We start from the raw sequence: 72,089 nt of genomic DNA on the forward strand, positions 1-72,089 counted from the left end.
AAAGGATGAGGAAAAAAGGAGAAGGTAGAAGAAGAGAAGAAAAAGGAGGATGAGTGAGAATGAGAAGGAGGATAAAGATGCTTTAGATGGCATGTTAGAAAATATAGGCAATGTTAGATTGACTTCACTTTCTTTTTGATATAATCAATTATGGTAATCATTTTCCTGATATTGAACTAGCCCTACATTTCTGGCATAAAACCCAATTGGTTATAGTATACCATTCTGTAATAAGTTGCTGTAACATCTTTGCTAATATTTTATTTAGCATTTTTGCATCAATATTTGTTAGGGAAAGGTGAAGCCAAAATTCAGACTAAAGGCAGGAATTCACCCAATCTCTCTCCCAAACTACTTCAAATTACTTTAAAGCATGATTCTAAGTAAATTTTAGAGCATCATAGCACCCCAAAAGATGGAGAAGAACATTTTCTAGCTGAAGACAACTTAGAGGGTCAGCAGAAAAGTTCTATGGATGGAAGTTCAACATGCAGTCCTGGTGCAGGCTATGCCAGTGTAGTTTCAGATCCATCTAAGATAGCATCGGTCCCAGATGGATCTATGCATCAATCATAGTACTTATAACTTCCAGGCCTCAGATTTCTCAGTTCTGAGAACCCAAAAAGGACGTGAAACGTCAGCAGAAAAGGTCTGTGGAACCAGGGTGGAGATAAGCCCATAATCCCAGTAGCAACAGTGCAGACCAAGCCTCGGCCCTATTTCCAGCCCCTGCACAGACCCTAACATCAGGGACTAGGACCTCTGACTGAGCAGTAGGACAAGAGGCTTATGAACTTCTCTACTAGGAACACCAGAAAGGACTTGAAAGGTCAGTGAACTGGGTCTGTGGCAACAGAGAGGTAGTGTGGTGTGCAGTCCCAGTGTATGCTAAAGCAGCCCAGTTCTGGCCCCAACCCTGGAGTCTGAGTATCAGAAAAACAAAACTGTTGATTTAGACTATTAAATCTTACAGCTACAGTGGTACAGAGACACCCCTACAGACTTCAGATCAGAAAAGAGTACTTATAATTATATTCCTAGAAGGATTTTTGAAAATAGCTGCACAAAATCCCTAAAGCTTGGGACATTGCATTCCGCCCCCCCCTGCCAGAAACAGAACCTTACTTTAGAAATAAAAAGTTAATGATAGGCTAAGGAAATGAGTAGCCAACAACAACAGCAAGAACAAAATATTGTTATTGTTTCTAGGTCAGTAAAATAGTTTCTTGGGAGTTTGAGCTGTATAGCACTAAATAATTAGATTAGTTTAGGTAGCATTGTCATCTTTATTACATTTGCTTGATCTATTCAAGGGCACTTGATGTTTTTCGAATTGTTGTGGAAAGTGTTTTGTAGTTTTGCTCATATAGTCCCTGTCTTTCCCTTGGCAGATAAATTCCCAAATATTTTATACTATTAGTTATTTTAAATTAAAAAATAATTAAAAATTAATTTTAAAATTTTTCTTTGTAACTCTTGCTATTGGATTTTATTAGTAATGTATAAAAATGCTGATGATTTATGTGCATTTATTTTATATCCTGCAACTTTGCTAAAGGTGTGGATTATTTCTAATAACTTTTTAGTAGAATCTCTGGTGTTCTCTAAGTATATCATCATATCATCAGCAAAGAATGATAATTTGGTTTACTTGTTGCCTAATCTAATTCCTTTAATCTCTTTCGCAACTCTTATTGACAAAGCTAGCATATCTAATACAATATTGAATAGTAACAGTGATAGTGGGCAGCCTTGTTTCACTCCAGATCTTATTGAGAATGGTTGCAGTTTGTCCCTATTACATATGATGGTTACTGATGGTTTTAAATAGATGCCACTGATTATTTTTTTTTATTTAATAGCCTTTTATTTACAGGATTTATACATGGGTAACTTTACACATTAACAATTGCCAAACCTCTTGTTCCAATTTTTCACCCCTCCCCCCCCCTCCCCTAGATGGCAGGATGACCAGTAGATGTTAAATATATTAAAATATAAATTAGATACACAATAAGTATACATGACCAAAACATTATTTTGCTGTACAAAAAGAATCAGACTCTGAATTATTGTACAATTAGCTTGTGAGGAAATCAAAAATGCATGTGTCATAAATATAGGGACTAGAATTCAATGTAATGGTTTTAGTCATCTCCCAGAGTTATTTTTCTGGGCATAGCTAGTTCAGTTCATTACTGCTCCATTAGAAATGATTTGGTTGATCTCGTTGCTGAGGATGGCCTGATCCATCAGAACTGATCATCATCTAGTATTGTTGTTGATGTATATAATGATCCCCTGGACCTGCTCATTTCACTCAGCATCAGTTCGTGTAAGTCTCTCCAGGCCTTTCTGAAATCATCCTGTTGGTCATTTCTTACAGAACAGTAATATTCCATAATTTTCACATTCCACAATTTATTCAGCCATTCTCAACTGATGGACATCCATTCAGTTTCAGTTTCTAGCCACTACAAAAGGGCTGCCTACAAACATTCGTGCACATACAGGTCCCTTTCCCTTCTTTATAATCTCTTTGGGATATAATCCCAGTAGTAACACTGCTGGATCAAAGGGTATGCACAGTTTGATAACTTTTTGAGCATAGTTCCAAACTACTCTCCAAAATGGTTGGACCCGTTTGCCACTGATTATTTTAAGGAAAAGTCCATTTACCCCTACTTTCCAGTGTTGTTAATAAGAATAGATGTTGGCTTTTATCAAATGCTTTTTCTGCATCTATTATGATGATCATATGATTTTTGTTAATTTGGTTATTGCTATAGTCAATTATACTGATAGTTTTCCTAATATTGAACCAGCCCAGCATTCCTGGTATAAATCCTAATTGATCATAGTGTATTATCCTGGAGATGACTTTCTGTAGTCTTTTTGCTAATATCTCATTTAAGATTTTAGCATCAATATTCATTAGGGAGATTGGTCTATAATTTTCTTTCTCTGTTTTCAACCTACCTGGTTTAGGTATCAGTGCCATGACTGTGTCATGAAAGGAATTTGGTAGGAATCCTTCATTTCCTATATTTTCAAATAGTTTATATAGCATTGGGGCTAATTTTTCTTTGAATATTTGGTAGAATTCACATGTAAATCCATCTGATACTGGGCATTTTTTTTTAGTAAGTTGATTAATAGCTTGCTCTATTTCTTTTTCTGAAGTGGGACTATTTAACTGATTTATTTCCTCCTCTGTTAATCTGGGAAGACTATATTTTTGGAGGTAGTCATCCATTTCAGTTAGCTTACAAATTTATTGGCATAAAGTTCAGCAAAATAACCCCTTATTATTTCTTTAATTTCCTCTTTATTGGTGGAAAGTTCTCCCTTTTCATTTTTAAGACTACTAATTTGATTTTCCTCTCTCCTTTTTCTAATCAAATTTACCAAAGATTCATCAATTTTATTGGGTTTTTTTCATAAAACCAACTCTTATTTTTATTCATTAGTTCAATAGTTTTTTTTTTTTACTTTAAATATAATTAATTTCTCCTTCTAATTTTAGAATTTCAGATTTAATAATTGATTGGGGGGTTTTAATTTGGTCTTTTTTTAACTTTTTAAGTTGTAAGCCCAATCCATTATTCTTCTCTTTCTCTATTTTATTCAGTCACCCTCTAAAAATATAAAATTTCCCCTTATTACCTCTTTGGCTGCATCCCACAAATTTTTGTATGATGTCTCATCATTGTTATTATCTTGAGAGAAATTATCAGTTGTGTCTATAATTTGCTGTTTCACCCAATCATTCTTTAAAATGAGATTGTTGGGCGGAGCCAAGATGGGAGAAGACACACCCCGACCCTAAGCTCTTCCTTCCCTCTTTATTTTATACTGAGCCTCAAAAATAGTCTTGGCTCTACCAAATTCAGCGGGAAAGAAGTAGAACAAACTCACCAGCCTAAGAAAATCTGCAGTCTCGTCAAAAAATTTGGTTCCCAGGGCCAGGGGGGGAGATCGCGCAGACAGGGAGAAGGGGGTTCCAAGGAGAGTCTCAAACCAAGGGGTGGCACAAGATCTCAACACAAAACACACCAACCCGCAATAAGGCTTTTCCTTGGGGCAGTTTGTGATCCTCAACAAGGGAACCAGGGTTAGCCTCAATCTGCACAGTGGGGGAGCTCCGGTTTGCGGCCATGGAGGCTTTTCCAGGGCCATTTGCATTTTGGGGCAGAGACACTGGGGCAGAGTTCCAAGGGTCTGAGGTCTGCGGTCTACACTCAGCTCTAATACTCACAGTCCCACAAGAGGCTCAGGCCTGGGGCAGTGACACTTTTCCCGCCAGTCTCTAAGCCGAAAGGCAATCTCCCAAATCCCTCCAGCCCTACTAAGCCATTTGATAGCTCTGCCAGTCTAAATCCACTTCCTGTTGGGGGAAAACTCCACCAAGCACTCCATACCTCAGGCCAGAAACCCGGTTTACATCTTTCCCTGCTCTTGCAGAAAGGAACAATAACCCCCCTTTGCCTAGGAACCCCTAAAAAGGCCATTAAAACAAAAAAAAATAAAAAACAATCCCAACCTTCTAACAGAAAAAAAAACAGGTCAACAAACCGAAAACCCCTCAAACGCCAAAAATCAAAACTGTCCCTCCCTTTACCAAATACTCTCAAAAACCCCAAAAAAACTCAAAAAGAAATTAAAAAAAAAAGAAGAAAAAACACAAAAGGAACAACCACAAAACAAGAAAAATTAAAAACCCCAAAAGTAATTGGAAAAATAAAAAAAAAAATCCCACAAAAATAAAAATTGATTGGAAAAAAAAAACCACTGGAAAAGAAAATCCTAAATGGAAAAAAACAAAAACACACAAAAAAAGCCAAAATCTAAATTGGAAAAAAAAAAATTCACCCTTAAAAAAAAAAAAATTAAAAAAAAAAAATTCCAAAAAAAACAATACAAAAATTCAAAAAAATTTCAAAATTGAAAACAAAACAAGAAAAAGTAAAAAAAAAACTAAGCAAAAAAAAAAAAACAAATTTAAAAAAAAACAAAAAAATAAAAACAACCAAACTTAGAAAACAAACAAAAATTCAAAATCAAACCAAAAAACAAAAAAAAAAAAAAAACCACCAAAATTACACTAAAAAACTTTGAAAAAACCAAAATCAAGAAAACCCAAAAACCAAGCAAAAACCCCAAAAACCACAAAAAAAAAAACACAAAACAAAACAAAAAATTAAAAACCTCCAAATTAAGAAAAAAAAAAAACAACATGCCCTCCAAAAACCCACAAAAAAAAAAACAAACCCCACCCCAAAAAAACCAAATGCCCCAAAAAAACACCCAAAAATAAAAAAAACACCACTAAATTTACCCATTGCCACCTTCCAGTTTCACTTTGCACTCTCCAAAACCCCAAAACGCCACCCCTTTTATTGAAACCCTTGCCCCAAAAGGCCACCCTTAAAAAAAGGCCTAAGAAAAATGGAAAAAAAAAAAACCACCACTCCCAAAAAAACAAAAACACTCACCCCCAAAAAGGCCCAAAAAAAAAAATCCTACCCTCACAGTAACTCCAAAAAAAAAAAAGCAACATTTATTTAAAAAAAGCTTCTCTCTCCCCCTCGCCCAAAGAAAAAAAAAAAAAAAATATAAAGAAAAAAAAACTCAAAAAAATTAAAAAACCATATCATAAAAACAAAAAAAGGGCCAAAACCACAAAAAATTTAAAAAAAAAAATTTTTTTGAAAACCCCAAAAACAAAAAAAAGCCCCACCACAACCCATTTAACCCAAAAAAATAGCAAAATTTAAAAATTAATACAAAACCCATTTAATAAATAAAAAGAAAACCAAAAAACCTTCCCCAAACCAAAAAAGAAAAAGCAAAATTAAATTTAAAAAAAACAAAACCCAACAAAAATTTCAAAACCTTCTCAATAAACCAAGCCAAACACAAAAACCAAACCCAAAAAAGTAAAAAAAAAAAAGAAAACCGGCAAAAAAAACCAAAAACCTTCCCTACAAAAAGCCAAAAAAACAAAAAACCTTATATTTCAACAACCTAGGAAACCTAACCCAAAAAGGAAAAATTAAAAAACCAAAACCTCCAAAAAATAGCCAAAAACAAAATACCCTTACTTTCTTTCCAAAATAAACCATCAAACCCCAACAAAAAAAGTAAAAAGCAAAACCCAAAAGGCCCAAAACAACCCAAATGCAAAAAAAAACCAAAATAAAAAACAATTTCTTCCAACTTCAAAAAACCACAAAAACCAACCATAAAAACCAAAAACACTCCAAAAGGCCAACAAAATCTCACCAAAACGCCCAAAACAAAAACCCAGGAAAAAATTGTTAAACCTTGGCCCTACTAAAAAAAACAATAAAAACCCCCATTCCATACAAAAAGCCCCCTTTCTTAAAAAAAAAGAAAAAAGTAAAAAAAACAAAAAAAAAAAAACCAATAAAAACTTTAAAAAGTGAAACTAATAAAAAAAAAAACCCAAAACAAAAAAAAAACCACCAAACCAAATTAAAAAAAGGGAAAAAAGAAAAAACAAAAATTTAGCCAAATTAAAAAAGAAAAAAAAATTTCCAAGCAAAAAAAAAAAAGAAAACTTTCCAACCAGCCAAAAAGTGGAAAATAAAAAGAAAACACTCCAACATTACCAAATTAAACACAAAAAAGCAAAGCAAACAACCCTTTAAAAAAAAAATTAAAACAGAAAAAGTAAACAATCCCAAAAAAAAACCCAAAAAACCCAAAAAAACCCCAAAATGCTTTTACAATTTTAATTTAAAAACCCAACCCCAAACTAATTAAGGCCCTTTAAAACAAAACAAAAAACCCATTCCCTTCGCCCCCAACACAAAATAAGCCACACCCCCTAAACAAAGAAAGCAAAAAAACAAAAAAATCCAAACCCACTCCCTCCCCCCAGCCAAACCAAAAAGCCCCAAATTTGCCAAAAAAAAAAAAAAAATATCTCCAAAACCAACCACACACCAATCGCCAAAAAACCAAAAACCACCCAATTCCAACCAAAACATCCCAACCCAACCGCCGCCGCCATTCCCACCCACCATCGCCAGCCAAATGCCCAATCCAACATCCATTCCACCAACCAAACCTAAAAACCAAGCAAACTTTCCCCATCCCATCGCCCCATCCCCAGCCAAACACCAACCGCCGCAAAACAACTTTAAACCCCCAAAGGTTTCAGGTGAAAAATTTCCCCTATCCCACCGTTACAAAAGGGGCCCGCAGGCTATGGCAATAAGGGCTGAAAAGATTAAAAGGAATAAGAATAGGCAATAGGGAAGCCAAATTTCCTCTTTGCCGATGACATGATTTATGTTAAGAACCCCAAATTCTTTTAAAAAAGTTATTAGAAATAATCCACAACTTTGAAAGTTGCCAAATTTTAAAATAAACCCACATAAGGTCATCAACATTCTTATATATTCACTAAAAATCCAACAGTCAGGTTACAAAAGAAATTCCATTTTAAAAGTAACTACTGATAATAAAAAAATATTTGGAATCTATCTGCCAAAGGAAAATCAGAAACTTTATGAGCAAAATTACAGACCACTTTTTCACACAAATTAAGTCTGATCTAACCAATTGGAAAAAATATTAAATACTCTTGGATAGGGGCCAAAACAAATATAATAAAATTATAATATTACCTAAACTAATCTATTTTTTAGCGCTATACCAATTAGACTCCCCAAAAAACTATTTTTAATGACCTAGAAAAAAATAACAACAAAGTTCAATATGGAAAAACAAAAGGTTAAAAATTTCAAAGGGAATTAATGAAAAAAAAAAATCAAATGATGGTGGCTTAAGCTGTACCAGATCTAAAATTATATTATAGAGCAGCAGTTACCAAAACTATTTAAGTATTAGCTAAAAGGAATAAGATTAGTTGATCAGTGGAATAGAAGTAGGTTCAAGGGATAAAACAGTCAACAAAATATGGCCAACCCTAGTCTTTGAAAAGGCAAAAAAGATCAACTTTTGGGATAAGAACTTACTGTTTGATAAAAATTGCTGGGAAAATTGGAAACTAAATATGGCAGAAACTAGGCATTGATCCATACTTAACGGTACACCAAGATAAAGGTCAAAATGGGTTCATGACCTAGGCATAAGAATGAAATCATTAATAAATTAGAGGAACATAGGATGGTTCCTCTCAGACCTGTGGAAGGGGAAAGGTCTTTATTAAAAACAGAACTAGAAGTCATTACTGATCACAAAATAAAATTTTGATTATACCAAACTGAAAAGTTTTGTACAAACAAAACTAATTCAAGGAACAAGATTAGAAGGAAGCAATAAACTGGGAAAATATTTTTTACAGTCAAAGTTCTGATAAAGGCCTCATTTCCAAAAATATGAGAAATTCTAATTTATAAAAAAATCAAGCCATTCTCCAATTGAAAAATGGTCCAAAGGGATAAGAACAGACAATTCTCAGATAAGAAGAAATTGAAACTATTTCTAGTCAAAATGAAAAGATGCTCCAAGTCATTATTAATCGAAATGCAAATTAAGACAACTCTAAGATACCACTACACACCTGTCAGATTGGCTAAGATGACAGGAAAAAAATAATGATGATTGTTGGAGAGGATGTTAAAAAAACTGGACATTGATTCATTGTTGGTGGAGTTGTGAACAAATCCAACCATTTTGGAGAAGTGGTTTGGAACTTATCTCAAAAGTTATCAAACTGTCCATACCCTTTTGATCCAACAGTGTTTACTGGGATTTATCCCAAAGAGATTATAAAAAAGGAAGGAAAGGGGACCTTGTATGTGCACGAATGTTTGTGGCAGCCCTTTTTGTAGTTAGAAACGGAAACTGAATGGATTGTATCAGTTGGAGAATGGCTGAATAAATTGTGGTATAAAAAATTATGGAATATTCTTTCTGTAAGAAATGACCAACAGTATGATTTCCAGAAAGGCCTGGAGAGAGACTTACACGAACTGATGCTGAGTGAAATGGAAGGACCAAGGAGATCATTATATACTTCAACAAAATACTAGATGATGCCAGTTCTGATGGATCAGGAAATCCTCCAGCAACAAGAATCCAACCAAGTCATTTCTAATGGGCATTAATGAACTGAACTAGCTTACCCAAAGAAAAAGAACCTGGGAGATGACTAAAAACCATTACATTTAATTTAATCCCTATTTTATCTCATTTTTGATTTCCTTCCAAACTTATTGTACAATAATTCAGAGTCTGATTCGTTTTGTCAGCAAAATAATTTTTTGGTCATTATACTTATTTTTATCTAAATTTATATTTTAATATATTTAACATCTATAGGTCATCCTGCCATTTAGGGGAAATTGGGGGAGTAAGGGTGAAAAATTGGAACAAAGTTTTGGAATTTTAATCTTAAAATTACCCCATTATATCCTGTAAATAAAATGCTATTAAATTAAAAAAAAAATTAGAAAATTAAAAAAAAAATAAAATGAGATTGTTTAGTTTCCAATTACTTTTTGGTCTCTTTACACCTAACTTTTTGTTGAATGTAGTTTTTATTGCATTGTGATCTGAAAAGGAAACATTTACTATTTCTGCTTTCTTGCATTTAATTTTGAGGTCTTTATGTCCTCAATTAGTCCAATTTTTGTGTAGGTTCCATTGAAACTCTGAGAAGGGAAAAGAAATATTTCATTTCTTGTCACTATTCACTTTTCTTCAAAGAGCTATCATACCTAATTTTTTCTAATATTCCTATTTACCTCTTTAATTTTTTCTTATTTGTTTTGTGGTTTTATTTTCTAATTCTGAAAAATTAATAGTGAGATCTCCCACTTTATAGTTTTGCTGTTCTATTTCTTCTTGCAACTCTCTTCACTTCTCCTTTAGGAAGTTAGATGCTATACCACTTGGTGCATATATGTATAATATTGATATTGCTGCATTGTCTATAGTACCCTTTAGCAAGGGTTTCCATCTTTATTTCTTATAATTAGATCAATTTTTGCTTTTGCTTGATCTGAGGTAAGGATGGCTACCTCTTCTTTTTTGACTTTGCCTGAAGCACAATAGATTCTACTCCAACCTTTTACCTTTACTCTGCATGTATCTCCCTGTTTTAATTTGTTTCTTGTAAGCAACATAATTGTGAGGTTCCCAACTTTTGATCCAGTCTGCTATCCACCTCCACTTTATGGGGGAGTTCATCTCATTCACAGTTATGGTTAAAATTAATAATTCTGTATTTCATGCCATCCTAATATCCCCAAATTATGCTTTTCTTTTTCTTGCCCCCCTTACCCCATTCCCTAGTAAACTTCTGGGTCCCACTTGCGTTGTGCAGCTCTCCCTCTTTAGGATCCCTCCTTCTTCCCTTTGAATCCATTCCCCTTTTTTGTACCCATCCCTTATTACTTTTTTCCTTTTCCCTTTTTCTCTCCCACTTTTTTTTTATTGTAGTAACTTTTTATTGACAGAATCCATGCCAGAGTAATTTTTTTTACAACATTATCCCTTGCACTCACTTCTGTTCCGAATTTTCCCTCCCACCTTCCACCCCCTCCCCTCGATGGCAGGCAGTCCTATATATGTTGAATATGTCCTAATATATCCTAGATACAATGTATGTGTGCAGATCCAAACACTTTTCTTGTTGCACAGGGAGAATTGGATTCAGAAGGTAGAAATAACCCAGAAAGAAAAACAAAAATGTAAACAGTTTACATTCAATTCACAGTGTTTTTTCTTTGGGTGTAGCTGCTTCTGTCCATCATTGATCAATTGAAACTGAATTAGGTCTCTTTGTCAAAGAAATTCACTTCCATCAGATTACATCTTTATACAGTATCGTTGTTGATGTATATAATGATCTCTTGGTTCTGCTCATTTCACTTAGCATAGTTCATGTAATTCTCTCCAAGCTTCTCTGTATTCATCCTGCTGGTCATTTCTTATAGAACAATAATATTACATAAGATTCATATACCACTTATTGTGTATCTAATTTATATTTTAATGTATTTAACATCTACTGGTCATCCTGCCATCTAGGGGAGGGGGTGAGGGGTAAGAGGTGAAATATTGGAACAAGAGGTTTGGCAATTGTTAATGCTGTAAAGTTATCCATGCATATAACCTGTAAATAAAAGGCTATTAAAAAACATTCATATACCACAATTTACCCAACCATTCTCCATTTGATGGGCATCCACTCAGTTTCCAGCTTATAGCCACTACAAACAGGGCTGCCACAAACATTTTGGCACATACTGGCCCCTTTCCCTTCTTTAGTATCTCCTTGGGGTATAAGCCCAGTAGAAACACTGCTGGATCAATGGCTATGCACAGTTTGATAATTTTTTGGGGCATAATTCCAGATTGCTCTCCAGAATGGTTGGATTCGTTCACAGCTCCACCAACAATGTATCAGTGTCCCAGTTTTCCCACATCCCCTCCAACACTCATCATTATTTTTTCCTGTCATCTTAGCCAATCTGACAGTGGTATCTCAGAGTTGTCTTAATTTGCATTTCTCTGATTAATAATGATTTGGAACATTCTTTCATATGAGTGATAATGATTTCAATTTCATCATCTGAAAATTGTCTGTTCATATCCTTTGACCATTTATCAATTGGAGAATGGCTTGGTTTCTTATAAATTAGAGTCAGTTCTCTATATATTTTGGAAATGAGGCCTTTATCAGAACCTTTAACTGTGAAGTAAGTTTTCCCAGTTTGTTGCTTCCTTTCTAATCTTGTTTACATTAGTTTTGTTTGTACAGAAGCTTTTTAATTTGATGTAATCAAAATTTTCTATTTTGTGATCAATAATGGTCACTAGTTCATCTTTAGTCACAAATTTCTTCCTCTTCCACAAGTCTGAGAGATAAACTATCCTTTGTTCCTCCAATTTGTTTATAATCTTGTTCTTTATGTCTAAATCATGGACCCATTTTGATCTTATCTTGGTATATTGTGTTAAGTGTGGGTCCAAGCCTAATTTATGCCATACTAATTTCCAGTTATCCCAGCAGTTTTTGTCAAATAATGAATTCTTATCCCAAAAGTTAGGATCTTTGGGTTTGTTAAACACCAAATTGCTATAGTTGACTATTCTGTCTTGTAAACCTAACCTGTTCCACTGATCAACTAATCTATTTCTTAGCCAATACCAAATGGTTTTGGTGACTGCTGCTTTATAATATAATTTTAGATCTGGTACAGCTAGGCCACCTTCATTTGTTTTTTTTTTTTTCATTAATTCTTTTTAGATTCTTGAACTTTTATTATTCCATATGAATTTTGTTGTTATTTTTTCTAGATTATTAAAATATTTTCTTGGAAGTCTGTTTGGCCTCTCCCACTTTTTAATGAGGTGAGAGAAGATTCTCTGTAAAACAAATATGTCAATTATTTCCTCTTTGTGCCAACTCAGATGAGAGTAAGATTCACACAATGTTCCTCCCCCTCTCTAAGTTCCATCAGATATGATAGGTGCCTCATTGTCACATGTAGTTTCCCTCTTTTTATCTCCCCTTTTCTGCTCAGGACACTAGTCTCTCCCTGCCTGCCCTGGTCTGTTTCTGGCCCCTCAGGACAAACGTTATCTGGTGGAGATCTTCCAGATTATTTTTGGCTGGTGAGTTGTGTGCTTCCAATCTCAATGAATTTTAGCAGTCAAGTGCTATTTTTGAGCCTGAATTTAATAGTTGGTTGTGAGGGGATGAGAGGAGCTTAGAAAGTTGCATGTGCCTTCTTTGCCATCTTGGCTCCACCCCTCAATAACAAAATATCTTCGCCAGTTTTTTCTTAAAAAAATCATTATCAGCTTATTCAATTTCATTTTTCTAAAACAGGATTTTTAAATAACTTATTTTCTCATCTGATAATCTGGACAATCTATACTTTAAAATTATTCATCCATTTCCCATAGTTTATTAGATTTATTGGCACACAATAGGAAACATCACTCCTGACTATTGTTTTACTTTTCTCTTCATTAGTGGTAACTTCACCCTTTTCATATTTGATACTGGCAATTTGATTTTCTTCTTTCCTTTTTCTAATTAAATCAACACAAATTTTATTTATTTTGTTGTTTTTTTCATAAAACCAACTCTTATTTTTGTTTATTAGTTCAATAGCTTTTTACTTTCAATTTTATTAATTTCTGCTTTTATTTTTAGAATTTCAAATTTGATATTTGCTAGGGGCATGTCCAAAAAGCCAAACTGAAATCAACAGGTTCAGATAAGGACATGTTCTCATAGAAACAGGAATGCGTGGAGGACTTCAGAGTGTGTGTTATTATGCAAGGCTGCACCTGAAAAGAACTGGGAAACAAACAGTGGACTTTTGTGCAGGAGCATGCACGTCCTTCTGTTTGTCTCTCCCAGGCTCCTGGTTAGCTGACTCTGGCTGTTTCCAAGGGCCCCACATGTTCGCTTGTTGTTTGGCTTTATAAGATGGTCAGAGGGGACGTGGAGGGGAAAAGTGAAAGATTATGTAGCTGAATACCCTATAACAAAGACTAGTCCTGCTTTTACATCTGGCTGTTGACTTTCTCTGTTTCTATACACTGGTCCTGTCTAGTCCTAGGCCAAAGACCTCAAGGAAGGTAAGAACCACTGGCAGCGCTCTGAAATAAAGTCAGCACAGATACTTAAATGGGAGTTTTTAATTTGTTCTTTTTCTAAATTTTTTAGTTGCATGCCCAATTCATTGATCTTTTCTTTTCAAATTTTCTTCATGTAAGCAAGCAGAATAAAATTTCCTCTAGAATTACTTTGGCTGCATCCTATAAGATTTTTTTTCACATGATATCTCAAAATTATCATTCTCTTGGATGAAATAATTCACTGTTTCTATGATTTGTTGTTTCACCCACATATTCTTTATAATTAGATTACTTAGTTTCCAATTAATGTTTGGTGTGTTTTTTCTATGGCCCTTGTAATTTTGTATTTTTTAACTTGTAATTTTTATTTCATCATGAACTGAAAAGGAATCATTTACTATTTCTACTTTTCTGCATTTGATTGTGAAGTTTTCATGCCCTAGCATATAGTCATTTTTTTTTGTAGTGGGTGCCATTTATTGCTGAGAAATAAGCAGATTCCATTCTATTTCCATTCAATATTTTTAGTTAATATATTTTTAATGCCTATTGTTTTATGAAACTTGTTGGGAGAGATAAATTAGAATAAAAGGGAAAAACCATGGGAGAGAAAAAAACAGAAAAAAGTAAACACAGAATATGTTGATTTACATTCAGTGTTCTTAGTTCTTTTTCTAGATGCAGATGGTATTTTTTATCCAAAGTTTATTGTGATTGCCTTGCACCATTGAGAAGAACTAAGTCTTTCATAATTGATATCACACATTCTTGTTATTACTGTGTACAATGTATTCCTGGTTCTGCTTGTTTAGCTATTCCCCAATTGATGGACATCTACTTATTTTCCAATTTTTTGCTACCACAAAAAAGATCTGCTACAAACATTTTTGCACAGATGGATCCTTTGCTCTCCTTTATGATTTCCTTATATTACAGGCCCAGTAATAGGATTGCTGGCTGAAAGTGTATGCACAGTTTTATAGCTTTTTGGTTATAGTTCCAAAATGTTCTCCAGAATGGTTGGATCATTTTCCAATTCTATCAGCAATGCATTAGTGTCCAGTTTTCTAACACCCAGCATTTTATCATTATCTTTTTTTTGTCATTGTGAGCAACCCAAGAGTTATGAGGTTGTACCTGAGCCGTTAATTTCCATTTTTCTAGTCACTATACAGCATTTTTTAAAAAAAATTAATAACCTTTTATTTACAAGTTATACGTATGGGTAACTTTACAGCATTAACAATTGCCAAACCTCTTGTTCCAATTTTTCACTTCTTACCCCCCACCCCCTGCCCCAGATGGCACGATGACCAGTAAATGTTAAATATATTAAAATATAAATTAGATACACAATAAGTATACATGACCAAGCAAAATAACTATTTTGCTGTACAAAAAGAATCAGACTCTGAAATATTGTACAATTAGCTTGTGAAGGAAATAAAAAATGCAGGTGGGCATAAATATAGGGATTGGGAATTCAATGTAATGGTTTTTAGTCATCACCAGAGTTCCTTCTCTGGGCGTATTTAGTTCAGTTCATTACTGCTCCATTGGAAATGATTTGGTTGTTGTATTGCTGAGGATGGCGGTCCATCAGAACTGGTCATCATATAGTATTGTTGAAGTATATAATGATCTCCTGGTCCTGCTCATTTCACTCAGCATTAGTTCATGTAAGTCTCTCCAGGCCTTGATGAAATCATCCTGTTGGTCATTTCTTACAGAACAATAATATTCCATAATTTTCATATATCACAGTTTATTCAGCCATTCTCCAACTGGTGGGCATCCACTCAGTTTCCAGTTTCTAGCCACTACAAAGAGGGCTGCCACAAGCATTCATTCACATACAGGTCCCTTTCCCTTCTTTATGATCTCTTTGGGATCTAAGCCCAGTAGTAACACTGCTGGATCAAAGGGTATGACAGTTTGATAACTTTTTGAGCATAGTTCAAACTACTCTCCAAAATGGTTGGATTCATTCACAACTCCACCAACAATGCATCAATGTTTCAGTTTTCCCATCCCCTCCAATAATCATCATTATTTTCCTGTCATCTTAGCCAATCTGACAGGTGTTAAGTGGTTCTTAGAGTTGTCTTAATTTGCATTTCTCTGATTAATAATGACTTTGGGCATCTTTCATGATAGAAATAGTTTCAATTTCTTATCTGAAATTGTCTGTTCATATCCTTTGGACATTTTCAATTGGAGAATGGCGATTTTATAAATTAGAGTTAATTCTCTATATATTTTGGAAAAGGCCTTCATCGAACCTTTGACTGTAAAAATATTTTCCCAGTTTATTCTTCCCTCAATCTTGCTGCATTAGTTTTGTTTGTACAAAAACTTTTCAGTTTGGTATAGTCAAAATGTTCTATTTTGTGATCAGTAATGATTTCTAGTTCTGCTTTGGTCATAAATTCCTTCCCCTTCCAAAGGTCTGAGAGGTAAACTATCCTGTGTTCCTCTAATTTATTAATAATTTCATTCTTTATGCCTAGGTCATGAACCCTTTTGACCTTGACCCTTGACCCTATGAACATTTTGACCTTATCTTGGTGTACAGTGTTAAGTGTGGATCAATGCCTAGTTTCTGCCATATTAGTTTCCAATTTTCCCAGCAATTTTTGTCAAACAGTAAGGTCTTATCCCAAAAGCTGAGATCTTTGGGTTTCTCAAAGACTAGGTTGTTAGAGTTGTTGACTGTTTTGTCCCTTGAACCTAACCTATTCCACTGATCAACAAATCTATTCCTTAGCCAATACCAAATGGTTTTGGTAACTGCTGCTCTATAATATAATTTTAGATCTGGTAAAGCTAAGCCACCTTCATTTGATTTTTTTTTTCATTAATTCCCTTGAAATTCTTGACCTTTTGTTTTCCATATGAATTTTGTTGTTATTTTTCTAGGTCATTAAAATAGTTTTTGGGAGTCTGATTGGTATAGCTTAAATAAATAGATTAGGTTAGGTAATTTGTCATTTTATTATATTTGTCGCCCTATCCAAGGCATTTAATATTTTTCAATTGGTTAGATAGACTTAATTTGTGTGAAAGTGGTCTAATTTTTCCATAAAGTTTTGATTTTCCTTGGCAGATAGATTCCTAAATATTTTATATTTCAGTAGTTACGAGGATTTCTCTTGTAACTCTGACTGTTGGATTTTTATAATATATAAGGATGTTGATGACTTATGTGGTTTCTTTTATAACCAGCAACTTTGCTAAAGTTGGATTATTTCCTAATAACTTTTTAGTAAATTTCGGGTTCTTAAGTATACCATCATGTCCATCGGCAAAGAGTGATAATTTGGCTTCCTTATTGCCTATTCTTATTCTTTTAATCTCTTTCTCAGCTCTTATTGCCAAAGCTAGCGTTTCTAATACAATATTAAATAGTAACATAGATAGTGGGCAACCTTTTTTCACTCCAGATCTTATTGGGAATAGTTGCAGTTTGTCCCCATTACATATGATCCTTACTGATGGTTTTAAATAGATGCTGCTGATTATTTTAAGGAAAAGTCTATTTATTCCTATAATCTCAAGTGTTTTTAATAGGAATGGATGTTGGATTTTATCAAATGCTTTTTCTGCATCTATTGAGATTGATCATATGGTTTTTGTTAATTTGATTATTAACATGGCCAATTATATTGATAGTTTTCCTAATATTGAACCAGCCCTGCATTCCTGGTATAAATCCCACTTGATCGTAATGTATTATCCTGGGATGATTTTCTTAAGTCTTTTTGCTAATATCTTATTTAGATTTTAGCATCAATTTCATTGGGAGATTGGTCTATAATTTTCTTTCTCTGTTTTCAACCTACCTGGTTTAGGTATCAGTACCATGTCTGTGTCATAGGAGGAATTTGGTAGGACTCCTTCATTCCCTATTTTATTAAATGATTTATATAGCATTGGGACCAATTGTTCTTTAAATGTTTGGTAAATTCACATGAAATCCATCTGGTCCTGGATTTTTCTTAGGGGTTGTTTAATTGCCTGTTCTATTTCTTTTTCTTAAATGGGACTATTCAAATTTACTTCCTCCTCTTTAGTCTAGAGTCTATATTTTGGGAGTAGTCATTCATTTCACTTAGGTTATCAAATTTATTGGCATAAGTTGGGCAAAATAATCTTATTTCTCTAATTTCCTCTTCATTGGTGGAAAGTTCCCTTTTCATTTTTAAGACTACTAATTTCATTTCCTCTTCCTTTTCTAATCAGATTTACCAAAGGCTTATCTATTTTATTGGCTTTTTCATGGAACCAACTATTACTTTTATTAATTAGTTCAATAATTTTTTTACTTTCAATATTTTTAATTTCTCCTTTTAATTTTAGAATTTAAAATTTAGTATTTGATTGGGGGTTTTTAATTTGGTCTTTTTTTTAGTTTTTTTAGCTGCAAGCACAATTCATTAATCTTTTCTTTCTCTGTTTTATTTAAGTAAGCCTCTAAGGATATAAATTTTCCTGTTATTACCGGTTTGGCTCCATCCCATAAATTTTGGTATGATGTGTCATCATTGTCATTATCTTGGGTGAAATTATTAATTGTATCTATAATTTGCTGCTTCACCCAATCATTCTTTAAGATGAGTTATTTAGTTTCCAATTACTTTTTGGTCTATTTCCCTAATTTTTGTTGAATTAGTTTTTATTGCATCAGTCTGAAAGAAAGCATTTACTATTTCTGCTTTCTTGCATTTAATTTTGAGGTCTTTATGTCCTAATATATTGTCAGTCTTTGAATAGGTTCCATCAACTGCTGAGGAGAAAGTATATTCCTTTCTATCTCCATTCAATTTTCTCCAAAGATCTAACATACCAATTTTTCTAATATTTTATTTACTTCTTTAATTTCTTTCTTTTTGTTTTGTGGTTTGGTTTGTCTAATTCTGATGCAAGGTTGGGATCTCCACTATTACAGTTTTGTTTTCTATTTCTTTTGAACTCTCTTAACTTCTCCTTTAGGAAGTTGGATGCCATACCATTGGTGCATATATGTTTAATATTGATATTGTTTCGTTTTTTACTCCTTTGGGGATGAGTTCCTTCCTTATCTCTTTTAATTAGATCAATTTTGCTTTTGCTTGATCTGAGATAAGGATGGCTACCCTCTTTTGACTTCATGAAGCATAATAGATTTTTGTCAGCCTTTACCTTTTACCTATATGTATCTCCCTGCTTAAAATGTGTTTCTTGTAAACAACATATTGTAGGTTTCTGAGTTTGATCCAATCTCATCTTCCTCTTATGGGGAGTTCATCCCATCACATTTACGGTTAGAATGACTAAATCCATTTCCTGCTGTCCTAATAACCACAGATAATGCTTTACTTTTTCTTGCCTCCCCCAACCCTCTTTCCCCTTTTTGAACTTATGTACCCCACTTGTATCATGATGCTTACTCTCTTTAGAATCCCTCCCTCCCCCCCTTTGAATTATATAACATTTTTTTGTGTGACCACAGGTGGCTTTAACTTCATATCATTTGACCATTTATTAATTAGAGAATCACTTGTATTCTTCTAAATTTGATACAGGTCTTTGCATATTTTAGAAATGAAACTTTTATCAGAAATATTTAAATTAATATTTTATTTTCCAATTATACATAAAAACAATTTTTAACATTCATTATTAAAATTTTGATTTCCAAAAATTTTCTTTCTTCTTCTTTCTTCTCCATAATTAAGAAGGGACAGATTTTGGTATGATGTCACATTATTGTCATTTTCTTCAGTAAAGTTATTAATTATTATATGATTTGCTGTTTCACCCAATCATTCTTGAGTATGAGATTATTTAGTTTGCAATTATTTTGGTCTACTTTCCCCTGGCTTTTTGTTGAGTTTAATTTTTATTGCATCATGGTCTGAAAAGGATGCATTTACTATTTCTACCTTACTGTATTTGAGTTTGAGGTTTTTATGTCGTAATATATGGTATATTTTTGTATAGGTTCCATGAACTGCTGAAAAGAAAGTATACTCCTTTCTGTCTCCATTTCATTTTCTTCAGAAGTCTATCATATCTAACTTTTCTAGTATTCTATTTACCTCTTTGACTTCTTTCCTATTTATTTTGTGGTTAGATTATCTAATTCTGAGAGTGCAAGGTTGGATCTCCACTATTATGGTTTTGCTATCTATTTCTTTTTGCAGCACTTTTAATTTCTCTTTTAAGAATTAAAATGCTACACCACTTGGTGCATATATGTTTAATTTTGATATTGCTTCATTATTTATGCTACCCTTTAGCAAGTGCCCTTCCTTATCTCTTTTAATTAAATCAATTTTCATTTTTGCTTGATCTGAGCAATAACATATTGTAGAATTCTGTCTTTTAATCCATTCTGCTAATGGCTTCCTCTTTATGGGGGAGTTTACCCGTTCACATTTATGGTTAAAATTACCAATTCTGTATTACTTGCCATCTTGTTAAACCCTGTTTATGCTTTTCTCCCTTCTTTCCCAACCCCCTTCCAGTGTTAAACTTATGAGCACCACTTGCTTCTCACAGCCCTCCCTTTCTATTATCCCTCCTGCCCACCTTAGAGTTCCTCCCCCCTCTCTTACTCCTTTCCCTCAGTTTCTGTATTCCCTTCTGCTTAGCTTATTCTTTCCCTTTTCCTTTTCCTTCTCCTTTTCAATGAGATTGGAAGAAGTTTCACATACATTGAATATGTCTAAAATTTTTCTCTTAAAGGTCAATTTATGTCAGTAAAATCCACTATATTCATCCCCTCCATTCTTTCTCTCAGATATAATGGTTTCCTTTGCCTCTTTGTAGGATATAGTCCCCCACTTTACCCTTTTTCTGATACAATGTCCTTTCCACCTCTAATTTCTAGAACAAGGGATACATATATTTTTTATACATCTTTACAGTAGAAATATAGTTCTCAAGATTTCTTTTTATCTTTTTAGGTTTTTCTTGAGTTCTGTATTTGCAGATCAAACCTTGTTAAGTTCTGGTTTTTTAACCTAAAATAGGTGAAATTCACTTATTTTGTTGAATGGCCATCTTCTTTCCTGGAAAAGATGCTCATTCTGGCTGGGTAAGTTATTTTTGGTTGCATACCGGTTCTTAGCCTTTCGGAATATCATATTCCAGGCCCTTCGATCTTTTAATGTGGATGCTTCTAGGTCTTGAGTGATCCTTATTTTGGCTCCTCTATATTTGAATTGGGTTTTTCTAGCCACTTGGAGTATTTTTCTTTCTTTTGAGGGTTCTGGCATTTGGCCACTATATTTCTTGGTGTTTTGATTTTAGGATCTCTTTCAGTGGGTGATCGATAAATCCGTTCAATGTATGTTTTACTCTCTGTTTCTATGACTTCTCGGCAGTTCTCTTTGATAATTTCCTGGAAAATAGGTGTCCTGGCTCTTTTTTCATTTGTATTTTCTGGGTCAATAATTCTCAGATTGTCTCTCCTAGACCTATTTTTCCAGGTCTGTTGTTTTCCCAAGAAGGTATTTCACATTTTTCTCCATTGTTTGTTTTTTGGTTTCCTTGACTGATTCTTCTTATCTCCTCAGGTCATTTCAAATCCATATGTTCTATTCTGATTTTCAATTAGTGCTTTCTTCCTCCACTTTTTTATATCTTTTTCTAATTGTCCAATTTGTTTATGGAATGTTTTCCATTTTGCCAATTTTATTCTTTGAGAGCTATTTTCTGTTTCAGTTCATAATCCTGTTTTTCAAGGTTTTTTTCTTTATCTGCTCTGTCTTTAAATGGTGGAAGAGCTTCTCCAGTCTCTCTTGCCAAGCCTCCCTCTCCTTTTCCCATTTTTCTTCTAGCTCTCTTGTGAGAGTCTTTTCAATTTCTTCTATGAGATTCCTCTGTGCTGAGGAACAGATGATCTCCTCCTGTGGGGATTCACCTGGAGATAATCTGTTTTTAGTCTACTATGGGTTTAGAGTCTGCTGTCTGTCCATATAAAAGCTGTCAATAGGTAAGGTCCTTTTCAATTTTTTGCTCATTTTGTCAGAGAAGAATCAGAGACAAACTAGCAAAGAAAAAAAAAAGGAAAGAAAAAAAAAACCCAAATGGAATCTGCTCTTTTTGGGGGAGGAGGGTCTGGGTGGTCTTACCAAGCTTCCTCTACAGACTGTGGGGGCAGCAGCAAGGCACTAGCAAGGCTGTGCTGCGCCTGTGCTCTGAGACTCTGAGAGTGTGCTGAGTCGCTGTGGGGAAGAGGTGGCCAGGTCCCAAGGAACTCCAGCTGTTTGGGGTTGAATTCTTCACCCCCTGTGTTTTAGCTTCTCTGCTGGGCTACTGACTTGCTGCTAGGGCAACATATCCAATCCTGTGGAGAGCTCTCCCACAGAGGTGGCTGAGATCACCCAACCCCTCTGGTCTGCTCAGCTGTGAGCTGCCTGCCGAGCTCTCACTGCTGTTGCCTGCCCTCAGCCTGTGCCCGATCTAAAACTGTCCCGCCCTCAAGCAAAAACAGACCTTTCCTGGCAAATCTCAATGATGTCTTCTCTTGGTAACTATGTGTGGGTTTTTTTTTTTTCAGTCAGGCCTTAATTCAGAGGCTTATAATGAGATGGATTCTGAGAGAAAATATGGAGCTTACACAGCTGTGTGCCTCCTCGCCGCCATCTTGGCCAGAAGTCCCAACAGTACACTATTTCAAAGTCTGATTCTTTCTGTACAGCAAAATAACTGTTAAGACATGTATACTTATATTGTATTTAATTTATATTTTAACGTATTTAACATGTATTGGTCAACCTACCATCGGGGGGAGGGAATAGGGGGAAGGAGGGAAAAAGTGGAACAAAAGGTTTGGTAATTGTCAATGCTGTAAAATTACCCATGCATATAACTTATAAATAAAAAGCTATTAAAAAAAGACTAGTAATTGAGGCAATTACTAGTACTTTCAGGTAGACCAAAAAATCTAAATAAATGAATGAATGAATCTGGGAGTGGTGTCTAGTCAAAGTAGAAATGATTCTTATTTACATTCAATATAAATCAATAAGGACCCAAGCAATAACCAAATATCAGGGGACTTTAGGTCTAATAAAGTATATTCAATTGTGGAAGGTGGCAGGAAGTGATAAAGAGAAGGGAAATTTAATATGGCCAATTTATTGGATTTATAAATTTATACTTGTTTCCCTTTCTTCTCTCCAATATCTTTGCATTTATATTTTCTTTATTTTAGTATTTATAGCAAATTTCTCTGCCTAGCTATCTTGCCTTCCACCAAGCACAATAGATAAGTCTCCTACCTTTGAAATATCTATGGAGATTTTTCTAAGGAATATGTTTTATTCATCATCATAATGGGAAAGATTTGCAAAAGTCTGGGAAAAAATCTAAACTTTAGATCTGAAACTTTGAATGAGTATTCTTGTAGAAATCTTTTTCTATAGAGCCATAAGATTTCAAGCTAAGATGAAATGCAGATGAATGCCATAATTTTACTGAGTCAAAAAGTTTGAGAGTATCACCCACATTGATACAAATAGTAAACAGAAGAACTGGGATTTGAATCTAATTTCTCTGATTTCAGATTCAGTTCTCTTTCCACTACTCCAAGCAACATTCATTCATTAGTGCAGTAAATATTGATGATACTGTTTGAAATGATGATGAAGATTCCAAGACTTGCTAGAAAAACCTTGATTCATAATATATCTTCTATATCTTATAGATATCTTACTGATTATCACTAGAACCAAACCACCATTAATATAATGAATTCTATGGTAAAATGAACTATTAATTATAAGCATCTGTTCATAACTAAGGAATTATGTGTATATTTACTTTGGCTAGCATCAATATTAACCAACATAGATTAGTCAGACAGGTCTGACTATTACTGAAATCTTAAGAACAAACACAGAGGGTTTGCTCATTAACTAGGCTTAAAGAGAAATCATTCACATTTCTGAAGTGTTAATAATTTCCGGTCTTTAATGATCCTAATTACTGATAATCATCTTGTAAATGTGTTTGTTCATTGAAATATTTAACATTAGGTAGACTTTCTTACTTATAATGATACTTTCAGAATCTTATGATGTGCTTTTTAATTGCTTTAAACCAAATGCCAATCCTACAAACCTACAAAGAATAGTTTGTTATTTCCTTTTCCCATGGATTAAAGCAAATAGAAAGTAAGTGACTTGCTCAGAATCACATAACTATAGTCTCATTAAGCCAGACTTAGATTCAAGTCTTCTTGCCTGCAGGCTAAGAACTTTATTCACTGAGTTTTATAGATACCTCTACTTCTGGCTTTGCTCATACTAAATTCATGGTCATATCTAAATCTTCATACAAACAGAGCTTTTAAAAAATTTCTATATGCTAGTTTTTACATTTTTGGACACTATGGTGTTTTAGCAGCCTTTAGGTGAAGCATGTTATTTTGATCTAGACTTTTGTGCATTGTTAAAGCGTTTTAGTATGTCCTCCCACTTGTTATTTCTATTTTTCTCCTTATACAAAATATTCTTGGCATTATTGCTATTATTTTTAGAATGTGTTAATCTAATAAAGCTGATGATGTTTTTCAAGGTGGTAATATAATTTAATCTGAAAAGTTGAACATTTATCTTCTGTCTCACTGCCCAGTGAATTTCACTTATTAGATAATCCCCTAAATGTTGGGAGCAATAATACTCACCTAAGATTGAGGAAATAGGGGCTGAGTGGGAAGGAGAATAAGCATCAAATGAATCCTGATATAGTCGTGGAGTAATTATATTAAGCATATAAAGGAAAAGCATTACCAATGAAACAACTATTTAAGAAAAAAGAACTTGACCAGATTTCCTTTTTTGAGATAATTGTAGTGCCAATAACTAAAATATGAAAAGCTAAAGCAGAGGAGAGCTAAACAAATTTAATCATTTAGTATCAACAGGAAAAAAATTCTAAATAAAGTATCATTAAAAAGATAACAGCAATTTATGTAAACATTTGTTCTTAATGATCAAATCCAATTTTCACCAAAGTTGTGAGGATGATTCAGCATTAGGGGAAGAATCAATATAGTTATATTTAAAAGAAAATCATGCAAAACCATATGATTTATCAGTAAATGCAGAAAAAAGAAACCTTTGACACAATGCAATATTCAATTATGTTAAAATCTTTACAAATTATAGGCATAGAGGAATCTTTTTTTTTAAAAAAATATTATATAAAGTAGCTAAAAGCAATACAGATACAATTAAGATACAGCAGTTTTCCCAATAAATGCAAGAGTAAAACAAGAATGTCCAATATCCCTGATATTATTTGACATATTTCTAGAAAATGGTTGTGAGAAATTTAAACCAAGAGAAACAAATAAAATAAAAAACAGATAAAGGAGAGATAGTAGATCATTATTTATTGATAAAATGATGGCTTAGACAAAAATCCTAGGGAATTAACTAAATGCTAAATGATATTATTAATGGCTTTGACAAAATTCCATCTGAAGACCCAGAAAAGAAAATTCTTTCTGCTTTTTTCTTAAAAGAAAATTTAATATTTGGGGTGGCCCTCTTGTGCTGGGGGTGATTGTGCATGTGTGTATATGTGTGTGTGTGTGTGTGTGTGTGTGTATTCTCTGCCCTTGGAAATTCCAACATGCTATTATATTAATGTTAAGCCTCCTTCTAGCTTATCTATCCCAAGCAAGGTGCAGTTAATGCATATATTTTTTAACTATTCATTAAAATTCATAATAGCATAGAATCATAGAATTCAAGTTAGAAGAGACCTTGGATATCATCTAATCCAACCCTCTTTCATCAGAAATGATTGAGATTAGTGACTTGCTTAGAGTTACATGGCTTCTATGTATCCAAAGTAATATTTGAATCTGTTTTCCTGACTCCTGGTCCAGGGTCTTATTCAGTATATTACATTGACTCATAGATGAGCATGATAAAGCAGTAAAAGGAGCTATGTATATTTTTGTTCGATATCCATGTACCAAAGGAAAACAATGAACTGCTTGATTTAGGTCTCTACTCCTTCTTTAATCATCTTATCATAAAATAGTTTACTGACCAAATTTCTGAATTTGTTGATAGGGATCTGGTCAGTCTAGATCCTGTGTTCCCAGTGTGATATTTTGATAGGATAAAATCATATTTGCTTAAAAACTTCCTCAAAGCATTAATGATCTTAGATTGCTGTGTAACCCTTAAAGAATAATTTTCAAACAATTACTTGGATTTTACTTTTTGTATTTCTTTGGGAGCTATTGGCAATACATCAGTCCTTGCATTAATAGTTCTTGTTATTATTCTACTCTGAAATCATGGCACATAATAGTTTCCTCAGTTGTAAAATAGGTATAATAATACTTGCATTATGTATCTTACAAGGTTATTGGGAGATTAAAAATGAAGTAATGAATACAAGATATTGGTAACCATAAAGTATTATGCATATTATACTTATTCTTATTACTTCCATTGTGTTCACATCCTCATAAAAAAGTTATCAGTATCGTTAGTGAATAAAATGGCAATGGTTTGTATGTGTGTGCACCTCAACAGGAATTGAAACATTCTGAAAAACCATCTTGGCTGTCACTTACTCATTGAAAAATACTAGATAGAAATATGTAAAACTCATTTTCAACTCATCACCAGTGAGATAATTTTAAATAAAATTACACTTAAAAGTCATCTTTTGAGAGCACTGGGTATTCTGTCTCTAGAAACCTGGAGAGTAACAAGCATTTCATCGCCCTTCACTGGGAGGTGAACTGGCAAATGAACATGGAAGATCAAGGGCCATGCCTTCCAGTCTCGTTAGAATTGTTCCATCAACAAGACCCTGTCACTGAAGCATGCACAAGATGTTGGAAATGTAACTCCAGTGATGTTTCCTTGACAGCAGATAGAACAAGTACTTTTCACTGAATTTCAAGGGGTAGAAAATAGATTTTGAAGTCAAAGGAAAGGTATGGGTGAATTTTCCTTTGCCGAGTTCAAGTGCTAAATAAGTCAACGCACATTGCAACCAACCAACCATATTGGGACATCATCTCCTTCAGCTGGAGGACAAATCAGGTTATTTTTAAAAAAGTAATATAACTGTCACCAGGAGCATTTGGTGAAGAAGGCAACAGGGGAAGTAAGCACTCAGCTAGTAGCTTATATGAAAGGAAGGCCTGCCTCAAAAAACTCCATGTATGCCCTCAGGCTTTTATACTATCTTGCCTCAACTTTTAATTGATATTTTAAAAGAAAATAAAATTTTCCACTATGTAACCTGAAATCTTCTCTCCTTTTTTTTCCTATTGGGCAAGTAAACTAAGATATAGATGATATGATTTTTGTTTCAGAAGTAAATTATTGTGACTAAATTCTTTAGCACATATATCTTTTTTGGTAAGCAATATAGAAGAAGAGCCTATTACTTGATCCACAGAGCTTGCTCTCTCATACTAGGTGATATTTTTGTAGATGAAGGAAGGCTTTCTAAAGGGATTCTATGAAAAGACTAGGCTCTTTTTTTCTTGATAGTTCTAACATATCATGTGTTTCCTTGAGGAACACAGTATCGTTAATAGATAGATGATTTAGTGAAGACAGATGAGAACAATACTAGAGTCTGATTCATGAGATAGTTTCTAATTAAATTCAGGTTGAAATGTTATTTTAAGGTACAATTGCATATGTAGATGCATGATATGTTTCCATTTATATATGTACATGTACTAGGTACAGGCATTAATATATGCATATCTAAAATAGTTATAGCAATATAAAAGACTTAGGCTACATAAAAATTGCTCATTTAAAAATGTGCATCATATACATAAATTGATTACTTCCAAAGATATTTAATTTAGTAATAAAAATGACTTATTCCCCTATCTAAATGAGAAAGTAATGACATGGACTTGTCATTTTATTTTCTAAATTGACCATTTAATTTAGCAATTCAGCTTTGGACTCTTGTGTTTACTTTAATATCCAAAACATCTTTTGCATAACTTCTTAGATATGTTTTAGATAAGTGCTCATTTGTTTCTATAATAACGCATGCGCTTCTGTAACAACAAAAACCCAAGCAATATAGCTGTCTAACCTTAGCCTCCTTACCCAAGAAAACATGCCAAAGACACCAATTTTAATGTAATTAAATAGAATTCTCTGTCATTTTAGGCACTCCTCTTCTTTGAGAAGCATATAGAATTTATGCTGAAATCCTTTATTTGAATTATTTACATGAGTTATATCTTAATGTAGCTTTATCGTAGTTATTATCATGAGGTTCTATACTGTTACAGAAAGCCAAGTCATGATGGCTCTTACATTATACTCTTCTGACAAAGGTATTGTAGCCCATGTTTCCTGTTTTTGACCAGAATGGCTATCCATTCTCAGGATTAATTAGAAACTAAAGGAAATATACTGATTTATTTTTTCTTATCAATCTTTTAAGCTAGTTGTTATCCATAGTGCAAGAAGATTGTAGGAGAGAGCAAGGGAGGGGAAGAGAAAGGGAGAAGGAAAGATAATTAAAGTACTATCTTTCCTATAAATTGATATCAGGTAGCAGTATCTATGTTTCAGCCATATCTATGGATTTGATAAAAGCAGGGAGTATGTTTCTTGATTATCCATAGCAATTAGAAAAATGAAAAATTTTAGTTAGCCCCAGAATTATCTTCACCATGAATGTCTACATTTTTTCCTCACACCTAATCTTTTGCCTAATGAATTTTCAGAGAAAAGATATGAATAACTTTCCCATATTGTTAATAAGTAAGCCCCCTTTTCTTAATTATTAGATGACCTAAAATAGTCTCATTTTTTTGTTCCTATACCAAGCTTTGTCAAATAATTAGTTCTTAAGCCAGAAGGTTATAAAGATTACTATAGTCATACATTACTAATGTATCTTGTGTACCTAACATACTCCACTGATTTAACACTCTATTTCATAGCTAGCATCAAATTGTTTTGATAACCAAAACTTTATAATACAATTTTCAGTGTGCTTATGTATCATATTTTTCAAAAGGAGAATGATAGGAAGAAAGCTCTGAATGTAATTAGAGCAATATTGAACTGATCTGTCTCAAGATTAACAACTCAAAATCGTTAGTCACATGATAAAGATTTGTCAAATATCTATCAAATATTAGGAACTGCAGTACATTCTGGTGATACAACAATAAATAGTCTCTACCTTCAAAGAGTTCAAAATCTAATGAGGGAAACAATAAGCAAAGAATAATGTTTATATATATAGTTATATATATAATATAGTATATATAATATATATATATATATATATAAAATATAGTTATATATATATAATATAGTTATAGAGGGAAGGCAATATAATTGAGATACAGGGAAAGGCCTACCATAGAAAACTAAACTGTTCTGAGATATAAAAGAAGTCAGGTAAGTGTATAGGGCAGAAATAATGAGGAAGAAAATTTTTAGGAATTAGAGAAATACAAAGAAAATGCTTATTTCCAGGAGGTGATGTGTCTTCTTGAGACAGCAAGGAGGCCAATGGCATTAGTTCAAAAAGTATCTGGAGTGAGATGTGAGAAAGACTGCAATGGTAGGAAGGACTTGGAATTCTAAACAGAGGATTTTATATCTGATTCTGGAGGTACTCTAGGGCCACTGGAGTTTACTGAGTAGGGAAAGAGGAAGAGGAAATAACATAAGTAGAACCATGCTTTAGGGAAATCGCTTTGATGCCCAAAAGGAGGAAAAAAATTGAATTTTAGGGAATTAAACCACACAACCTCATCAGCAGGCTACTGCAATAATTCATTCATAAGATATTTAAGGTATAAGTAAAATGGCAACAGTGTCAGAAGATAAAAAAATTCTTTATAATAATTTTTATAAAGAATAATGCATGGATAATTTTTCAGCATTGAAAGTTGCAAAACCTTTTCTTCCAATTTTTCCCCTCCTTCCCCCAGCCCCTCCCCCAGATGGCAGGTTGACCAATACACATAAAATATATTAAAGTATAAGTTAAATACAATATATGTATACATGTCCATAGTTATTTTGCGGTACAAAAAGAATCGGACAATTAACCTGTGAAGGAAATCAAAAATGCAGGTGGACAAAAATAGAGGGATTGGGGATTCTTTGTAGTGGTTCATAGTCATCTCCCAGAGTTCTTTCACTGGGTGTAGCTGGTTCAATTAATTACTGATTTATTGGAATTGATTTGGTTCATCTCATTGTTGAAGAGTGCCAAGTCTATCAGAATTGATCATCATAGAGTATTGTTGTTGAAGTATCTAATAATCTCCTGGTCCTGCTCATTTCACTCAGCATTAGTTCATATAAGTCTCTCCAGGCCTTTCTGAAATCATCTTGCTGGTCATTTCTTACAGAGCAGTAATATTCCATAATATTCATATACCACAATTTATTCAGCCATCCTCCAATTGATGGACATCCACTCAGTTTCCAGTTTCTGGCCACAACAAAAAGGGCTGCCGCAAACATTCTTGCATATACAGGTCCCTTTCCCTTATTTAAAATCTCTTTGGGATATAAGTCCAGTAGTAACACTGCTGGATCAAAGGGTATGCACAGTTTGATAACTTTTGGATCCTAGTTCCAAATCACTCTCCAGAATGGCTGGCTGTATTTACAATTCCACCAACAATGTATCAGTGTCCCAGTTTTCTCACATCCCCTCCAATATTCCAATATTGACCATATCCAAAAATTCATGTTTCATTCTGCATCTTGAATTAATACTGTCTCTGACTTAATAAAGTCTAGCAGATTGACTCTATCGCAAGATGGATAGGATCAATTATCATCAGTCCCCTGTGAATGTAGTTGGTTCATAGAGCATTCAGATTCAGAGTTCTTGAGTCTTTCAAAGTTGTGTTCTCCAAACTCATTTCAGTCTGTATTAGATAATACAATTTAATAAATAAATACACAAACAAATAAAAGTGAAGTGACAAATAAATAGAAAAAATAATGGAAGAAAACTATTTCATCAGAACAGGTTACTGAAGAATTATGTAACTACTGCCCAATATCATATATTTTCACAAAAATGAAATCATTGTAAGAAATAAAGCTGACATTTGAGAAATCTAGATCTAGAGTTGAAAGGAAATTTGTAAATCATCTAATGTTACTCCCTTTATTTAGCAAATCAGGAAAGTGTGGTTAAATCTATGAACAAAATTTTATTAATTAGTTTGAATTGTATACCAAGCATTGAAGTAAATAATGTGAATTCGATTGCAAAACTCCCAACTAAAAATTATATCCTATTAAGATAAACATCATGCTCACATATAAGTATATCCATAATAAATAGAAGATATTTGAAGGAAAAACTGGTAACACTTGGGGAATTGGGATTTTTTTTCATGAGAGGATATTTGAGCTAAATGTTGCATGAACAAAAGAATTCTGAGAGGCAGATTGAAGGCATGGGAACAATTTGTGATTAGAGATGAGAGATGGAATATCCTCTGTGAGGAGCAACAAGAAGGTTTATTTAACTGGGCTGTAGAGTGCATTGAAGAGGAAGGGATATTGAATAAAAAAGATGAGCTATGTTGTGAAGACTTCTGAATGATTATAGATAACCAGATAGATAGAGAGATAGAAAGATATAATAAACTCAATTGTAAAACTAATTGGAAGCCACTAAAGATAATCAAGTAAGAGAAGAACAAGGTCAGACAATGCTTTAGGAAAAAAAATCATTACTTTGGCAGTTAGATATAAGGGGAATATGTCAGTCAAAGTAAAACTTTTTCAGTCAGAGAGACACATTAGAAAGTTATTTTAATTGGCCAGGTGAGGAAGTCCTAAAATAGGGTTTTTATAGGATAAGTAGAGAAAAGGGGATTTTGTAAAGGAAGAAATGACAAATATTACATAAAGAAGAGATGAGTAAGAATGAAGAATTGAGCATGACTCCTACATTATAAACACAGATCTCTGAAATAATGGTTACACCCTTAACACAAAAGTACAGAAATTAAAGGAATCATAAGGAGGTAAGTTAGAAGTAAAGATAAAGAGTTCTGCTTTCTCCCCCTACATATTGTCTTTGCCATTATTTACTAATATTGGCAGGAATTTGTATTAATACTCTAGATACAAATGTTACAATATTGATTAGAGCAGCACATCTAAACTGACTTTTCTCTTCCAACCTTGTCTTACTTGGTGGAACTTAAAAGTCTGACTAATGCTTTCTTTGTCAAAACTTTGCACAGTACCTGAAACATAATAGGTATTTAGTAACTATTGATTGTTTTCCAAACAGAGAGATGATCACCAACAACTTAGCACTTGAAAACATTTTTTCATGAATAACTTTGGGGCCTTAGATATTCCTTGGTAGTGCTAGAGTTAGAAATTCAAAAGAAAAATCCCAGTGAAATTTATCTTTCCAATCATAACCTAGCCAAAGGTCTCATTGTTTATTAAAGACAAAAATAAGATGAAATCACTGTGTTCATAGATTACATGTCATTTAAATGGTTTACTATGAAAAATAGGAACCAGATGTCCATTCCATTATCCCAAATCTCTTTCTTTGTGTCTTTATGAATGTCTGTCAATATCAACTGATCTGAACCTCTGAGATTATTCTAACTTGGACTGTATATGTGAACATAAATACAGATAGAAATTGGATGAAAGAAAACTTTCCATCTATGCAGATGCGCAACTTCATTGGAACTTTGCTCACACAGCTAACATGTAGAAGCTGGACTTGAACACACAAGTCTCCCTTGTTCTGAGGCCATTTTTCTATCCAGTGTACCATGATATCTAGTATGAACATGATGAACAAAAAATGGCATTATAGAAAGGATATGAACACTTCTGAAACTGTTATGCTGTGGAAATAATTCAGCGCCCTGGAAGCCTTCCAAAACTTGGTTAATGATATCCTTAGAGACTTCCTTGACAATTTCATAGACATAGGAATAGATGACATTTTGATTATTTACTCTACATTAGTGGAGCATACCCAGCATGTCTGTGAGTGTCATCTTTGAGGGCCTCTGAGGTCAGACACTTTATATTAAGCTTAAAAAATTGTTGGTGGAATTGTGAATGCATCCAACCATTCTGGAGAGTAATTTGGAACTATGCTCAAAAAATTATCAAACTGTGCACACCCTTTGATCCAGTAGTTTTACTATTGGGTTTATATCCCAAAGATATCATAAAGATGGGAAAGGGACCTGTATGTGCAAGAATGTTTGCAGCAGCCCTTTTTGTAGTGGCCAGAAACTGGAAACTGAGTAGGGGATGCCCATCAATTGGAGAATGGCTGAAAAAATTCTGGTATATGATTATTATGGAATATTATTGTTCAGTAAGAAATGACCAACAGGATGATTTGAGAAAGGCCTGGAGAGACTTAAACAAACTGATGCGGAGTGAAACAAGCAGGGTCAGGACATCATTATATACAGATCATTATATACTTTAACAATAATACTATATGATGATCAATTCTGATGGACCTGGCCATCTTCAGCAATGACATGAACCAAATCAGTTCCAATGGAGCAGTAATGAACTGAACCAGCTACACCCAGCAAAAGAACTCTGGGAGATGACTAAGAACCATTATATTGAATTCCCAATTCCTATATTTTTGCCTGCCGACATTTTGGATTTCCTACACAGGCTAATTGTACAATATTTCAGAATCTGATTCTTTTTGTATAGCAAAATAACGGTTTGGTCATGTATATTATTTTGAATTTAACTTATACTTTAATATATTTAACATCTACTAGTCATCCTGCCATCTAGGGGAGGGGGTGGGGGGAAGGAGGGGAAAAATTGGAACAAAAGGTTTGGCAATTGTCAATGTTGTAAAATTACCCATGCATATAACTTGTAAATAAAAAGCTATTAAAACAAAAAGCTTAAAAAATTATTACTTAGGGGATCATGGAACTTGGTGATTTTATCATCCCATTTGAAGGATTTCCAATGGGTCCTAGGGAGGAAAAAATCCTGAACAAACTAGGAGTCACCAATAAAATGCAGCACAGTATTAGCTCATTTTCATTAAATTTTTAACAAAGTTTTAAACACCTTTTTTTTTACCTTGTAAACTTTATCATAATTTTGAGGGGAAAATAAAAGACATACTATCAATTTACTATGGAAGCCAGCTGCTCAAAGGTTTTGAATGAGCTCAAAACAAAAACAACTTCACCCAAAATCCCACAAAAGTATGCAGTTTAGAAGCAATTAGCTGCCTTCATGTGACTGGGCAATTCACCCAGTCTTTAAGATGTCATAATTTAAAAACATAAAATTTTAGAAATGAAAGAAATCTGAAAGATCTTCAGAGGTCATTTAATTGAAAAGCTTTTTTTTTTTAAATTTCTGGCTATGTACCAGATATTGTGATAGATGGTAGAGATATCAAAGCAAAGAAAAATAAAATAAATGACTCAGGCTCTCAAAGAGCTTACCTTTGAATCGAATTCTCTTAGGATTGACTCCAGACATGTGGAGGAAGAGATTTGTAGAGAATATTGGCTCCTCAACATATGCTTAATTTCTAGCCTGTCTTTTTAGAGACTTTAGGGAATTTTCCCTTATAAGAGATCAGAGCATTTTCAGACATATTTAAACATTTATACCTTGCTTAATTAATATTTACTAATTTCTTGAATGAATGAGTTTTCCAACTATTAATTATTTATGATTACATGTGAACATATATTCATGATTTGTGTTTTGGTGGAAGGGTGGCTGTAACAAGCTTGGCATAAGCCTCTCCAAAGAACAATAGAAGCAAACACATTTGTTTTGAACCCAGCACACTTCTAGATCATCAGTACTTAGAGGGGTAAATAGATATAATTTAATCTTACTTATGTTTGAAGACTAAAGAGAAAAAAAAATTGTTGTAAAGTAAAAGCCTACTGATACTCAGAGCTTGTTTGACCCTCCCTATCTTCACAATTTTCCCAAATACTCACCCTTGACTATTCTATCTTTATTCTTATTTAAAGCAATGTCCAGAATATATATGTGTGTGTGTGTGTGCGTGTGTGTGTGTGTATTTTTTTAATTTTCAACTGCAGTTCCCAGGCAGTATACTAGATCATATTTATTAAATGTTTTCTTGGAGCTTGCATGATTCTTGAAATGCTTAACACTTCATACACTAACAATCTCTTGATATGTCTAACAGACACTGAAGTGTGCTCAGTTAAAAGTTTACATGCTTTTGAAATTGCTTTAATATATTTTAAAATACAATGAAAGCAAAATATAATATATGTATTGCATAAAATCTGGCACTCTAGTGAACTGTCTTAGGTAGAGACAGCTTGCTTAATCTATTTTCATCTAATGAAAGTCACAAATTTAGAAGGAATCTAAGAAATACAAAAGTGCAGAAATGATCATTACTGTAGAAAAATAAAACCATAGCAAAATCATTATTTTTCCCAAGTAATATACACAACACCATAAGACACGTTGATTTGAATGATTTGATATCTCAATAAAGGCAGATTGTGTAAAAGTTGGGTAGAACTTGGGTCTTTTTTGGAGTAAAAAAAAATGACTTCCCTAAGGCAGGGCTTGTCTGCTCCAGCATGAACTGCCAGTAAAGATTTCAACCTATAAATCCCCATTTGTAATAAAAATTATCTAGAATAATGAATTATAGTAAGGGATTTAAGTAGTCATTTAGTTTTCCTGTATCAGTTATAATAGTCAAGTCACTTTGATTAGGTAACTATATATGTTCTAAGATTATCCAAAAGGAGTTGCAAAAGTCAGCTAGATTTTTGTGTAATGGGCTGAGGTTTGAGTTGATGCACTGAGGTCCCAAGTATGTGAGGCTAAATAGTAATTGGGCTATACTCTATTAATATACATGACTGGATAAAGAATGTCCCCCTCCCACTCTCCATACAAGTCCTGATATGTTGTATAGGAAATGATGATTTTGGTGGGTGGAGGCAGAGAGAGACAGGAACAGAAGCTGGGAGAGATTGGCCTGGGTTCTATACTCCTAGCTGCTGGTTGTGTGGCTGCTGGTCTAGCTAGCTTCTTGACTCAGCTGTACACATTGCTATTGCCCATTATCTTCCACCTCCAATCTTTCTTCACTGAGAATAAAGACTGACAATTTTCCTCTAACCTGAATTCCTGACTCCTGCTGATTTTAAAATATGTGGTCTTCACATTTGGCGCCCAACGGTGGGAACCAAGGACTGAAGAAGTCTCCAGTGACCAGGAACTTGGGTGAGTATTGTTAATAGACAAATAGGGAACTTATTTTCTTAAAAACTAAACCAGTAATCTTTTTTTGGCTAAAATGGGACAAATACTAGCTAAAGACTCTCCATCCCCACCCCCAACCCCTTCAACACCTTCAACCCCACCCAAGAGTGGTGCTATAGAAAGCATGCTTAAGCTGATAGAAGGACAAGGGCTACTTATAACTTGGGAATAGGTAGCTAGACTTCTGGGTACATTAAACCGCATCTCTCATTGGTTTGTAGAGCAGGAGAAGATCTCTCGAGATAACTGGTACCTGGTTGGACAATAATGGTCCGCATATTACAATGAAAACTGTCCTCATTCAATTTGCATCGAGGCATTCTATTTACACAATATAATTCAGTTAGCACTAAGAAACCCTATCCCTAGAAGAAAGAAAAAAGTTGCTTCTGGGAGTAGCCAAAGAGGGAGGCCTGATATTAAGGAGGAAGACAATGAAGAGATTAATGACCAAATCCCCACAGGGCATGGAGACTTAAGTGAGCAAGGGTGTGGTGACTTGGCAGCTTCAGCCCCACCTCAGGAGCAAGTGATTGACTCTCCTCCATCAACTCCACCCTCCAGGATGGAGGGAGGAGGGGCAGGGGGTGGGGGGGGGGGGAAGGACAGCACCAGCAGCTCCTCCTCAGCATCCAACCAATCCTATGTCTAGATTACAACAGGTAATGAAGGCCAAAGAAAAGGGTGTAGATGTCACAGAGCACCAAATGCATATTTTCCCTGTAATTTCCCAGTTTAATTCCTCAGGTCAAGAAAATCAAAGATACACTCCTTTTAACACAGAAATTCTCAAAGACCTGAAAAAGGCTTGCACTCTTTATGGAGCTACATCACCTTATGTTAAGATGCTATTACAGAATTGGGCTTTTAAAATCTTGACTCCTAATGATTGGAAATCTATAGCAAGGGTATTGGACAAAATTACATGTGGCTTCCTGAATATAGCGAGCTCTGTAGGATACAAGCCCAACAAAATAGTTAAAATGCAGTTCATGCTGCAATCACCTATGACCTACTAACAGGTATAGGTCCCTATGCAGATGTCACAGTACAAATTAATTATTCAGTAGCAGCATATGAGCAAATTTCTGCTAATGCTGTCAAAACATTAAATAGCAATCAATAGCAGCAGAAGTTAGTGCTGCTCCTATGAGATGGACTTTTGAAGGCAAAACAGGAGTTTTACTCCTTTTATAGTTGAAAAAATCCCCATCAATCTGTGGGGAAGAGACATTTTAGAGCAATTAGGGTTAAAAATGAGTACTACGGTTTTTTAAGCAGGGCTTCTGTTGAAGGCCTGCCAACACTTTCACCTATTCCTACCCAAAAACTGATACACCAGTGTGGATAGAACAGTGGCCCTTAAGTAACAATAAAATTCTCAGGCCTTATTAGATATAGTACAGGAGCAGCTTGACAAAGGACACTTACAACCTTCTCTAAGTCCTTGGAATTCCCCAGTGTTTGTTGTAAAAAAAAGAAATCTGGAAAATGGAGGATGTTAATGGATTTAAGAAAGGTGAATGAACAGATGGAAACTATGGGAACTCTTCAGCCTGGACTTCCATCTCCTACTCAGTTGCCTAGAGAATGGCCTCTTTGGGTTATATATATTAAGGATTATTTCTATTCTATCCCTCTGGATAAGGAGGATATGAAAAGATTTGCCTTTTCAGTGCCCAGTGTTAACTTAGCCGAGCCTTATAAAAGATATGAATGGACAGTTTTGCCACAGGGAATGAAAAACAGCCCTACTATGTGTCAAATGTATGTTGCTGCTGCTCTTGTTCCAATAAGAAAAGCATTCCCAAAAGTTATGCTATTACATTATATGGATGATGTATTGGGATGTGCACCTGAGGAACAAATGTTAGAAGCATGTCTGCAAAAGACCATAGAAACACTAAGGAATTACAACTTATACATAGCACCAGAAAAAATTCAAAGACATGCTCCTTTTCAGTATTTAGTATATGAAGTATACCCTAAGGTGCTTACAATTCAAAAACTGTCCTTAAGAACAGAGCACCTAAACACATTGAATGATTTTTAGAAATTGATAGAAGATATCCAATGGATGCAACCAGTGTTAGGCTTGACTACCTATTAGTTACAACTGTTATATGACATTTTAAGGGGAGATAGTGCTTTAAATTCACCGTGCCAGCTTACAAAAGAAGCTCAAAAGGCTTTGAGAGAAGTTGAACTGGCTTTATACAATGTGGCTGAAAGAGTCACTCAAAACCCTTGGAAATATCAATTTTTGCCACAAAAGAGGGACCCACAGTAGTCCTTCATCAAGGAGACAGTGTGATAGAGTGGGTGAACCTCCCAGCACAACCAGAACAAAGCCTTACTCCCTACCCAGTGCTTGTGGCTAGAATTTTATTAAAGGCCACTAAGCAAGCAATGCAATTATCTGGGACAAGACCTGACAAGATATATATCTTTTATACCAATACACAAATTAATGTGTGTTGTGAGACCAGCCCAGATTGGCAAATTTTATTACCCATGGCTCCAAATTTTATACATTGTTGTCCATTAAAGATAACCAGACTATTACATAATTGGCGATGGATTCTTGAAGAAAAAGTTTCTAAAGTTCCTCTTAAAGGACCAACTATCTTCAAGGATGCATCCAAGCATAATATTTGTGCTGTGTACTCTTATGATCTAACAATAAAGAGAGTAGTAAGAACTCCTTTTCACTCCACTCTGCAGAATGAATTGTACGCGATCATTCTAGCTCTTACTTATTATCCAAGAGACATAAATATAATATCTAATTCGGCCTATTCAGTAGGTGTGGTACAAAGAGTTGCCACAGCCCAAATAAAATTTTCAGCCTCTAATATATATCAGCCCTTTAAGAAATTTCAAGAGCAAGTGAGAAAGCATCCAGGTAAGATTTATATATTACATGTCCACTCTCATAGTGGACTTCCAGGTCCCATTTTTGATGGCAATTCAAAGGCAGATAGCCTTCTAACTATGTTGGTTAATACTCCTTTATTCCAAGAAGCCCAGCCATCTCATTCTAAATATCATCAGGCTGCTCGAGCTTTACGTTTACAATTTGGAATAACAAGAGAGGAAGCCAGGAGCATAGTAAAAGCCTGTATGGCTTGCCTTCCTTTCCACGCTCCTACACTGCCTGGAGGGAAGAACCCTTGTGGTTTGAGACCCAATGAAATCTGGCAAATGGATGTGACCCATTATAAATCTTTTGGTCATCTGTCTTTCATCCACATTGTGGTAGACACCTTTTCCGGATTCACTTTTGCAATACCAGCAGCAAAAGAAACAGCCCGAGTGGTCACTGAATTCCTCACACAAGCATTTGCCATTATGGGTGTGCCACAAGCAATAAAAACAGACAATGATCCTGCTTATACTTTGAAACATTTTGTACACTTTTGTGCACAGTATAAGATTTTACACACTATGGGCATACCTTTTAATCCTCAAGGACAGGCAATAGTAGAGAGGAGAAACAGAGATATTAAGATGCTGCTCCAAAAACAAAAGAAAGGGGGAGCCACAGGTAACCCTAGAGAACTTCTAAATCTAGTTCTTTATATTATTACCTTCTTGATTTTTGACAAAGATGCACTGCCTCCGGCAGACAGGTTTTATAACCCACCGGAAGGGCAGTGTCCAGTGAGAGCAGCTCCGCTATCTTTAGATAATTGCCAGGTGATGTGGAGAGACCCAGAAAGTGGTGAATGGAAAGGACCAGATAGGCTAACTGTTTGAGGGAGAGGGTTTGCTTGTATCTCTACAGGTGGAGAAGGAATAAGATGGGTTCCAATGAGCTGTATTCGCCCTGTCCATTGCAGAGAGACAGAGCAGACCCATGAAACAAAGGAGACAACCCAAAAAATATCTGGTGGTTCTGTTGCTGATTGTGCTCACCATTGAAAGAGTGTGGCAGTTATGGCGTTTGACTCATGGACATCAAAGATTGTTGGACTTCAAAACCCTCAGGAATCATTGGATTCTCTGAGACATGATAAGATTGTTGTAGGACTTGAAAACTCTCAGGAATCATTGGATTCTCTGAGAAATGATAAGACTGTTTCAGGACTTCAAAATCTACTGGAATCATTGGATTCCCTAACATATAAAAATACTTTTGCAGGACTTCAAAAACTCAGGGGGATCATTGCATCACCTCACATGTGAAGCAATGGACAATAGATTGGTTTTGGACTATCTCTTGGCTGCTGAAGAAGGTGCATGTGTGACTGTTATTTACATACCCTCCTTCTACAACTTCTGGTGATCTTTTCCAACACCATGTTGATTTATATTGTTTTCTGCTACTTGTGTGTACAATTCATGTTTGTTACACCAAATTGAGCCTGCACTGACTGTGGGGAGAGTCATCCCTAATAGCCTCTGCGTTATTGCTATGTGCTTGTGTAATACCTCCCATGCTGATGGGTTTGTGCATAATAAGAGCCTGCAGCCCAGAAACTCGCTAGCAACCCCCACTTCCCTTTGGTGCTTTTCATCTCCCTTCCTGAGAAGTCAGGGGGGCTGTGATCACCTCCTTTTCGGTGCTTTCTCCTCCTTCCCTGAGTAGGGAGGGTGTGATCACCTCCCCTTGGGGGCTCTGACCTCCCTGAGGAGTCAGGGATGGCATGACCACCTGTGTTCTAAAACAAAAGAAAGCGGGAGATGTAATGGGCTGAGGTTTGAGTTGATGCACTGAGATCCCAAGTATGTGATGCTAAATAGTAATTGGGCTATACTCTATTAATATACATGATTGGATAAAAAGTAGGGGCCCCCGCCCACTCTCCATATAAGTCCTGATGTGTTCTATAGGAAATGACGATTTTGGTGGGTGGAGGCAGAGAGAGACAGGAACAGAAGCTGGGAGAGATTGGCATGGGTTCCATACTCCTAGCTGCTGGTCGTGTGGCTGCTGGTCTAGCTAGCTTCTTGACTCAGCTGCCCACATTGCTCTTACCCATTCTCTTCCACCTCCGATCTTTCTTCACTGAGAATAAAGACTGACGATTTTCCCCTAATCTGAATTTCTGACTCCTACTGTTTTTAAAATACGTGGTCTTCACAGTTTTTCTTTTTCTTCTTTTTTTTTTTTTAGATTTTTCTTAATGTGCTTTACAAAATGCTAGTGTATTCATAGCTAGAAATTAACTTTGTTCTGGTATCATTTTTTTTGACTTTTGCAATGAAAAAGCAAGTTTCTATGGCCTATATAATGGAATGTTTTCATCTTTATTCAAGTCAAGTAGAATGACTAATGAATAATCCTACTTAAACAGTATAATTCATATTATGTGCTAATTATGGTGGTTGCTATTTGTATTTTTCCTTCATTCACATAGAGGCCCAGGACATCAGGAAGGAGATGTCATAACTTGAAAGTGGAAGATTCAACAACTTGATAAGTATAACGATCCACCCAATAATCCAGATCAACTCCAAAGGACTCATGATGCAAAATGTTATTCATGAATAGATAGAGGAATGATAGACTCAGAATGCAGACTGAAACATGATTTTCTTGTCTCTCTGCATCCCTCAAACATGGCTAACACAGAAATAGGTTTTGCATGACTTTACATATAAAGACACACACACATATATATATATATATATATATATATATATATATTCATATTTATTGCTTTGTCAATAGGATGGGGACTGAAAATAATTTCATTTTAAAGCCTTTTATATTTGGTAATAAGGAGATCCTTCATAGCTTTGAAGGAATAGATTTGACAAAGCAAATTCTGATGCCAGATTGGAAAGAATTAAGAAGAGAATGACAAGAACAGAAATGGAAGCATGATTGTTCACACAGTTCACAAAGAGTTGAGCCAAAAAAGGTAGTAGGGGAATATAAATAACAATAGCGATGGAAATAGAACTAAGTGAGGAAACTTTACCAATTCAGGTCAGTACATATTTTACAATATGTGATAGAGATTAGGTTATTTATGCCCAATTACTCATCCAAAAAGCATAGGATATAAATTTTGAATCCAGGTCCTGGATTCCAAAGACAGTTCCTTATCCATTATCCTCTCCTGCTTTTCACTTGACTGTTAGACAGTTTTAAAAATAGGAATGAGTGAATTTTATTCTGAAAGGAATGGTAAAAAGACACCATATAAAATACAATATTTTTCAAATTGTTTGTAAAAATGAGAACTTGGGATACTTTTTGCTCTTTATACATTAATTTTCTTCATTTTATCTCACTGGAACAGAAAGTTAAATTCAAAATTTATGTAGGGTTTATAATTAGGAAAATTTTAAGATTTTGCTTCTTTTGTCATTTTTGTAATTATGTTCTGAGAGTACTTCATCACAAAGATTTATCAATAGATAATTCATATAGTGAGGTCAAAGTTAGCAGGGTAATTTATACTTGACTGCATTCCAAGTTCCTTAGCCTTTTGGAATATCAGATTCCAAGCCCTTTGATCCTTTAAAATTGAAGCTGCTAGGTCCTGGGTAATCCTTATTGTGGCTTCTACATATTGGAATTGTTTCTTTCTAGCTGCTTGTAATAGTGTTTGTTTGTTTTTGTTTTTGTTTTTTTTGTCTACTAGTTTTGAAATTTAGCCACAATATTCCTTGAGGTTTTAATTTTGGGGTCTCTTTCAGGAGGTATTCTCTGAATTCATTCAATGGGCATTTTACCTTCTGATTCTATGACATCTGGACAGTTCTCTTCAATGATTTATTGAAAAATAGCGTCTAGGCTCTTTTTTCATCATGGATGTCATGTATGTGTATATATGTGAGTGTACTGTATCTCTGTATGTATGGGTGTTCATATGCATTTTAATAGGTGTATATGCATGTGTCTTTGTAAATATGTGTACATCTATACATTTATACATATATATTCACATATGTGTATATATACATGTATTTGTACTTCTACTAAGTTTGGAAGTCTTGTCCATAGCAATGGAATGATGACCATTGATATTAGCATTGAACAGTAAGAAGGAAAGTTATTCCAGAGTAATAAAATTTCCCAAAAGGAGATGGAATGTTATAATTTAGCTTTCAGCATGTCATATATCTTTAAATAATAAGCTACATATGTGAAAATGGAATTAAACATACTCCATTGTCCTCCAAATTCCTTTCAACACGTACAGACTATAAACAAGATAGATTAATGAAGAAAAGAAAGTTAAGTGAATGATCAGTCTTCTGGTTTATCATGAGTCTTACAGTATATTTCTCAATGTGTAATTATGCAGTTTTAGAATCTTCCGGCTAAGATGTCGGAGAGGAGGAACATAGCTGTGTAAGCTCCACATTTTCTCTCAGAATTCATTTCATGACAAACTTATGAATTAATGCTTGACTGAAAATAACCCACAAATAGTTACCAAGAGAAAACATCCTTGAGATTCCACAGGAAAGGTCTGTTTTTGCTCCAGGGCAGGGACGGTTTTAGATCAGACACAGGCTGAGGGTAGCAGTAGCTAGAGCACAAGAGGCAGCTCACAGCCAAGCAGACTGGAGCGGGATGGGGTGTGATCTCAGCTGTCTCTGCAGGGAGAGCTTTGCTACAGGATTGGATACTTTGCCCTGGCAGCAAGTCAGTAGCCCAGCAGAGAAGCTAAAAACACTGGGGGTGAAGAATACAACCCCAAACAGCTGGAGTTTCTCGGGACCTGGCCACCCCTCTCCCACAGCATTTCAGCATGCTCTCAGAGTCTCAGAGCACAGTTGTAACACAGTCCTGCTAATGCTTCGCTGCTGCCCCCCACAGTCTGTAGAGGAAACTCAGTAACACCACCCAGACCCTTCCCCCCCAAAAAAAAACAGATTCTATTTGGGGTTTTATTCTTTTTTTCTTTGCTAGTTTGTCTGTGATTCTTCTCTGACAAAATGAGCAAAAAAATGAAAAGGACCTTAATGATTGACAGCTTTTATATGGATAGAGAGCAGACTCTAAACCCTGAGGAGACTGAAAACAGACTGTCTCCAGGTGCATCCCCAAAGGAGGAGATCATCTTTCCTCAGCACAGATGAATCTCATAGAAGAAATTAAAAAGGCTCTCACAAGAGAGCTAGAAGAAAAATGGGAAAAGGACAGGGAGGCTTGGCAAGAGACTCTAGAGAAGTCATACCACTCATTTACAGATAGAGTGGATAAAGAAATCAAATCCTTGAAAAACAGGATTAGTGAATTGGAAACAGAAAATAGCTCTCTAAAAAATAAAATTAGCAAAATGGAAAAAAATTCCCTAAAACAAAACAACTCAATTGGACAATTAGAAAAGATATAAAAAAAGTGAGCAAAGAAAATACTTCATTGAAAATCAAAATCGAACAAATGGAATTGAATGAATCAAGGAGACAACAAGAATCAGTCAAGCAGAACCAAAAAAAAAAAATAAAACAATTGAAAAAAAATGTGAAATACCTTCTTGGGAAAACAACAGACCTGGAAAATAAGTCTAGGCAACACAATCTGAGAATTATCGGACTCACAGAAAAATATGATTAAGAAAAGAACCTGGACAATATTTTCCAGGAAATTATCAAAAAGAACTGCCCAGAAGTCATAGAAACAGAGGATGAAATAGACATTGAAAGAATTCAACAATCACCTACTGACAGGGATTCTAAAATCAAAACACCAAGAAATATAGTGGCCAAATGCCAGAACCCTCAAATGAAGGAAAAAATACTCTAAGCGACTAGAAAAACCCAATTCAAATACAGAGGAGCCACAACAAGAATCACCCAGTATCTACCAACATGCACATTAAAAGATCAAAAGGCCTGGAATATCATATTCCAAAAGGCTAAGGAACTTGGTATGCAACCAAAAATAACTTACACAGCGATAATGACCATCTTTTTCCAGGGAATAAGATATCATTCAACAAAATAGGCAAATTTCACCTATTTTTGATGAAAAAAAACCAGAACTTAACAAAAGTTTGATCTACAAATATAGAACTCAAGAGAAACCTAAAAAGGTAAAAAGAAATCTTGGGAACTATATTTTTGCTGTAAAGATGTATAAAGAATACATGTATACCCTCTTCTAGAAAATAGAGGTGGAAAAGACATTGTACCAGAAAAAGGGTAAAGTGAGGGTACTACATCTCACGAAGAGGCAAAGGAAACCTATTATATCTGAGAGAAAGAATGGAGGGGGATGAATAAAGTGGGTATTTTACTGCCATTAGAATTGGCTTTAAGAGAAAACATTCTAGACACATTCAATTTATGGTGAAACTTCTCCCACCTCATTGAAAAGTGAGAAGGGAAAAGTGAAAAGAGAAGGAATAAGCTAAGCAGAAGGGAATACAGAAACTGTGAGGGAAAGGAGTAAGATAGGGGGAGGAACTCTAAGGTGGGGAGGAGGGATACTAAAAAGGGAGGGATGTGAGAAGCATAAACAGGGGTTAACAAGATGGCAAGTAATACAGAATTGGTAATTTTAACCATAAATGTGAATGGGGTAAACTCCCCCATAAAGGGGAAGTGGTTAGCAGAATGGATTAAAAGCCAGAATCCTCCCTTTTCATTTTTAAGACTACTAATTTGATTTTCCTCTCTCCTTTTTCTAATTAGATTTACAAAGGTTTATCAATTTTATTAGTTTTTTCATAAAACCAACTCTTGGTTTTATTTATTAATTCAATAGTTTTTTTTTTTTTTTACTTTCAATATCATTAATTTCTCCTTTTGATTTTAGAATTTCACGTTTAGTAATTGATTGGGGGTTTTTAATTTGGTCTTTTTCTAGCTTTTTAAGTTTCAAGCCTAATTCATTGAGGAAGTGGTTAGCAGAATGGATTAAAAGCCAGAATCCTCCCTTTTCATTTTTAAGACTACTAATTTGATTTTCCTCTCTCCTTTTTCTAATTAGATTTACAAAGGTTTATCAATTTTATTAGTTTTTTCATAAAACCATCTGTTGGTTTTATTTATTAATTCAATAGTTTTTCTTTTACTTTCAATATCATTAATTTCTCCTTTTAATTTTAGAATTTCACGTTTAGTAATTGATTGGGGGTTTTTAATTTGGTCTTTTTCTAGCTTTTTAAGTTTCAAGCCCAATTCATTGATCTTCTCTTTCTCTATTTTATTCAAGTAAGCCTCTAAGAATATAAAATTTCCCTTTATTACCACTTTGGCTGCATCCCACAAATTTTGGTATGATGTCTCACCATTATCATTGAGTGAAATTATTAATTTTGTCTATATTTGGCTGTTTCACTCAATCATTCTTTATGATGATATTATTTAGTTTCCAATTACTTTTTGGTCTATTTACATCTAACTTTTTGTTGAATGTAATGTTGAATGTTGAATGTTGCGATCTGAAAAGAAAGCATTTACTATTTCTGCCTTCCTGCATTTAATTTTGAGGTCCTTATGTCATTAATATATGGTCAATTCTTGTATAGGTTCCATGAGCTGCTGAGAAGAAAGTATACGCCTTTCTATCACCATTTAGTTTTCTTTAAAGATCTATCATACCTAATGTTTCTATTATTCTATTTATCTTTTTAATTTCTTTCTTATTTGTTTTGTGGTTTGATTTATCTAATTCTGAGAGTGCAAATTTGAGATCACCCACTGTTATAATTTTGCTGTCTCTTTCTTCTTGTAACTCTCTTAACTTCTCCATTAGGAAGTTAGATGCTATACCACTTGGTGCATACATGTTTAATATTGATATTGCTTCATTGTCTTTGCTAACCTTTAGCAAGATATAGTTTCTTTCCTTATCTCTTTTAATTAGATTTTTTTTTTGCTTTTGCTTGATCTGAGATAAGGATGACTGTGTTTTTTTTGTTTTGTTTTGTTTTTTTACTTCATCTGAAGCGTAATAGATTCTGCTACAGCCTTTTACCTTTACTATGTATATATCTCCCTGCTTTAAATGTGTTTCTTGTAAACAACATATTGTTGGGTTTTGACTTTTGATTGAGTCTGCTATCCACCTCTGCTTTATGGGGGTGTTCATGCCATTCTCATTTACCATTAGAATTAATAATTCTGTATTTCCTGCCATCATCATATCCCTGGATCTTTTTCTTTCCCCACTTTATCCCCTTCCCTTGTATTAAACATATGGGTCCCACTTTTGTCCTGCAGTTCTCCCTTTTTAGGATCCCTCCCTCCTCACTTTGATTCTCTTCCTCTTTGTTGTACTCTTCCCTAATCTCTTTTCCTTTTCCATTTTCCTCTTCCACTTTTTAATGAGTTGAGAGAAAATGTTCTATAAAACAAATACGTCAATTCTTTTTTCTTTGAGCTAACTCTGATGAGAGTAAGATTCACACAATGTTCCTCCCCCTCTCTAAATTACCTCAGATATAATAGGTTTCCTTTGCCTCTTCATGGGATGTAGTTTCCCTCTTTTTATCCCCCCTTTCCCTTTTTTCTGACACTATCCCCTTTTCATTTCTACTTCCCTTTTTATGTAATATCATTAAAATCAAATTTCACACATAGTCTTTACGTATATCCACAACAGAAACACAGTTCTCAAGAATTCCTTTTACCTTTTTCTGCTTCTCTTGAGCCCTATGGTTGGCAAACAAAGTTTTGTTTCGGTCTGTTTTTTTTTTTTTTTTTTTTTTTCCCTTAGAAACAATCAGAATTCTTCTGTTTCATTAAATGTCCATTTTCTTACAGGGAAGAAAGTGCTGAGGAGTTTATTCTTGACTGCATTCCAAGTTCTTTTGCCTTTTGGAATATCAGATTCCAGGCTCTTTGATACTTTAATGTGGAGGCAACCAGGTCTTGGGTGATCCTTATTGTGGCACCTCAGTATTTGAATTGTTTTTTTTCTGCCTATTTATAATATTTTTTTGCTTAGTCTGATAGTTTTGAAATTTTGTCACAATATTCCTTAGGAGTTTTTATTTTAGGGTATTTTTTTCAGAAGGTTTTTGATGAATTCTTTCAATGTCTATTTTATCTTCTGATTCTATTACATCTGTAATAGATGATTTCCTGTAAAATAGTGTCTAGACTTTTTTTCATCATAATTTTCAGGAAGTCCAATATTCCTCAGATTATCTCTCCTAGATCTATTTTCCCAGGTCTGTTATTTTCCAAGTAGATAGTTAATGTTTTGTTTTTCTAATTTTTAATTTTTTTTTCATTTTGCTTGAATGATTCTTGCTGTCTCAATGAATGATTAATTTCTGTTTATTCAGTTCTGATTTTTAATGAGTTATTTTCTTCATTAGCTTTTTTAACTTTTTAGCATATCTCCAATCGAATTTTTAAATGAGTTGTTTTGCTCTATGGATTTTTTTTCCATTTCACTAATTTTTTTTGAGTGAATTATTTTCGTTTTCCAATTCACAAACCCTACTTTCTTGGGAATTCTTTACCTTTTCCAATTCACATTTCAGGAAGTTGTTATTCTCTTGAATAGCTTCTCTTTCCTTTCCCCATTTTTCTACTAACTTTTTAAAAAACTATTTTAATACTGTCGTCTAGGAGAGAGTTAGGTGATCCCAATGTCAGGTAACATTCCCCTTTGGGGTATTATCTGGAGATCAGATTGGCTAGAATGACAGCAAAAGGGGAAATATTGAACGGGATGTGGGAAAACAGGGACATTGATACAGTGTTGGTGTAATTGTGAATGTATCCAGCCATTCTGTTGAGTAATTTGGAACTATGCTCAAAAAGTTATTAAACTGTGAATACCCTGTGATCCAGCAGTGTTACTACTGGGCTTATATCCCACAGATATTTTAAAGAAGTATGTTAAAGAATGTTTTTAGCAGCTCTCTTTGTAGTGGCCAGAGACTGGAAACTGAGTGGATGCCCATCAGTTATAGAATGGCTGAATAAATTGTGGTATATAAATATTATGCAATATTATTGTTCTGTAAGAAATGACCAGCAGGATGACCTCAGAGAGGCCTGGAGAGATTTACATCAACTGAGGAGATCATTATATACTTCAACAACAATAACATATGATGATCAGTTCTGATCGACTTGGCCCTCTTCAACAATGAGATGAACCAAATCAGTTCCAATAGAGCAGTAATGCATTGAACCAGCTACACCCAGTAAAAGAACTCTGAGAGATGACTACTAACCACTACGTAGAATTCCCAATCCCTATATTTTTGTCTACCTGCATTTTTGATTTCCTTCACAGGCTAATTGTATACTATTTCAAAGTCTGATTCTTTTTATACAGCAAAATAATTGTATGGAAATGTGTGTGTGTGTGTGTGTATAAAATTTAACTTATCTTTTAACATATTTAACATGTATTGGTCAACCTGCCATCTGGGGAAGTGGGGAGGGGAAGGAGGGAAAAAATTGGAACAAAAGGTTTTGCTACTCTCAATGCTGAAAATTACCCATACATACATATTTTAAATAAAAAAGCTATATAATAAAAAAGAAGAAGAAATAGATGAAATTGACCTATTTCTTTGAATGTCCATCTTCTTCCCTGGAAAAATATGCTTGTTTTGGCTGGGTAAGTTATTCTTGGCTGTATACTAAGTTCCTTAGCCTTTTGGAATATCAGATTCCAAGCACTTCAATCCTTTAATGTGGACACTGCTAGATCTTGAGAAATCCTTATTGTGGATCTTCTATATTTGAATTGTTTTTTTTCCCTAGCTGCTTGTAATATTTTTTTTTCCTTGATCTGATATTTCTGGAACTTAGCCACAATATTTCTTGGGGTTTTCATTTTAGGGTCTCTTTCAGCATATATGGAATAGAGAAATATGGTGAACAACTTACAGGAATGTATGAATTGTTTTTATGTATTTTATTTTTATTATTTCTGTGTTTCCCCTATGACCTATATAATATGTGCAGGCCCATATTTACTTGAGCCTTGGCCAGCTATAAACATATGTACTTAACCTGAGCTGATGATATTTATCAGTATTTGACATTTATTGATATTTAGTCTATTAGCTTGACCACTGTCTGCTTGATTAAACCCAAAGGCCTGATTTTCTGTTTCCTAGAAATCAGGTGATTTTAGGGAAATGGAAACTGTCCATTCCAATCTCTCCAAATAGCAATAAGCCATTAGATGCTTCCCCCTCCCCTTCTCAATGCTCTCTTACTTGTAATGTAATCTCTTGTATAATAGCTGTGTATCTTTCCTACTTCTTTAGCCCTCCTACCATGAACTTTCTCTTTCTTATCTTGTGATGGGACAGCTCATCCTCTGGAGGTTTCAATAAATAACTTTTCTGTTTTCTACTGAATGATCTTTGAATAGACATTTTGAGTAAGGCTCTTCTACATCCCTTACAGTTGGGGGCTTGTCCGGAATGGGGTCTTTGGGGGAGACTTCTGTGTGTACCCTGGAGAGGGACAGGCACCCATGGAGTAGTTTTCTCCATGGTCTCTGGCTCTGGGTGAGCAGCCTCCCTCCCTTCTTAAACAATGACCCAAGGCAGGGATACTCAATGGAACGCTGAATGGAAGACTGAGGGAAATAGAGTCCTGATGGTCAGCATGTTAGTTTGAAAGATATGTACATGTGTAAACTCGAGGTAACTTTCTCGGGAGTCTGGGGGTCCATTGGCCAGAAAGAGGGAGACCCTGAGGAATTAGCCCTCCTAAATTTGTTTTTGGTGTAGATTGTTGTCAACCCCAATGATAAAGAACTTTTTCTGAGGAGGCTCTCAGCTGGCTGTGGGGTGTGAGGGTAATGAAGGGCCTCTGCCAAAGACCTGGACTGATTTTAGTCGAGGTATACCTGAAAGTCCTAGGAAATGCTGTGGGATAAAGGTTATATTGACGCCTATGAATATAATGGAAAAATGAATTTTTGCTCATATGCCGTTTAGTATGTAGCCTGTGAATAGTGGGAATCAGTGGACAAAGCCTCCTATAATTGCAAAAACGGCACCTATGGAAAGGACGTGATGAAAGTGGGCTACTACATAGTATGTGTCATGAAGAACAACATCTAGGGATGACTTGACTAACACGATTCCTGTTAAAACCTCCGATTGTAAAGAAGAAAATGAAACCTAAGGCTCACAATATTGTTGGAGATCATTTAATGTTGCCTCCGTGTAGCGTTGCCAGTCACCTAAATACTTTAACACCTGTAGGGATTGTGATAATTATTGTAGCTGATGTGAAATATGCTCGTGTATCAACATCTAGTCCAACAGTAAATATGTGGTGTGCTCATACAATGAAGCCTAAGAAGCCAATGGATATTATTGCTCAGACTATTCCTATGTAGCTGAAAAGTTCTTTTTTACCTGCGTAGTATGTGACACTATGAGAAATAATCCTAAATCCTGGTAGAATTAGGATATATACTTCAGGGTGACTGAAGAATCAGAATAAATGTTGATATAGAATTGGGTCTCCTCCGCCAGCAGGGTCGAAAAATGTTGTATTGAGATTACGGTCTGTTAGTAGTATTGTGATGCCAGCCGCTAGTACTGGTAGAGATAGAAGGAGTAGAACTGCTGTGATTATTACAGATCAAACGAATAGTGGTGTTTGATACTGAGACATTGCAGGGGGTTTTATGTTGATGATTGTTGTGATAAAATTAATAGCACCTAAGATGGATGAAATCCCTGCTAGGTGGAGTGAGAAAATAGCTAGATCTACAGATGCTCCTGCGTGGTCTAGGTTGCCTGCTAGAGGGGGGTAGACTGTTCATCCGATTCCAGCACCTGCTTCAACTGTTGAAGATGCTAGAAGGAGAAGGAATGATGGTGGTAGCAGTCTGAAACTCATATTGTTTATTCGAGGGAATGCTATATCAGGAGCCCCAATTATTAGGGGTACCAGTCAGTTACTGAAGCCTCCAATTATAATGGGTATAACTATAAAGAAAATTATTACAAAGGCATGGGCTGTTACTAAAACATTGTAGATCTGGTCGTCACCGATGAGAGTGCCAAGTTTTGCTCGGATTAGGAGGCTTACAGCAGTGCCAATTATGCCTACTCAGGCGCCAAATAGTAAATAAAGAGTTCCAATGTCTTTATGGTTTGTAAAGAAAAGTCATTGAGTAATGAACATAGGTAAAATGGCTGAGGGTAAGCATTGAACTGTAAATTCAAAGACAGAGTTTTACCTCTATTTTACCAGAGTAATAAATTGAAGCCAAATGTTGAGGCGCTTAGCTGTTAACTAAGAAGTAGGGGGATAGATACCCTCCAGTTTAGAGGTAAAGGCAGTTTAGTGAGACTGCCTCGGGACTCCCTGCCTTTTTTTTCTTACAAGGCGGGGAGTCTCTGGATGTCTCCAAAGACTAGGTGATTTAACACCTGCTTAAGGCTTTGCAGGCCTTTGGTCTAGTTTGAACCTAAGCCTTTAAATGGGCTCTGAAGTATATATTATGTTGAATTGCAAATTCAAAGAAGTAGCTTAAGTGCTGCCAGGGCTTGTTTGGAGAACTTAGCTTAATTAAAGTGTTCGATTTGCGTTTGATTGATGCGAGATAAAGTCTTGTAGTTCTTAGTTATGAGAGTGTGATGAATAGTGGGGTTAGGGGAAGTAGGAGGGTAGAGATGACTGTGGTTGTTGGAATTAGTATAGTAGTTTGTATTGAGTTATTGTATCATTGTATTTTGGAATTATTGGTGGATGGAAATATGGTAAGGCTGGATGCAAAGATGAGTCGTATATAGAAGAAAAGGTTTAGTAGGGCTGAAAGGGCTATTGTTGTGGCTATTATGATGTTGCCACTGTTAATTAGTTCTTGTAAGACAAGTCATTTGGGTATGAAGCCGGTGAGAGGTGGTAGGCCTCCTAGGGATAGGAGGGTAAGAAGGATGATGATGGTTGCTGTGGCTGATATATTTCATAGACCGCCTAGGGATTTGATTTTGGTGGTGTTTGATAGGTTGAGGGTTAGGAATGTAGTTAGAGTAGCTATAACATAGATAGTAAGGGTTAGGACAGTTAGGGTCAGGTTAATTTTGTACAATGATCACTATTCAGCCTAAGTGGGCAAATGGAGGAGTAGGCTAGAATTTTTCGTAGATGGGTTTGGTTAAGGCCACCTCAACCTCCTACAATGGCGGATAGAATTGCTAGGGTAATGAGGATTTTTATATTGAGGTGGGGGGCAATTTGAAAAAGAATAGCTGTAGGGAAGAATTTTTGTCATGTTAAAAGGATTATTCTGGTTAGGAGTGGGATTCCTTGTGTTACTTCTGGTACTCAGAAGTGGAAGGGGGCAAGGCCTAGCTTGATAGTTAGGGCTAAAGTTAATGAAAGAGAGGCTCAATTGTCTGAGAGTTGAAGTAGGGCTCATTGGTTCGTTGATCATGCATTATAAATAATAGCAAATATTATTATCATAGAGGCAGTGGCTTGTGTAAGGAAGTATTTTGTGGCTGCTTCTGTGGCTCGTGGGTTGTTTGGGGCTGTTATTATGGGGATGATAGCTAGTGTGTTGATTTCTAATCCTATTCAGGCTGTGAATCAGTGGTTGCTGAAGAGGGTTAGGCAAGTTCGGATAAAGAGGTTTAGGGTTAAAATGATGAGTACATAGGGGGACATTAGTATGTATTAGTATGGTGTGAACCAACATCTTTTGGATATGGGCCCGATAGCTTATTTAGCTGACCTTACTAGGATGTGGTGTAATGGTAGCACAAAGGGTTTTGAGTTCTTCGGTATAGGTTCGAGTCCTGTTGTCCTAGAAATAAGGGGGCTTGCACCCCTATTTTTTACCCTATCAAGATAATTATTTTGTCAGACATATTTCTATATTTGTGGAAGAATGCAGGATAGAGCAATTGGTAGGGAGATAAATCATAAGCATATTGCCAGAGTTATAGGTAAGAAATTTTTTCATAGAAGGTGTATTAGTTGATCGTAGCGGAATCGTGGGTATGATGCTCATACTCATAGGAAAGCTATGGTGAGGAGGAGTGGTTTTAGTATAAATGATAGTGTGTTTATATGGGATAAGCTTGGTGTAAGAGAGGGCCCTAGGAACAGAATAGTTGTGATGGCATTTATGGCAATGATGTTTGCATATGGTAAAATGGGATAGAAGCAGTACAATAATTTGTATCAGGATGTTAGCTAAGGAATTCAAGACTGGCATGAACTTCCTAGGTATAAAAGGGAAGAAAACTGGGAAGATGTATATCCCAGGACTATTTGCATGTATTAGACTTAAATTTGTGTGTAAAAGGTAAAAATAGAGTTTTTTTTGTTTGTGTTTTTATGTCTGCTTTGCATTTTGTTCTGTGTTACAAGTTAGCAAGGTTTTGGAGATAAGAATTCAGCCTCTGTGTTGCAGGCTTAGAAAAATATCAGGCTGAATTGTAAGAATTGGAATTCATTCAGAATAGTAATTCACAGTGGCGCAGAATTTATTGGTTTTAGATCATGGTAACATATTTTGGGAAGTGGTTTTGGACTTCTCAAGAAATTTGAAAAATCTTTTTTTTTTCTTTCTCTCCCTCTGCCTTTGGCAGCAGGTTTGCAGTAAGGGGAGAGTGTAATGGGCTGAGGTTTGAGTTGATGCACTGAGGTCCCAAGTATGTGAGGCTAAATAGTAATTGGGCTATACTCTATTAATATACATGATTGGATAAAGAATGGTCCCTGCCCACTCTCCGTGCAAGTCCTGATGTGTTGTATAGGAAAAGACGATTTTGGTGGGTGGAGGCAGAGAGAGAGACAGGAAGAGAAGCTGGGAGAGATTGGGGCTGGGTTCGAGATTCCGAGCTGCTGGTTGTGTGGCTGCTGGTCCAGCTAGCTTCTTGACTCAGCTACACACATTGCTATCGCCGATTCTCTTCCACCTCCGATCCTTCTTCACTGAGAATAAAGACTGACGATTTTCCCCTAACCTGAATTCCTGACTCCTGCTGATTTAAAAATACACGATCTTCACATTTGCCATTATGAGTGTGCCACAAGTAATAAAAACAGACAATGGTCCTGCTTATACTTCAAAACATTTTGCACACTTTTGTGCACAGTATAAGATTTTACACACCACGGGCATACTTTTTAATCCTCAAGGACAGGCAATAGTGGAGAGGAGAAACAGAGATATTAAGATGCTCCTCCAAAAACAAAAGAAAGGGGGAGCCACAGGTAACCCTAGAGAACTTCTAAATCTAGCTCTATATACTATTAACTTCTTGATTTTTGACAAAGATGCACTGGCTCCGGCAGACAGGTTTTATAACCCACCAGAAGGTCAGTGTCCAGGGCGAGCAGCTCCACTATCTTTAGATAATCGCCAGGTGATGTGGAGAGACCCAGAAAGTGGTGAATGGAAAGGACCAGATAGGCTAACTGCTTTGGGGAGAGGGTTTGCTTGTATCTCTACAGGTGGAGAAGGAATAAGATGGGTGCCAATGAGCCATATTCACCTTGTCCATCGCAGAGAGACAGAGCAGACCCAAAAACCGGAGAAGACCCAAAAATATCATGGTTCTGTTGCTGATTTGCCACCATTGAAAGAGCGTGGCTTTGGGACTCATGGACATCAAAGATTGTTGGACTTCAAAACCCTCAGGAATCATTGGTTCTCTGAGCTAGGACTTAAAACCCCAGGAATCATTGGATTCTCTGAGACATGGACTTGAAAACTTCCAGGAATCATTGAATTCTCTGAGGAAATGATAAGACTGTTACAAGACTTCAAAAATCTACTGGAATCATTGGTTTCCTTAACACATAAAAAGATTAGGACTTTAAAAATTGGGGACATTGGATTCCCTGACATGTGGTGGACACTTTAGACTGGTTTTGGACTATTCTTGGCTGTTGAAGAAGGTGTGTTGTGACTGTTGTTTAAAACCCTCTAGGACTGTGATGATCTTTTCCAACACCATGTTGATTTATATGTTTGCTATTCCTTTTCTGTACACATGTTTGTTACACCACATCGAGACTGGACTGCGGAGGGAGGTCATCCCTAAAGCCTTGCGTTATTGCTGTTCTTGTGACCTCCCATGCTGATGGGTTTGTGCATAATAAGACCCTTTAAAAACCACTAGCAACCCCATTTCCCTTTGGTGCTTTTCATCTCCCTTCCTGAGAAGTAGGAGGCTGTGATCACCTCCTTTTAGTGCTTTCACCTCCTTCCCAAGGAAGTTGGGAGGCTGTGATCACTCCTTGGGGCTCTGACCTCCTGAGGATCAGGATGGCATGACCACCCTGTGTTCTAAAATAAAAAGAGGAGATTAATGGGCTGGGGTTTGAGTTGATGCATGAGGTCCCAATCGTGAGGCTAAATAGTAATTGGCCATACTCTATTAATATACATGTTGGATAAAGATGGTCCCTCCCACTCTCATCAGTCCTGGACATGTTTAAAATGACAATTTGGTGGGTGGGGCAGAAGAGACAGAAGAGAAGATTATTCTTTATATCTTGCCTCCCCAACCTCTTTCCCTTAAAACTTATGTACTTTGTATCATGATGCTTACCCTCTTTAGAATCCTCCCTCCCCCTTGAGTCTTTTCCCTTCCTTCCTTATTACTTTTTTTTTCCCTTTCCTCTCCCCTGTTTTAATGAGGCGAGAGAATTTTCTAAAACAAATATAATTTTTTTCTTTGAGCCAATTGATAATAGTAAGATTCACACATGTTCCTCCCCCTCTCAAATTCTCAGATATGATAAGTTCTTTGCCTCTTGTGGGATGTGGTTTCCTTTTTATCCTTCCACCTTTATTCTGCCATCATCCTTTTCATATCTACTTCCTATTTATGTTTATATCAGTACAATCAAATTATACATGTATTCTTTGATATCCACAACAGAAATACAATTCTCAAGAGTTATTTTTTTATTTTGGCATCTATTGAGTTCTTGGTTTGGATATCCAAATTTTGTTTAGTTCTGTTTTTTCTTCAGAAAAAATTGAATTCATTTTTTCATTAATGTCATCTTCTTCCTGGAAAAAATTCAATTTGGTTAGTTTATTCTTGCTGATCCAAGTTCTTCTTGCCTTTTGGAATATCTATTTCCAGCCCTTCATTCCTTTAATGTAGAGGCAGCCAGATCTTGGGTGATTCTTATTGTGGCACCTCGGTATTTAAATGGTTTTTTTTTTTGGCTGCTTGTAAAATTTTTTCCTTAATATGATAGCTGTGAAATTTGGCCAGAATATTCCTTGGGGTTTTTATTTTAGGGTTTCTTTCAGAAGGTGTTTGATGAATTCTTTCAATGCCTATTTCACCTTCTGATTCTATTACATCTGGGCAGTTCTCTTTGATGATTTCTTGTAAAATAGTATCTGGTTTTTTTCATCATAGTTTTCAGAAAGTCCAATAATCCTCGATTATCTCTCCTAGATCTATTTTCCAAGTCTGTCATTTTTAAGTAGATAATTCATGGTTTTTTCCAGTTTGTCATTTTTTGTTTTTGCTTGACTGATTCTTGCTGTCTCAATGAATCATTAGTTCTATTTTGTTCAGTTCTAATTTTAAAGAATTATTTTCTTATTAGCTTTTTACTTTTTCTGTATATGTCCAATTGAGTTTTTAAATGTATTGTTTTGGTCTGTGAATTTTTTCCATTTCACTAATTTTTTTTTAGTGAATTATTTTCTTTTTTCCAATTCACAAATCCTACTTTCTTGTGAGTTCTTTGTCTTTTCCAAATCGCAAATCCTACTTTCTAGTGAATTCTTTATTTTTTCCAATTCACCAATTTTGTTTCCTGCACTTCCTGGGAATTTTTAACTTTTCAATTCATATTTGGAAGTTGTTGTCTCTTTAGGCTTTTTCTTCCTTTCCCCATTTATCTTCTAACTCTCTTTTGAGGACTTTTAATGGCCTTCTATGAGGCATCATGTAAAGGAGGGACAGTCTGATGCATTTTTGCTGTTTGAGGTCTCTTCAGGTTTGTGACCTGCTTTTTTTCTGCATAGAAGCTGTAGATTGTTCTTTTCATCGTTTTATTCATGTTTTAAAGCCTTTAGGGTATGTCTCCTAGGCAAGGGGGTTACCAGCTTCCTCTGAAGAGCAGGGAGAGATGTAAACTGATTTCCGGCTCTGAGGTATGGGAGTGCTCTGAGTGAGAGTTTTCCCTTCCCCCAATAGGAAGTGGATTCAGCACTGGCCGAACTATTGAAGTGCCCAGTTTGGCTGTGTGGGTTAGCGATTGCCCGCGGGTAGAGACTAAGGGGTGAAAGTGTCACTGCCCCAGGCCTGGAGCCTCTTGTGGGACTGTTCGTATTAGCAGCTGACCGCAGACTGCAGACCTCAGCGAACTCTGCCCCAGCGTCTCTGCCTGATGCAAATTGGCCCTGGAAAAGCTCTATGGCCCCAAGCCAAGCTCCTCACTGTGCAGATTGGAGGCTAACCCGGGCTGAGTCCTCCTGCCGTGCAGGATCACAACTGCCCCAAGGAAAAGCCCCATACTGGGGGTTGGGGCTGTGAGCTTGTGCTGAGATCTGTGCTTTCACTTTCGGTTTGAGGCTCTCCTGGGAACCTAATTTCTCTCCCAGTCTGCGCTGATCTCCCCCCTGGTCCAGGAACCAACCTTTTTTTGGAGAGACTGCAGATTTTCTTTGGCTGGTGAGTTGTTCTACTTCTTATCTTTACGAATTGTAGCAGTCAAGACTATTTTTGAGGCTCAATATAATATTGATAAAGAGGGTAAGAGAAGAGCTTAGAAAGTCGTGTGTGTCTTCTTCGCCACCTTGGCTCTGCCCTGAAAGGACAATTATCATAGTTGTCTGTGAAACCTAACTGTTTTTTATTGGGAATGCAAGGGATAATGTTGTAAAAAATTATTCAGAAAAACCCAGAGATTCTACTAAAAAGTTATTAAAAATAATCCTGGATAGGTCAATTTGTCAATAAAAAGTTGTTTTTGTCAATAAAAAGTTGTAATTATTAAAAAAAAAAAAAAAAGAAAAAGAAACTGCTACAAGCCATCCACCAATCTTCCTTCTTCTCATCCTTCTGCAAAGTGAGTCTGGCTTGTCTCACTCCACCTCCTAATCCCTCCTATTATTATCTGTATACACCAAAAGATCAAGCCAGCACAGAAAATAGTGAGAAGGCCCATTTTCCCAAACATATGCTAATGGAGTTTATTTTCCAATATGATTAACCTTAAGTGCTGTGTTGTCTGCTTCCAGTGCACCTATTCAGAGTTTCAGCACTTTACAACTTTTGTCCTTCCAGATGAATTTTGTTGTTATTTTTTCTGGGTCATTAAAATAGTTTCTTGGGTATGTGATTGATATAGCACTAAATAAATAGATTAGTTTAGGTAGTATTGTCATCTTTATTATATTCACTGGACCTATCCAGGAGCACTTAATATTTTACCAATTGTTTAGATCTGACTTTATTTGTGTGGAAAATGTTTTGTAGTTTTGCTCATATACTTCCTGATTTTCACTTGGCAGATAGATTCCCAAATGTTTTATACTATTGATAGTCATTTTAAATGGAATTGCTCTTTGTATCTCTTGATGTTGGTATTTGTTAGTGATGTATAAAAATGCTGATGATTTATGTGGATTTATTTTATATCTTGCAACTTTGTTAAAGTTGTGGATCCTTTTTAATAACTTTTTAGTAGAATCTCTGGGTTTATCTAAGCATACCATCATATCAACTGCAAAGAATGATAATTTGGTTTCTTCATTACCTACTCTAATTACTTTAATTACTTTTTCATCTCTTATAGCTGAAGCTAGTGTTTGTAATTCAATACTGAATAATAATGGTGATAGTGGGCAACCTTGGTTCACTCCAGATTTTATTGGAAATGATTCCAGTTTATCACCATTACATATGATTCTTACTGATTGTTTAAATAGATGCTACTTACTATTTTAAGAAAAAATCCATTTATTCCCATACTCTCTAATGTTTTTAATAGAAATGTGTTGGGTTTTATGAAATGCTTTATTTTCTGCATCTGATTAGATGATCATATGTTTTTTGTTAATTTGGTTATTGCTGTCAATTATGCTAATAGTTTTCCTAATATTGGACCAACCCTGCATTCCTCATATAAACCCTACTTGATCATACTATATTATCCTGGAGATGATTAGATGATTTTCTATAGTTGTTTTTTTTTACTAATATGTTATTTAAGATTTTATCATCAATATTCATTAGGGAGATTGGTCTATAATTTTCTTTCTCTGTTTTCATCCTACCTGGGTTGGGTATGAGTACCATGTTTGTTTCATAAAAGAAATTTGATTGGATCCCTTCATTCTCTATTTTTCAAATAGTTTATTTAGCATTGGAGTTAATTGTTCTTTAAATATTTGGTAGAATTCATATATAAATCAATCTGTTCCTGGGGATTTTTTTTAGGGAGTTGATTAATAGATTGTTCTATTTCTTTTTCTAAAATGGGACTATTTAATTTAATTCTTCCTCTTAATCTGGGAACCTATATTTTGAAGGTATTCATCCATTTCATTTAATTTATCAAATTTATTGGGATAAAGTTGAACAAAATAATCCCTAATTATTGAACTAATTTCCTGTTCATTAGTGAAAATTTCTCCTTGTTCATTTGGAAGACTAACAATTTGATTTTCCTCTTTCCTTTTTCTAATCAAATTTACCAAAGTTTTATCTATGTTGATTTTTTTTCATAAAACCAATTCTTAGTTTTATTTATTTAATCAATAGTTTTTTTTTACTTTTAATTTTATTAACCTTTCTTTTTATTTTTAGAATTTCCAGTTTGATATTTGATTGGAATTTTTTAATTTTTTCTTTTTCTGGTGTTTTTAGTTACAAGCCCAATTCACTGAACTTCTCTTTCTCTATTTTATGCAAATAAGTCTTTAGAGATATCAAATTTCTTCTTATTACTGATTTGATTGTATCCCACAAAATATGCTATATTATCTCATTATTGTCATTCTCTTGGATGAAATGATTAATTGCATCTATGATTTGCTGTTTCACCCTTTCATTCTTTAGAATGAGATTATTTAGTTTTCAATTACTTTTTGGTCTATTTTCCACTGAATTTTTATTGAATGTAGTTTTTATTGCATCATTATCTGAAAAGAATGTATTTATTATTTCTGCTTTCTGCATTTCATTTTGAGGTCTTTAAGTCTTAATATATGGTGAAGTTTTAATTTTGGAGTCTCTTTCTGGAGGTGTTCAGTGAATTCTTCTGCTGGTAATTGTAGAACAAACAATATTTCTGGATTCTACCTGTTCAGAACTATTTTAGAGACTGAATTTCGTAATTGGTGAGAGGGCTATAGGAGAGCTCATAAAGAAATATGTGTCCTCTCTAACAATTTGCTTCTGTCCCTTCATAGTAATTTTAGTGATTCAGTTTTTTTTTTATTTTCTTGTTTATTCATTTTGCTAGACTATTTCTTAACTTTATTTTAACATTGGCCTTTACTCAAAGGATCTATAAAATTTTAGGGGTTTGATGCTACTATTTTCTGAGTGAGTTCTGGGTGTCTATAATTTTTCAGAACTTACAAGGTGATATGATTCAAGAGTAGGCATGCTTACTGCTTTCCTAACCAGGTCTTTACCCAGGAAGGGTGTTTCTTAAAATTGTTGATTTCCTTTAATACTCAAGATACTTTTTTCAAGAAGTCTACTATTGTAGTCTTCCTCTCCAAAGTTGTATGTGTGCATGTTGTATGCATTTTGTATATATGTGTTCCAGTAAAATTTAAATTCATTGAGTATAGGGACTGTTTAACTTTTATATTCCTAGAACCTAGCATAACACTTGGGAAGTAGTAGGTGCCAATAAATGTTTGTTCATTAATTTTTTTTTGGAACTTGAATGGATTTACTTTAGTAAAAATAGTTTCAGCATATAAATGTGATAAAATGACGAATAGGAACTAAAAAAGAAAACATGAACCCCAGAATGAATATATTCTTTAAAGCATTTTTAAGAGCACATACCAAAACACTCTTTAAGCCCATGTATGGTATCTGAAACCAGAAAAAAAAAAAGAGTTTTAATTTGTGCATCTGCAAATAAAAAAGTCTTCAATTTAAAGAATTAAAATCTCAAGTCTTTATACAAGTTCTGTAACATATGTCATAATGCAATGTAGGCTCTTGTAACATTGTGATGATCCATGCAACAGATTTGCATATAAAATTTGTATTTACAAGATTTACACAACACAGCATTATAGCTCCAAAGAAGACTTTACTATTTATTAATCCAATAATATCCACTTTAAAAGACTGGTAAATATATTTGTGTACACAAGCAAGTTAACAATCTGTATTTTAAAGAGCTGTTTAGTATGAATAATCTTAATAAACCTTGGGAGCAGAAACAAATTATTTTGCTCAATAATGATATTAGGTAAAAAACAAACAAAAAGAGACAAAATAATTTATAATATAGACAAAAATAATTTTTTAAGTTGTATGCAATGAATTGTTAAAAACATTTCTTTTGAAGAAGTCATTAAGTTAATATATTATAAATATTTTTAATATTAGCATAGCCACTCAATTCAGAGAATATTTAAAATCACTACATGAGCTACTTTATAATAATGAAAACCAGTATTGAGAGGCTTAATGATCTGTCCAGTGTCACAAATATTACCACATTTACTGATATAAATTACAATGTCTTCCTTAACAAAATTGTTGAAGCTACCAAATGCAAGTTTCTATTCTCCTGAAGGATATGGAGTAGCCATCCTCAGTATTTATTTCATGAAATGCATTCTATGAATTTTGGCAATATAAAAAAGAATACATTATAAAGTATTTATTTATCATTGTAAAATAAATTAAATCTGATTTGTAGAAAGGACAAAATCTATGTTTTAGATTTTATACACTAATTCATAGCATTTACCCTCAGAATATATACATAAGTAGGTAGAATAAGGTAAACAATATTTAAATAAATTGTCAAATGAGATCTATGACTTTATTTTTCTTCATTCTTAGTCTTTAGCTTTGTAGTTAACCAGTTCAACTGCATGCATTTATTTTCAAAGTCTGTCACAACAAAATCATAAATTATCTAACCATATTTTGTTCCTATACACCATGCTAAATAGTGCTATAGAACTTCAGAAAACTATGCCATTTAGGGCCACTGCAAATTTATCATCACTAATACTAACTGATATCCCATTGTTGTAAACATTACTTTCCCTCTTGTGAAATTGATTTCCACAATGTTTGAATTCTAGTTGCTATATCACTGGGGATACTATTGACCAGTTCCAGTTAGTCAATGCTGCTACTTCCTTCCTTCTTTCCTTCCTTTTTTCCTCGCTTTCTTCTTTCTTACCTTTTCCCTTCCTTGCTCCTTTTCTCTTCCTTTTTCCTCCCTCCCTTCCTCCCTTCCTTCTTCCTTCATCCCCTACCTCATTCCTTTTCTCACTTCTCTTACTCTCTCCCTTTTTTTCTTTCCTCTCTTCCTCTTTTCCTTTCCTTCCTCCTTCCTAAGTTATGCATAACTGTTCAGTTATGCAAATTGAGTAAAATAAATAATCAAAATTAACATTGAAGTTATGAACTGAAGTAACTGAAAGGGTGATGATAATCTCTTTTTTTTTATTTAATAGCCTTTTATTTACAGGATATATACATGGGTAACTTTACAGCATTAACAATTGCCAAACCTCTTGTTCCAATTTTTCACCTCTTACCCCCCACCCTCCCTAAATGGCAGGATGACCAGTAGATGTTAAATATATTAAAATATAACTTAGATACATAATAAGTATACATGACCAAAACATTATTTTGCTGTACAAAAGAATCAGACTCTGAATTATTGTACAATTAGCTTGTGAAGGAAATCAAAAATGCAGGTGTGCATAAATATAGGGATTGAATTCAATATAATGGTTTTAGTCATCTCCCAAGTTCTTTTTCTGGGTATAGCTAGTTCAGTTCATTACTGCTCCATTAGAAATGATTTGGTTGATCTCGTTGCTGAGGATGGCCTGATCCATCAGAACTGGTCATCATCTAGTATTGTTGTTGAAGTATATAATGATCTCCTGGTCCTGCTCATTGGGTGATGATAATCTCAACAGAATTTGATATTCCAAAAGGCAAAAGAATTTGGATTGCAGCCAAAGATCAACTATCCAGTAAAATTAAGCATTATCTTGAAGGGAATAAGATGAACATTCAATGATGCAGGTGAATTTCATTTATTTCTGATGAAAAAACCAGAGCTGAACAAAAAAATTTGATTTCTAAATATGGAATTCAAGAGAAGAATAAAAAGATAAAAAGGATAGAACTCTTGAGAATTATATCCCTGTTATGGGTATACTTAGAAGGTGCGGATATAATTTGATTTTACTATGACAATATAAAAAAGAACCTAGAGATGAATAAGGGATAGTAATGGAAAAGGGGGGAAATAGAAGTAAAATGTGGGAATTACATTTCATGAAGAGCCAGTTCAGATAATTCTGAAATGTAGCCACACTATTTCTTGGGGTTTTGATTTTGGGATCTCTTTCAGTAAGTGATCAATGAATTCTTTCAATGTCTGTTTTACTTTCTGTTTCTATTACATCTGGGCAGTTCTCTTTGATGATTTCCTGAAAAAAAGTATCTAGGCTCTTTTTTTTTTTCATGAATTTCAGGGAGTCCAATAATCCTTAGATTATCTCTCCTAGATCTTGTTCCAGGTCTGTTGTTTTCCAAAGTAGTTATTTAACATTTTTTCTTCTTTTTTTTATCATTTTTTTTCTTTATTTTGCTTGACTTATTCTTGGTGTCTCATGTCATTCATTTCCATTTCTTCAATTCTGATTTTTAATGAATTATTTTCTTCATTTACTTTTTCATTTCCTTTTGTAATTATCAAATTATGTTTTTAAATGAGTTGTTTTTGTTCTATGGAATTTTTTTTTCCATTTTGCCAATTTTATTTTTAAGGAGTTATTTTCTTTTTTCCAATTCACTAATTCTGTTTTTCAGGGAGTTGATTTCTTTTTCCACTCTATCTTTTAATGAGTTATATGTATTATCTAGACCCTCTTGTAAAGCTTCACTTTTCTTTCCCCATTTTTCTTCTACCTCTCTTTTAAGAGCCTTTTTATTTTCTTCTTTGAGAGGCTTATGCGGGAGTGACCAGATCATATCTATCTTTGGGTTTTCATGTAGAGAAAAACTGTTTTTAGTCTCCTCTGGGTTTGAAATCTGCTCTTTTTCAGTATAGAAGCTACCTGTACTTTGGCTTTTTACTCATTTTATTAAAAACAAAACAAAACAAAACAAAAAGCTGCAGTCTGTTTTTGGGGCTATGTGGAGTTACCAAGCTTCCTCAACAGACAACAGGAAGTAGCAGTAAAGCAGCAGTGGGATAGTAATGGCTGCCCTGAGATCATCCTCTGCACTGGGGTCACCACTTGCAAGCTGAGATCATGCTGAGTTCCTCCTGGTGCTGGGTGGGTTTGGCCAGGCCCCGAGAGACTTTAGCGTTTTGAGGTTATAGTCTTTACCTTTTGTCTTTTTAGCTTCTCTGCTGATCTAATGGCTTGCTGCCAGGGTAGAGTAGCCAACACTGTGGTAAAATTCTCCCTGCAAATTTTCAGCCAGCAAAGAACACTTTCCACCTCCCTCCAATCTGCTCAATGTGAGCTGTTTCCCATGCTCTCACTGCCTACTTCCCTGAGTCTATACCTGTCCTAGACTGGCCATTCCATCCCAGGTGTGCATGAGCAAAAAGAGACTTTTTCTGGCAAATTTCGAGATTATCTTCTGTTGGTAATGTGTTATACTCCCAGTATTTGTTGGTTTTGACAGTCAAGCACTAATTCTGAGGCTGAGTTTCATTAAAAAAAAAAAAAAAAAAAAAAAAGGAGAACGCAGAAAGATGCTTGTATCCTCTCTGCCATCTTGGCCCCACCCTCTCCATTTTTCTTTTTCTTCCTCCTTGATCTGAATTTTCTCGTGCAGCAAGATACCTGTATAAATATGTATATGTATATTAGATTGAACATGTATTTAACACATTTAACATGTACAGGATTATCTTTCAGCTGGGAGGAGATTGGGAGAAGGAGGGCAAATTTTGGAACAAAAGGTTTTACAAGGGTTAATGTTGGAAAAATTACCCATGCACATGTTTTGTAAATAAAAAGCTTTCATTAAAAAAATGGAAATTATGAAACCCAAAGAAGATTAATAAAATTGAAGCTAAGAAAACTATTGAAATAATTAATACAACTAATAAGTTTGTATTAAAAGACAACAAATTAAATAAACATTTATTAATTTGATTAGACAAATTAAGAAGAAAACCAAATTACCAGTATCAAAAATTAAAAGGATGAACTTACCATCATTGAAAAATTAATTAAAGAAATAATTAGGAGCTATTTAGGCAATTATGTGCCAACAAATCTGACAATCTAATTGAAATAAATGAATATTTACAATACTATAAATTACCCAGATTAACAGTAGAGGAAATAAATTACTATAGGCCCATTCTATAAAAAGAAATTGAACAAGCCATCAATAATCTGTCTTAAAAAAAATCTTCAGGACCAGATGGATTTACAAGTTAAGTCTACCAAAATTTAAAGAATAATTAATTCCAATAGTATGTAAACTATTTGAAAAAATAAATAAAGGAGGAATTCTGGCAAATTCCTTGTACAACATAAATATGATGCTGATACCTAAACTAGGCAATGTCAAAATAGAGAAAGAAAATTATAGACTTATCTCCCTAATGAGTATTAATGAAAAACATTTTCAGTAAAATATCAGCAAAGAGATTGCAACCACTTATCAGGAAGATAACACAATGTGACCAAATGGGATTTATATCACAAATGAAGAACTGGATCAGTATCAGGAAAACTAATACCATAATTGATCATATCAATAAGAAAACTAATAGAAATCATATGACCATCTCAAAAGATGCTGAAAAAAGCTTTTGACAAAACACAGCACCTGATCATATTAAAATAGTCAAGAGCTTATGAATAAAGATTGTTCCTTAAAATGATAAGCAGTGTGTGTCTAAAACTTTCAGCAAACATTATTTTCAATGGAAGGAAGCTGAACACACTCAGAATAAGATCGGGAATGAAACAAGGATGCCCATTATTACCATTCTTATTTAATATTGTGCTAGAAACATTGGCTCTAGAAAAAATAAAATAAAATACAAAAATAAATCAAAATACTTAATAATTTTCTATGAGGAAATAAAACTTTCTTTTTAGATGATATGATGATATACTTAGAGAATCCTAGAGAATCATTGAAACACCTACTTACAAATAGCAAAATTCCAGGTTATAAAATATACCTACAAAAATCATCAGCATTTCTATATATTACTGATGAAGCCCAGCATCAAGTAGTAGAAAGGTAAATTGCATTTAAAATAACTGTAAATATAAAGAAATATGTTTGTCTACCTGCCAAGACAAAGACAGGAATTACAAAATACTTCTCACACAATTAAAGTCAGATGTAAACAGTTGAAAAAATATCAATTGCCCATGAGGAGGCCAAAATAATATAATAAAATACAATGTTATTTAGTAATATAAAATATAATACTATAAAAATGTATAACATAATATTATAATATAAAATGATACTGATGCTGATTACTTTATTTTGATAATTTTTTTAATGAAGGAATTTATTCTTTTCATTAAATAACCAGGACTTTCTTAATAAATCATCAAATCATCTTAGAAATAGAGATTTTGAAGTTTTGTTGTATGTTACGTTATTTTTTTATGTCCAGTGATATATTTTTCTATCTTTTTGTTATTTGTATTATTAATATTGTAAATATCTTCATAATAACAAATTGTTCTTTAATTTCTGATACAATACTATAATATTTATTGGGTTTCATAAAATATCTAATAAATGCCTTTTATCTCATAAACTCTTTGAAGATATTTTATTTAACATTTTTAATTGATAGTCATGATTTATACTGTTCTACATATTTTGTCTGTGTTATCTCATCCAGATTTTGGAAGCAGTATTATATTTGTTTCATAAAAAAATTTTACAGAATACTTTCTTTTTTATGTTTTTGAGAAAATATACATAGTACACTAATTACTCATCACACATATGATGGAATTTGCTTGCAACTCTACATAGTCATAATAATTGTTTTTTTCTTTGGGAATATCATGTATAGTGCTAGATTTATCTTTTTGAGTATGTTGTTTAATATTTCTATATTAGATTTTTATTGTCTATATCATATATAATTATGCTATATAAATGTTACATATATGTGTAATATAATTTAATATAAAGTATTCCTATAGGTATTGATCCATTTTCCTTAGTTTTTAGTTTTATTGGAATGAAATTTTTCACAGTAATTTATGATCATTCTCTCCTCCCACTCCTAATAAATTGTTATTTCACTGTGCTAATTGCTATTATAGGAAATTTTGCTTCTTTCTTTTTCAGATGAAATTATCTGCCAGATTTTTCTTTTCCATTTTACTATTTCTGTTTTGATTTGTCTGTCTATCTTTGTCCTCACTGTGTCTTTCTCTTTTTTCTTCCTTCTCTTCCAACTGCTCCCAGATAAGAATCCATCCTAGCAGTACTTTATCTCTTTTTTTCCCACTGTATCCTTCATTGATAGGGAAATTTCTAGAAGGCAAATCTTTTCTTCTTCATTCCACAGTCAAAACAGCAGTAAAGCATCTATGATTTCATATCTCTTCCACTCTTCACTTTCTTTTATCCTTTTTTGGAAATTTTCATTTACATAGTTTATTCCCTGTAATATATAGTTGCGTGGGTGGAATATTCTCTGGAAACAGATAAAGGATCTGTTCAGAATCTAGACCTTGTCACTCTTCACCTTTAATATCTATGACTATGCTTTTTACTCATTAGATCCCTATCACTTCCATTCTTAATCTTTTATTTGTCTTCTGTTTGAATTCACACACTTCATAACTACTTTATTCTTCATGCACTTTTCAAATTCCTAAGATAATTTATATTTCCTGTTCAAGACCTTTGCTGATATTTTTTTTTCCTTTTCTCTCTTTCTCTCTCTGAAGAAGTTTCACATGAGATGAGACTTCCAAAAGATGTTTTCTTATATTTTGCTTTTTCTTGATGGTTTTAGTTTGTATTCCTTGGATCACCCCCTCGCTAAAAGAATATATGGATTTACTTAAAAATCACAAAAAGGTTAGTGATCTTGAGGGGGTGGGGGATCCTTTTTATCACTATCCTTTAATTGAAACTTTGAGTTTCTTTCAATGATTTAAAATCACTATTCTTAGAAGGGTCCATAAATTTTACCAAATGACAAAAGATGTCCATGACTCAAGAAAAATTAAGAATCCCTACTGTAGACATTTCCCAAACAATTCTTCATATTATTGTTTTGTGATTTGACTGATTTTTTTCTGTTCCCCATTTTCCCAAAATATATATTTTTGTCTTCTCTAAAGTATTCTTAAACTCCAGTTTTGAAGTTCACCTACAAATACAATGGATTGTCTCCATAAAATGGACTTCAAAGAACATATAATTTCTTTTTAAATTTAATTTTTGTTTCTTTTGACCAAGACATGTATAATTGTGTCTATGAAACCCTTTTACTTCTTCTCCATGCTTGTCTTTGAATGATCATTAATTTACAGTAACAGTATAAGCAATATTATTCCATAAAAGAGTGATTGTGATGTGGAGAAAGGAGACAATTGCATTCAAAAGATGCAAGTCTTTTTGTTACTCTCCAATCCTTACTCCATCTTTGAAGATACTGGTATCCATCATCCAACAAATACAAAGAATATAGATTATCCCTTGGTTTCCCTTCATCTTTAATTTTATGAACTAAAAAAGGCAATTCCACTTCTACTTACTTCCTTCAAATTCTAAGAAAATCTTTCTAAGATAATAACGCAACTTTTAGGATAAGTTCTGTGCCATTTTTTTTTCTTTTCAACGATCATTTAATTAATCTGAAAGCTACGTTTCTAACAAGTAATAGTCTTATCTCATTTGCTTAAATTAATAGGAGTATATTTCTTGATTGTGCATTACTTTTTCTATTTGCTCTCAATTCTTTGTTAAAATTAGATTTATTAAGAGCCAAAATGGATCTTGGAATTTCATCTGGTCCAACCTGTGTAGTTTCTAAACAAAGAAACTGAAACCAAGGGAGATATGGTGACTTGTACAAAATCACTAATGGCATTTAAGTGAATGTCTGACACACCAGTCAGAGAAATAGTTATTTCATTCTTCTTTCCCTGCATTCATTTTTTTCTGGTTTTCTTTTTTCAATTGCATTTCTAAATCATTTTATGGTCCTAGAAGATCCTCTGCCATTGTGAAAATCATTTTTTCCCTAAAAAGCCTTTTTGCTTATAATTATTGATTTATCTTTCCTGTTTTTCATGCATATAGCATTATTTACTTTTCTTTAATTTCTTTTGTTTGGTATGTTATCACACTAACTATTCCAATTACATTAAGTTCTTTCAATAAAAATGCTTCAACACTACAGTTTTCTGAAAATATATCTTTTTGCATTAATGGTGAAACTGCTTTTCAGAATATGAAATTTAGGGTGATTTGCTGGCTTTTTCTTTCATTTTTTTTTATGGACAAAGAATAATCTTGCATTATTCATAATGCTTTCTTGTAGGTGTATGAAAGAACTTTTTCTAGTTATGATTTCATATTATTAAAATTCTGTTGCTTAAAATTACATTTTGAGGTAATTGAATGGAAGATTTTTCTCAAATAGTCCATGGCTTAATTTCCTTCCATTTCCTCAGGATAATAATATCACAGAATTTCATGAATTGTTTTATCAAACTTTGTTATCATAATTTTCTTTATTGGAAGGATACCACTAATTTTGGGGGTTGTATTATTACAATCTATCTTCAAGATCAATGAAATATTTTTGGTAGAGATATCAATTATTATTCTTTGTTGTGTTGTTTTGATATGTTTTCTCATTTCTTTATATTTTTAGTGAATAAATTTGCCAATCTCCTTTTCAGAAGATTCACAATTCAGAGAAATTCTCCATTACATTGCTAGGTATAATTTTTTATTAGAAAATTTTTTTGAGAATTTTAAATGCTATGTCAATTTTATTTTTTCATCTTATTTCCTTTTTCCCTTCCATTCTTCCTTTCCTTTCCTTTTGTCCTCTTTCATTCTCTTTTGAACTTTCTTTCCTTTCTACCTCTTTTTTCTTCTAATCCTCTTTTCTCTCATTTCATTCCATCCTTTATTCCTCTCCTCCTTCCTTACTTTCTCTATCTTTATGCTTTCTTTTTATTTCTTCCCTGTTTCTTTCCTTATCTTTTTAAACATAGGAATCAGTAGCTAGAAAATGTTAGGGGAGAGAAGAATATAGTTTTTCTTATTTATGGTTGAACTATTTATATTCAAAGGCCAAGTGACCTCCCATAACACTAAGACTTCTGATGAGACTGAGGAAGAGTTTGAAAAAAAAATTTCTCATTGTGCATATGACATTGAATTTTGAGAAGTAGAATGCTTAGCATTTGGGGAAGAACTGATCCCATGGGCTGCTATTGCCTCAAATAACATCACTTGAATGCCTCAGTGAAGGAGTTATTATGATGGTCCTTAACCATTGCTCTTCATCTTATGCACTTTGTAAAACTGAAAAAAAATGTTCAGGTTACTCTGCAAGCTTCTTGACAAATATTAAAAAGCTTTGTGGAGACAGCCTGACCTAGCATTAAAAATCTCCTATGGAAATCCTGCTGAGAAACTGTTTCTTTAAAGCAAAATAGGAAGTGTTTCATAATAAGGGTTACTATATATTACTTTTTAATGTCTTCACAGTGTATCTGTGATGAGTACTTACTGGAGTCTGACTTTCTACTTGAATATCCTGGGTAATGATCATAATTTTCTCTGCAATTACTTTCACCAAATGGAAGGACCAGAATTTTAAGACCTCTTCCAGTCAGCTCTAACTTGTAATTTATTCCTCAAGTGAAAATACATGCAGGAACTATATGCCACAACATTCAAGGCCATGACCCTTTTCCATAAAAATTTTAGGTGTTGTATGTAGCCAAGATTAGAAGCAAACACATGTACTCTCTTGGTGAAAACATAACTAATCCTGTCCACTGTAGAAATAAAATAAAATCTAAATGCCTAAAAATAAAAGAAAACACAGGGAAGCCTAAAGAAAATCAGTAAGAGGTTCATGCCT

This window comes from Sarcophilus harrisii, chromosome 5 (genome assembly GCF_902635505.1).
Source record: "Sarcophilus harrisii chromosome 5, mSarHar1.11, whole genome shotgun sequence".
NCBI classification, from domain to species: Eukaryota; Metazoa; Chordata; class Mammalia; order Dasyuromorphia; family Dasyuridae; genus Sarcophilus; species Sarcophilus harrisii.